This window comes from Mustela nigripes, chromosome 1 (genome assembly GCF_022355385.1).
Source record: "Mustela nigripes isolate SB6536 chromosome 1, MUSNIG.SB6536, whole genome shotgun sequence".
NCBI lineage: Eukaryota > Metazoa > Chordata > Mammalia > Carnivora > Mustelidae > Mustela > Mustela nigripes.
In genome coordinates, this window is record NC_081557.1 from 242,561,409 (window position 1) to 242,633,497 (window position 72,089).

The window sequence follows — 72,089 nt, forward strand, 5'->3', positions numbered from 1 at the left end:
CCGTCACATTCAAGATGTATCTTGAAAGTTGGGCTGACAGCATTCGCCAGCAGAGCAGAGAACAGGTTTGAGGTGAAGAGTCAAGATGACCCAAAGTTTTCCACTTGAGGAACTGAGTCAACAGCAATGCCATTTTTGGACATAGAGAGTCCTGGGGGAGAAAAAAAGTTGGAGAAAGAAAGTCATGAGTTCTCAGGACTCATTAAGTCCTCAGTAAAAATAAAATCCGCAGCTTCTCTCTATGCACAACACCACCCTGAACGCAAATGTGTAAGTTCTTCCACACGAGAGTAATTCCTTTTGTGGAATATACCAGTTAGGTGTCCTCCATTCAACTCAGTTCTGACACTCAGTGCCTGGGGAGCGCAGGAGCCATAGGTTAGGGGCTCAGTCCTGAGACTGCTCCCCGCCACACTCACACTTTTCAGGTGCCAGTTCAAGTCTCATGTTATCACCTGTACTTGTAGCCAATGAGTTATAAATGGGAGGTCCCCGTGTCCCTCTCCCTGTGTTCTGTCATTTGCTACAATGGCTCATGGAAGCCAGGGACACAGTTTAGTTTTTATTACGGATTTATTATAAACAATACAACTCAGGACTAGCCACATGGAAGACATGCACAGGGCAAGAAAGTTGAGAAGGGACAGGGAGCTTCTCTGCCTTCTCTGGGGGGCACCACCCTCCCAGCCTCTCATTGTGGTTACCAAGCCAGAAGCTTTCCAAACCCCTTGGATTAAGGTTTTTTTTTTCCCTAAGGATTCATTACATAGGCCTCATTGATGAAACCATCGAGTGTTAGGGATGAACTCAGCCTCCAGCCTTCCTACTCTTCTCAAAGGTTAGGGGCTTTCCAAAAGTTACTTCAGCAACATAAACTCATGGGGTTCCTGGGTGGCTCAGTCCTTGGGTGTACACCTTCAGCTCAGGTCATGATCCCGGGGTCCTGGGATCGAGCCCCGCATCGGGCTCCCCGCTCGGCAGTAAGCCTGCTTCTCCCTCTCCTACTCCTGCTGCTTGTGTTCCCTCTCTCACTGTGTCCCTATCAAATAAATAAAATATTAAAAAAACAACAACAACAACAACATAAACTCAGATATGGTTAAGAGCAGCTTGTTATGAATACCAAAAGAAAATGCTTTTTAAATGTTTTTCACTCTGGAGCTGTCTCAAGGAGCCAGTGACAAAAAACAAATATAATAAAAGATGTTCCTATAGCTTATCACATAGGAAACTACAATTGTTTTAGGAGTTTGGGCCAGAACCCAGAAAGAAGCCCCAAATATGAATTTCTTCTTAAAGTACTTTGACCAAAGGAGATAGATACCAAGTGCCTAGTTGGATATGCAAGTCTGGAGTTCAGACGAGATGCTGAAGTCATAAATTTAGGAGTCATCAGCATACAGATGCTTATGAAGTGCCATGGGATGCATGAGCTCCATTAGGGAGTGAATATTGTGGCCATGGGGCACTTTGGACTTTAAAGATTCAATGAGGAGGGGAACCAAGGGAAATGGAAGTCCAGAGAAGTGACTGAAAGCCAAGTGTCCTGAAAGGCAAGTGAAATGTTTTAGGAAAAATGGTGCTCATCTCTACCTAACACTACTGGGAAGTCTACTAAGTCTTAGACTCAGGGCTGATCATTAGATTAGCCAAGCAGGGTTCATCAGTGACCTTGAAAGAGGTTTCAGGGAAGTGAGAGCAGCAAAACTTACCTGTGTCAGGTTCAAGGAAGAACAGAGAAAAAGGATCTGTGAAGAAAGAGGAGCCGTGTCAGGTTCAAGGAAAATCCTAGAGAAAAGTTTTACTGTAAAAGAGAGAAGAATACGACGTCGGCTGGAAGCAGATACAGGGTCAAGCATCAGCTAGATGTTCTTTCAAGATCTGAGTCATTGCACACTAAAGGGGACAATCCATAGAGGGTAGGGGATGGCCAAGCATGATGGGGGGCCAAGGAAGGGGGAGATCATTATGACAGCAAATTCCTTGAGTACAAGAGAGGGTCTAGGGACCTGTGCACAGGTGGACGATGTCATTTCTCAGACAGAAATTTGGAGTGTTTGTCCATTGTAACAGACTTATCTCAGACATTCTTCAGGCTTGCCCCATGCCTGATGCCAGAGTGAGTGTGTAACAGGGTGTAACACAGTGCCAGTGCACTGTTTGGGGCAGGAGACTCTCTGGGAGGATAGGCACTGGGTCTGGGATCCAGTATTCCCAGTGTTCAACTTGGCTGCATCCTCTGAGGGACTGCAGTAGCCTTAGGAAGCACTCAAAGAACCAAGAATTTTTTTTTTCCCCTTCTCTCAGCCCAGAGTTAAAATCTAGCAGAAATCCTAGTTCTGAGCAAAGTCAAAACACCTTGCAAAATGTTCCTGCCTTTCACCTGTGATCTAGTAAGTCACTATTTCTCTGAATATGTTGAAAGGAAATTCTCTAAAACTAGAAGAGAGACCCCTGAAAGTATAGTTGACATTCAGATATCACCTTAAAAATAAAAAAGATAATGCTGGGCGCAGGATAGTTCATTCATTTATAATGGTGTCAAGAAACAACGGACTTATCTGGGGAAGTATCACATACATGGGATATAAGTTCAGAGGTTCTATTGCTAAAGGAAGAAGATAGGTATTTCTGCTAGATTTTAACATTGTATCATGTATAATGTATATTATAGTATTATATATATATAATTTTATATTATATACAATGTATATTACATCATTATTTTATATATATCCCATAGAAAAAATTCAGCCTCTCTCTCTCTTAGGTGTAAGCACACAACTAAGTTTTTGTCAATGAGATGTAAGTGGAAGTGGAAAGCATCCTGAAAGGAAGCCCAGTGCTCTTCATCCTGTCTTCCTCTTTCCTGATGTCTAACATGTAAATGGGACAGCAAAAGGTGAATTAGCCATTTCAAACCGTGAGGTGATCTTGGGAGAGGAGACCTAGAGAATGAAAGGCAGATCTGTAGAAACGTCCAGAGAGGAACTGATATCCCTGAGGCCTTGTTTGGAAAATGTCATGGCAGCCCTGTTCTGCGTCTATCTGGACTTCAGCATGAGAAGTAAATATAGACCTATTGGATTTAAACCACAGTTCCTGCATTCCACTAACCCATTATTACCTTCTGCATGCAACTGAGCCTACTTCTAAACTCTCCTAATGCACAAATCATCCAGTTTTGTGAAGGAAAGTTGATAATTCAATTTCAATAAAAAAATAAGTAAAATTTTTTAAAATAAAATTTCAATAAAAGCCACCCAAAGAATTTGAAAAACATTCCAAAGGTAATGATATGGTTGTCAGAGAATCAAATGATCAGCTTAAAAGAGGTGACAAATTTTTAGGGATGCCTGGGTGGCTCAGTGGGTTAAACTTCTGCCTTTGGCTCAGTTCATGATCTCAGGGTCCTGGGATCGGGCCCTGCATCGTGCTCTCTTGTCAGCAGGGAGCCTGTCTCCCCCTCTCTCTGTGCCTGCCTCTCTGCCTACTTGTGATCTCTCTCTGTCAAATAAATAAATAAAATACCTAAAAAAAAAAAAAGGTGACAAATTTTTAATTCTTTGAGTCCTTTGAAAGAGCTTAGATATTATTCCATTAGACATTATTCATGTGAGCTCAGCAGTAGTTAACCTGACATCTGAAAATCCTTTCCAGGTTTGTTGTTGGATTATTCTGGTGCATTTATTTTTCTAAGATTTGCATCAAAACTACGATACTAGAAACATGTTAGTTCTTAATGTGGAGTGACAGTGTGCTGAACAGCATCTAGTGCTTCTGAAGTTATTAGGATAATTCATTTCCACAAACACTGTGTTCTCTTGAAGAGAAAAGTAAAATCAGGTAAATCTTAGTTCTGAGTAGATTCGATGCAACTTGCAAAACATTCTTGCCATTTATGTGTGATCTATGAAAAGACTTACTATTTCTCTGAATGGGTTGAAAGAAAATCTAAGACTAGAAGAGCCGCTCCTGCAAATGAGGTTGACATTCAGATATCATTTAAAAAGGAAAAAAAGGTAATTCATCCATACATTACGGTCTCAAGAAGTAACAGGCAACCACTCTAAATAAACTATGTTTCATTCTGAGTCACAGCACTGTGAGGAGTTATTGTTTTAATGTTTTATATGAAGAAGCTTCCAGAACCTCCACTGTTGTGTATTTTCCCCTCCCCTCTCCCATTACATGATTTTCCTCACATTTGCCTAGTTTAAAGTGAATTCCTCTTCCAGGCAATCCTACTTATCCTTCTCTGGAAGGGTATCCCCTCCCCCTCCAAATTGCCAGTAATGGCCCATTAATTAATCATGAAATCAATTTAGTAATTTACAACAAGCCTTTTTTTTCAAAAGAACTAAAATAGGATGGATGGAACAAGTCCTCGAGTATACTGCATGTTTGAAGGGGAAGTACTCTTTTCTGAAAGGTTTGTTACAGCTGCGTGTTTCCTGGATCGCAATCAAAACCCATTTTATATGGGCCCTGTATTGTGGGTCATAATCAGGGAAGGTTGAACAGATTGCTCTAGAAACAGTTACCCTCATTTTTGCGCCTGGCCTTCCCCTACTCAGAAATATTTTTTTTCTTTTTCTCAAAACTCTGCTTAATGATTCACCTTTTTTTTTTTTTTTAAGAGTTTACCTATTTATTTGACAGAAAGACCACGAGAGAAGGAACACAAGCAGAGGGAATGGGAGAGGGAGAAGTAGGCTGCTGGCTGGGCAGGGAGCCCAATGTGGGGCTTGATCCCAGGACCCCGGGATCATGACCTGAGCCAAAGGCAAACGCTTAACAACTGAGCACCCAGGCGCCCCTAATAATTCACTTCTAAGAATCATCAGCTGCCCAGTGAGAAAAGCAAGGGGTCCTGGAGCTTTGGTGCCACGTTATCTGCTGTGTGTCTGTCTGGCAAGTACAGCAAACACTCAGGAAAGTCTAATCAGTAAAGCAAAACCAGAGGCTAGTGGGTCACTCTGTTTATCGTACACTTGGCTTCAGGACCTGATGCGTTGTAAGGTCTCTTTCCACCATGAGACTAATGTTCCTTTTCTCTTAGTCATCAGGGACAAGTCTGGGAATCATCAGCTTCTGAAGGCACTTTGAAGATGAATTCATCAATGTTAAGTCTCTCTATGCTCTTCATAATCCTCTAGAGGCCCGTTGGTTGTTGCTGTCTTTTTTTTTTAATTTTTTTTTTTTTTAATTTCTTTGACAGAGACAGATCACAAGTAGGCAGAGAGGCAGGCAGAGAGAGGAGGAAGCAGGCTCCCTGCTGAGCAGAGAGCCCCATGCGGGACTCTCTCCCAGGACCCTGAGATCATGACCCGAGCCAAAGGCAGAGGCTTTAACCCACTGAGCCACCCAGGTGCCCTGTTGCTGTCTTTTAAAGCATATTTCTCTCAGCCTTTGTCTTTCCGTCCTGGAGCCCCACGCTCCCTCCCGCCCCTCCCCCCATTGACATGTCACCCTCTTATTCATTCTCAGGACTTCATCCACCTCTAATAAAATATATTTCAAGGATCTCTCAAGAGGAGCGTGTACAATTTTAAGTTCAGATGCCTCGTGATTTTCTACAAAGGCAAGAAATGATGCTTCTTTAAACTTCCTAAAGAAATCCAGCCTTTTTGTGGAAAAAAAAAATTTTTTTTTTTTGGTTCCTCCCTGGTCCATTACAAGCTACAGAACTCCTTATGTAGGCCTTTATTGTATTTGATTGCTTAAAGCCAATTGTTTCAAAATTATCATTTGAATTATTTTACTCCAGTGTGCCCCAGTAGAATTTATCTCTACTGAAGCTCATCTATTAGTTTTAAGAGCATTTTTAAACATGTTAGATATAAGTGGTCCCATCAGGATCAGTAGGTAGAGAATCTATTTATCCTTACCATCATGATGTGATTGTGTTCTAAATGTCATACAGAATTTAATTACTAATCATCATCATTATGATAAATCTTTGAAACTTTAAATAAATGATTTTTACTGATTTCCTTTTGTCCAGAAATCTATGTACAGCTCAAATAGATGATTTAGTTTTAGTTTCCTGTTCTCGAAGATCACATAATCTGAAGACAGCAATCTTAACTGCGCTCAGAACACTCAGTCCTCATTATCAGTACCTTTGGCATGCTGTATTTGATTACAGGTAAGTGTTTGAAATATGGTTAAGCTATATGATGTATTTCTAGATTTATTTTGTGACTTATTTTTGACCATCCTCCCTGAGGGCATAGAAGCAAAGACTTTCAGGTGTGGCATGGAGGCCAGGAGAGCAGGCTCCCTCTTCAGGTTAAAACATAGAAATGAAACTAGCTCAGTGGTGGTAAACTAAGAAGTCTATATTCAGAGATTCAGTACCAAAATTTTAATCAAGAATTTCTAACATGCGAGGAAATAGCCATTATTTCAGCTCAGTAAGAAAACGACTCTTATTTTTCTGTCACCAAAGAGTCTTGTGTCTCTTTAATCAATGAGGTCAAATGCCCAATTATTTTAGACGTAAAACTAAAAGAAATATAATTGAGGTCTCTTTCATGTCACTTTTTACTGTGGCATACCTTATTGGTAATTTTATATATTTCGTATTTTGGGGAATTTTGAAATTAAATGTGAATGGAGCAGTGGAAATACCTATAATGTAGATGTATTAATTATTAGTAGTTTTTGCAAACAAAAGAAGTAGGGGGAGTGAATTATTGTTCAAAAATGAGTGGGAAAAAATTGCACTCCTGTTCTAGACCCTCCGACTAATGGTAGGCAAACGTTCATGCCTTGTGCCCTGGGTGTCTCATTGGATACTCTTTCTGCTGAGAATAAGCAACAAGGTCACTGAAGGGTATCATGGAAGACCATGGATTTGGGCACCATCGGAATACTGTGCCCCTGGGCATCGTGAACCTTTGCGACAAACCCAGGAAACAGGCTCACAGATATCTGAAGAACTAACTCAAGTAGGTTCTTGGACTAAGCCCAACTGGCTAGGATCAGCCCAGATAGAACAAAAATGAACCTAACTTAAAAGAGGAGAAATTGGCGCTCTGACAAGAAACCCAATATCAACCCTTTTTTAAGGGGCAACATTGTCAGGCTAGTGAGTCATTTTGTGGCAAATTGCTATTTTCAGAACCCCAAAGGGCTGCATTGGTGAAAAACGCATTCTTTCACCTCTAACTCATCAGGAAACCAAGAGCCAGACCTGAAGTGTGTAATTCTAGAAAGTATTATCTCGAATTTACTCAATATGCAGACCGACTAAAGTGAAAACATACAGAGAACAGACACGTTATCACCAAGTGGAGCCCCATAAAGCACTCAGCTTGGTCTGCGTAGAAAGCAATCAAGTACAACCTTTTAGTGAAGTTAACATTGAACCAAGGGTCAAAGGTCCAGGCTTTGTCACTAAACCAGCTGTGTGGATTTATACTTACCTCCTCCACTCCTCTTTTCTTCTTCATTTGCGATAGGGCGTGTATACCAAAATTATAGAGACTACCTATATCTGCACCTACGTTTGTCAGACCTTACCATTTGGGCTTATTTCCTTCAGACTGTTGAAAAATATGAAACAACAGTGACAGCTGAAGTCCACTGAATGTGTCTCTCTCCTCGAATCCCATGCCCTCCAGCCCTACAAGTCCAAGCACGGTTCTGATTCCTGCTATCCTTCCCATACCTGTTATTAAACGGTCATATCAGAGGTACAGATTCATAAACACCACACAGGATTGTGTGGTATGTTTGTGAATTCTGTGTGGAAGGGATGGTGTGTACACACAAATTCAGCGCAAATGCCAGCATTAAGAGCAGGTACCCTGAAGCCTCAGTATCTGGGTTCAAAGATCAGTTTACCACTTCCTTCCCGGGAGCCTTGGGCAAATTACTTTAACTCTCTATGCCTCCCTTTTAAATAGAAAACACAATGGAACCTGTCTTATACGTTATCCTGAGGATTAAGTGCATCTAGAAAGTCCTTGTACAATGCCCAACACAAACTAATCACTAGGTGTTACTTGTTACTATTCAAACATTTATAGTATTCCATTATATGAACAGGTTCCAATTTATGTAACTAGCTTCCTCTCGATGGGCATTTAAGTTGTCTTCAATGATCTCATGTTCTATGTGTGGCCAATTTTCTGTAGCGACTACACCTAGGAATGATGGCTGGGTTTTAGATCAACCCAACCTTGGCTCTAGCAAATATTAGCATCTGGTTCTCCAACATGTGGTAATAATTCTCACTGTTACTTCAAGTTTCAATAGCCTCACCAATTTTAATGTTGTCTGATCATCATTTCTGTATTTGTAAAACGAGGAGTCGTGAATTCGATGTTCTCTGGAGTCTTTTTGCATTTTCTATATTCTCTGGTTTCCTTTCCGTGCACGTCCCACTTCCCACTTTCTCCTTTCACCTAGAAATAAACTAGCTCTGGGAATAGCAAGCTTTTCTTTTGAGTCTGTAAGCCTGCTCTTTGGTATTTTATATTCCAAACAGTCTATAAAATGAAGACATCCAAAAATACAATTTCTGTAGTCATGGGAAGAATACCTTAATTGGCAGTGTTTTACCCAGGCATACTTCCAAAACTGTTAAAACAGACCAGTAGGGGGGCCTGGGTGGCTCAGTGGGGGGCCTGGGTGGCTCAGTGGGTTAAGCCTCTCCCTTTGCCTCAGGTCATGATCTCAGGGTCCTGGGATCAAGCCCCACATCATTGAGCCTTCTGCTCAGCAGGGAGCCTGCTCCCCCCCACCCCGCCTCTGCCTACTTGTAATCTCTCTCTCTGTCAAGTAAATAAATAAAATATATATATTTTTATTATATATATATATATATATACACACACACACAGACCAGTAGTTGCCAAACTTTTTAAAGCAATGGACTTTTTAAAAAAATAAAAACGTAACCCGAATTTCAATATAAATGCTGCTTGCCTCCTTTTTTATTCCTTTTGCCTACCTCTAATACATAACCTTACACAGTGGCAAAAAGCTTCTTGTAATGTAGCTGTCATTATTGCTTTGTGAAACTCTCTGAAATTAAGAAATACTACAATGCTTCAATCTGTCTTGTTGCTTTATCCATTCAATTTGCATACTAAATTTTATTTGATCATGTTTTAATGTTAGGCTTGCATAGAGTGTGCCATGCTAAAATCTTCTGGAAATCTTTTTAGGAAAAAAAAATGCCCATTATTGCCAGAGAGCTCTGATTTTACTCCTTATAATTTCTGTGAAGAAAATTTCAAGCTTTGAAGGTTGTAATTGTAGACCAACATTGCCGCCTAATGGTAAAAAGTTGAATCACATCATATTTCAAGTAGGAAAAGTAGTTTTTTGTTTTTTAAGATTTATGCAAAACTTTGAGAGATCTACTCCTATAAGAACATTACATTATAATAGAGTTGCGGGGGCACAGAGTAAATACTTATCAGACACACTGGGAAGACTAGCTGATTGGGTTCCTGCTCCCTCATTGATCTGCCATCAGAGTCCCAGAATTCTCTCTCATCGGCCCTCCCTCGTCTGAACGTTAGAACCCTGCCACCACCTGTCAGAGCCTCCACCCGAAGGCTTCTGGAAAAGGAGTTGGCTAAGCCGTCCTGACTCCCAGTCTTTGAATCAAAAATCTGTCCCCTTCCAATATAAGCATCAGAAAGACTCATAGAGCTGCGGGTCAGATTTCATGAAATCAGAACGCTTGGATGTCTCTAGCTGAAGTAAGACTCAAAGTACCCACCCTCCTGGGGGCTGACTGGGGTTGCTCTGCTTGGGACCCAGGCCCTAAGACAGGTATGTAACCCTTACTCATTCCTATCTTAGCAGATCAAGGCTCTTTACAGTGTCTTAGAGGTTTTTATAACAAGCAACACACGGAACAAAGAATAAAATGTGTGTGGAGAAGAAGAAGCAGTTGTCTCAGGCAGAAATCATGTTGTGTATTAATTACACTCCAGAATTAGTCACTTTCTCTGTAGGGAAGAAATACTTGCTAGCTGTTACTGAATAGATGAAACGAAAAATGCCAACATGAGGGGCCTCTGGGCGGCTCAGTGGGTTAAAGCCTCTGCCTTCGGCTTAGGTCATGGTCCCAGAGCCCTGGGATCAAGCCCTGTGTCGGGCTCTCTGCTCAGCAGGGAGCCTGCTTCCTCCTCTCTCTCTCTGCCTGCCTCTCTCTGCCTACTTGTGATTTCTCTCTGTGTGTCAAGTAAATAAATGAAATCTTTAAAAAAAAAAAAAATGCCAACATGAGACTGCAAATACCATATGCAGTTCAATGAATATATTTTTTTTTTTTGGTAGAACAGAATACAGTCTACCATAGGCATACACTGATCAAGGACCACAGAAATATCTGAAATGTCAAATTAACAAGATGCCATGTTAAGTCATATTATTATAGGCAGAGATAGAAATTTTATATCAACTCCAGTGACCTCTGCTAAGATTTTTTTAAACCACATCTGGGTTCAGTGGTAGAAAGCTATATGATTGATTAGCAAAGTCTTTCTCAACCACACACCTGTCATACAGTACCCTTTTCTGAAATTTCTAGAACAATCCCATTAACTCTTTCCTGGCTCTCTAGTTGGGTGCTTCTCAAGATTTAATGTAGGTATGAATCACCCAGGGGGCTTGCTAAAAAGCAGATCCTAATCCAGTAGTCATGAGGTAGGGTCTGAGATTCTGAATTTCTAGAAAGTTGCCTGATGATGCCCGTGCTGGTTCATAGAACTTACACACCTCCTTTCTGGACATTACAACAATTTTCTTTGTTAATCATCCAGCAATGGAATTATTTTTATACCTTTTTTTTTTATTGCTGGCCAGTCAGATAAGGAAGATAGTAGTCCTTGCTATCAGGCCTTAATAATCAGAGAATCTGAGAAAGTTATCATAAAAGTACAAACTGAGGGTTGCTGTAGGGGAGGTGGGTGGGGAGCTGGGGTAAATAGCGATGGGCTTTAAGGAGGGCACTTGTTGTAATGAGCACAGTTGATGAATCACTAAATTCTACCGCTGAAACTAATACTACCGTATATGTTAGCCAACTTGAATTTAAATAAAATCTTGAAAGAAAAGAATTCGTTATAAAACATTCCTACATTTTATGATTTTTTAAAATATTTTTTTAAAGATTTTATTTATGTGAGAGACAGAGATCACAAGTAGGCAGAGAGGCAGGCAGAGAGAGAGGAGGAAGCAGGCTCCCTGCTGAGCAGAGAGCTCGAAGCGGGTCTCGATCCCAGGACTCTGGGATCATGATCTGAAAGCAGAGGCTTTTATTTTTTTTTTTTTATTTTTTTTTTTTATTTTTTTTTTTAAAGATTTTATTTATTTATTTGACAGAGAGAGATCACAAGTAGGCAGAAAGGCAGGCAGAGAGAGAGAGAGAGGAGGAAGCAGGCTTCCTGCTGAGCAAAGAGCCCGATGTGGGACTCGATCCCAGGACCCTGAGATCATGACCCGAGCCGAAGGCAGCGGCTCAACCCACTGAGCCACCCAGGCGCCCCTAAAGCAGAGGCTTTTAACCCACTGAACCACCCAGGCGCCCCCATTTTATGATTTTTAATGTTACATATTTATATATAAGCGTAGATATGCAAAGTCTGATTTGTCACACTTTTATCGTGAGAAGTTCTCTCTTCACCACCCTTCCTAAGTCCTAGACTACAAGGATTAGTGCCCTTAAAATGACCCTAAAGGAGACTAAAATGACCCTAAAGGAGATTAAAAGACCCTAAAAAGCTCTAACAGATCCTAAACTCCCTACTAAATTATCAAATAAACAATATTCACTCCAGCTTTGTGACTTATTTTAGTTTATTACATTCTAATTCTCTTTAACCTGGTATCCGGGACACGATGTCCCTGGGAATTCCCAGTTGTTCCTCCACAGTGTAAACTGCTTGAAACTGAGGAGTACTTGTTCACTTTTATAAAGAATATTTACATAAAAGGAGCATACATGAAAAAAATCAGAAGACACAGATACTGACAAGTTAATCCTTCTCTATCTTTGCAAAACGTTATCCATTCTGAAAAATCCTAAGGACGACAATCCTTGAATCCCACTACCTCACAGGGGAGTGTGTGGGCCTTGTTCCCTCCACCTGAGCACACTCCCCTTACGGAAAAAGTGCCCCAGCTTCTTCTTCTTCTTCCAATTTAGAGTCGCTTAATCCTACCCCCGAAAGGATCATGTTAGTGACCACTTTTTCAGTCCTGCGTGGAGTCCAGGAGCCCGCTTTCAACTCCAGATCCTTCAAGAGCTGAAAATTCTGTGTCAATGAGTGGTTTCAGAAATCTCTCAACTTTGGTTAGTCTTTGCTTCAGTTTCTGCTGCATTGACTCATACTCAGCCAGGATCCGAGCAAACCTCGTTTGCAAGAGGTCTACCGACCCCTCCATTCGGGTGACCTTCTCTTCGAGATCTTTGGGATCACTTCCAGCGTTTGCAATATTTATATCCAGTAGACCATCTTTCATCAAGATTTGCTTTCCCTTCTCTTCTAGCATAGTTTTGGCGTCCGGGTACTCAGTCAGAGCTTCCATGAGGTCGTCTTTGGAGAGACAGAACAGATCTGAGTAGCCGATACTTTTAATATTGGCTGTTCTTCGATTGCCGGCTTTGCTGCCTTTAATGTTAAGGATACTGATCTCACCAAAGTAGCTGCCGTCACTCAGTACCACAAACTGAGTGACTCCGTCATCGGCCACCACAGCGAGTCTGCCTTCTTTGATGATGTACATCTCCCGTCCAATATCCCCTTTCTTGCAAATGTAATCTCCGGGACTGTAGACTTGGGGTTGCAGTTTCAAGACCAACTCCACCAAAAGCCCAGCTTCACAGTCCGCAAAAATACGCACCTTTTTTAAAGTGTCTAAGTGAACGTTGATGGCAATCTCTGCTCTCAGCTTATCGGGGAGATACTTCAAGACTTCCTTTTCATCAACTGTTTTTTTGTTGGACCACAGGTAGTCGAACCATTTGATAACTCTCTTTTCCATATCTTTGCTTACATTTCGAAAATGCATATACTGCTTGATTGCATCGATTCTTGCTTGAAATTCTGCTCTGGCAGCATTCATGTTGGAAATCATAGAACCTATGTTACCAACGATGGTAGCAAAAATTAACACTCCGATTAGGAAATCAACCACCACAAAGACATACTCGGAATCCCTCACAGGGGGCGGTGTTTCACCAATTGTAGTCAGAGTCAGTGTAGACCAGTAAAGGCTGTATACATATTTTCTAGCCAAACGGCCAAATTCGGGATCATTAACATCAGGATACACCCATGTATCATTTCCAAATCCAACAGCTTTGGAAATAGAGAAGTACACGCATGCATTCCAGTGGATAATGATGACGATATACATGACAAGGTTGGAAATCCTGAAGATGTTGGGGAAGTTCGTTCTGGTTTCTGTTCTCTGGAAGAATTCAAACATTCGAGAGATCCTTAACAGTCTGTTTAATCTAATTTCTGGATAGTTCCACCCCAGCTTAAAATACAGCAGATCAGTGGGTATCACTGAAAGAAAATCAAGTTTAAATTGCAAGGTGGATTTATATTTCTTTATGAGCTTAGTCTCTTCCTTCACCAGCAGTCCTTGTTCTAAGTAACCTAAAATAGAAGAAAAAAACACAACGATTTAATGTTTTTTTCATTTTTACGCCATTATGAATATTTCTAAAATAACCCACCGAGTTGAAAACAAGAGTTCATTTCCAATAGAGGTGCCTGGGTGGCTCAGTTGGTTAAGCATCTGACTCTTGGTTTCGGCCCATGCCATGATCTCATGGGTCATAATCTCATGGGTCATGAGATCAAACCCTCACTGAGTCCTGCAATGAGTTCTGCGCTCAGCGCAAATTGAAGATTCTCTTCATCTACCCCTTCCCCTACTTACTCTCTCTAACTCTCTAAAATAAATAAATAAATAAACAAATAAATAAATAAATATATTTTTAAAAGATTTCATTTCCAATATACATGCTTTTTTTAAAAAAATATTTTATTTATTTATTTGACATAGAGAGATCACAAATAGACAGAGAGGCAGGGAGAGGGGAAGGGAAGCAGGCCCCCTGCTGAGCAGAGATTTCCCAATGTGGGGCTCGATCCCAGGACCCTGAGATCATGACCTGAACCGAAGGCAGAGGCTTAACCCACTGAGCCACCCAGGCGTCCCCCAATATACATGCTTTTAACAATGTAATAAGATATGGGTACTGATCAACATATAGCTATGGAAAATAATCTTTTGAAGAAATAAAACTTTGTAAGAAAAAAAACTTTGTAAGTGTAAAAGTGAAAGCTTATATGTTTCACATACGTACGTTGCATGTACACAAATCTCTCCAGTGCCAGTATCTCTACCCAGCGAAAGGATTCCTTCTGCAAACAGCGTTCTTGGAAATTTTTGCAAACACCCTCACACTGTGCCTAACGCCTCACACCACTCTCTTGTCAGAATCCCAGCCCAACCCTTGAAGTTTGGGCACCCGCCTTACTGCCCAGTATGTGTATTCTTGTCTTGTCCCTTCGCTGTGAAGAATAAGTGTCCTTCAGAGGTTTGTTTTCTCTCTCCTTTTTGTCCCCCCGGCTTCCTTAGTCATCTGGGATCTTCCCTTCTCCTGTGTTGCTGCAGTGGGCCTTGAATGTCAGCATGCTGATACATTTCACCCGAGGAAGAATTTGTTCCTCTTCCTATACCGGCTACCAGAGCTGTGAATAGGACATAACAATGGGAGCATTGCTCCAGCACACTGATGTTTAGAGCGTGTCCCTGTCTTATAGAATGATTTTTTTTTTTTAAGATTTTATTTATTTATTTGACAGACGGAGATCACAAGCAGGCAGAGAGGCAGGCAGACCGAGAGGGGGAAGCAGGATCCCTGCGGAGCAGAGAGCCCAGATGTGGAGCTCGATCCCAAGACCCTGAGATCATGACCTGAGCTGAAGGTAGAGGCTTAACCCACTGAGCCACCCAGGTGCCCCTGGAATGATTCTTAAATGCTATTCTCTGCACAGCGGTTACCTTGGAACACAGAGTGCAGCATAGAAACGGTAAGTTATACCCACTGAACAAGAATACTTAAGGGGGAAGTTATCAGACCCTACTCCCTGGTCAATGACACCCACCAGGACCCCAAAGTTGAATTAAGTATTTGTGTACTGTTACAAAAATTCTAGTACAGGGGCCCCTGGGTGCTCAGTGGGTTAAGCCGCTGCCTTTGGCTCAGGTCATGATCTCAGGGTCCTGGGATTGAGTCCCACATCGGGCTCTCTGCTCAGCAGGGGGCCTGCTTCCTTTCCTCTCTCTCTGCCTGCCTCTCTGCCTGCTTGTGATCTCTCTTTGTCAAATAAATAAATAAAATCTTTTTTTAAAAAAAGAACCTATATTTAAAAAAAAAATTCTAGTACCACTCTGTTGGGCACAATGACATCCCCCCCTTACCTTGCGTCTTCATAGTATCTCTCTGTTAGGGAGCAATTACCCTTTCCCCACAGAGCTGGAAGAACATTTTTCTTCTCTTTATTCCTCTCCCATGGCTCTAACCCAATGAACAAGTTAATGGGGGAAAAGCCACCAACCCAAATTCAAAGTTTGCCTAATTAAGTGAATTGGTTGTAGTGACCTAAGCTTGTGGGCAGGTATATGGTACTCTTGCTTTCAACAGTGCCTTTTCCTCTAAAACAGATTTTTGTGAGTTTATTTCAAAGAATACTTGAATTACAAAATTTCAAATCATACCATAGAGATAAAAGCACAAAATTACAAAATATCCAAAGCTGAACATATTTACCTGTCCTTATTCGTACAAACATATCAAGAAGATAGATTATATCAGATATGTAATCTAAAATGACCCAATATGCTAGGTAATCAGACTGAAGTTCCTCAAAGCATGCTCTGTAAAAGAAAAACTTGTGTGATTAAAATGAAAAGGGGGCAAGTTTAAGTAAACATCCTCTCTGCATAATTTTTTATCATGGTAAGAGATATGATGCACTAAGACTGAGAGGGGCCGTAGGCCCATTTAATTAACCATGGCTCTTCTGAATATGGGCAGATGGATTTGGTTTTCTCCTGCTTCTGAATTCCAACATTCTTTCCATTACAATAGTTCACATTGTGAAGACATCAAATAAAAATAAATAGTCTCAAGTCAATGTCAAAATACAATGGGTCCCACACATTGATAACCAGGTTCTTACGATCTGTCCCTAAAATGCGTCAAGGAATTGTGCTTCGTTCTGGATGGCCAAGATGCTTACTGTCTAAAAGACAGAAAACCATAGAAAAATCGCTTGGGAAACACATCTTGTTCTAAGACAACGTAGGTCTTTGATCTTTTTCCACTCTTGGCAACATGTTTTTCTTACAGTCTGAAAAGTACATAAACAAAATAACTAAGTTTCTCCCCAAATTCTAATGACATAGTTCAGCAATCAAAAGTTTAAAAAGGTCCTCTCACTCCCAGTCCAGTACTGGATTTCTAAGTATATTGAGAAGCAAAGCACCTACTCCTCATCTTAGGAAAACACATTGAGAATAACATAACCTCTCTTTACAACCTGTGGTGGAGAAAAGAGGTACGTCCCCAAAAGCCCTTGACCAAACTGTTAAGTCAGGTAACTTAGGTAAGATCCACAAAAATAGATACCTTGCAATAACCATAGTCCAGTTGTACATAACAGGTAAAGAGATGCAGAACAGCCAGTTGTAATACGTGGTTCCTGAGGGATCAATAACCATGACTTCTTTCTTCTCCCTAGCAGCAATTAGAAAGTGGGAGATCATCAAGAAACAAGGACATTGGGGCGCCTGGGTGGCTCAGTGGTTTGGGCTGCTGCCTTCGGCTCGGGTCATGATCTCAGGGTCCTGGGATCGAGCCCCGCATCGGGCTCCCTGCTCCGCAGGAAGCCTGCTTCCCTCTCTCTCTCTCTCTCTGCCTGCCTCTCTGCCTACTTGTGATCTCTGTCTGTCAAATAAATAAATAAAATCTTTAAACAAACAAACAAAAAAAAAACAAAGACATTTTTATTTCACATATGGAATGTGGTTCTGTCCATCACCCACCATTCATGAAACAGATGTAAGCTGGAGAAACTCACTCTGCAGGGAGAAAACGAGCTTGCCATGAGCGTGATAGACGTGAGAAATTGTTTATTGAGGACTTGATAGATAGTTAAATTACTAGTCTTACATTAAGGCTTGCCTGAGATTTTTTAAACATCCTTGTTGTATTATGATGTTGCAGACATTTCTATCAACCCAACTCCTGAGAAGGAATGGTGCCACAGATCATGCTAAACTCTGGATATGCCATAGACCTCTTTGGTAGGTTATGGGTGGTAAGAGAATGGGGCGTTGCCACTCCCCCGACCAGGAGACAAAGCAATCAGGAACTATGCTGTCAGAGGGAACTCATGGCTTCTTTCTCTCTTGTATGGAAAGAAGAATATAACACAATCTAATAAAAAGTCCTTGTTGATAAGCATCTGGGGAAGGATGAAGAGGCAATAGAGGGCAGAGGGAAAGCAAGAAGGCAGCAAAGAAGGAAGAGAAAAAGGAGGGAGGGAGGGAGAAAGGAAATATATGGTCAAATGGAAAAATTTTTAAATTTTCTAGGGTCAACCTACATTGGGTTTTGGCAGGGGCAGGGGTTGTTGGTGGTGGTGGTGAGGTTTTTTTAAAGGGCTTTTTTTTTTTTTTTTTTTTTTTAAAGATTTTATTTATTTACTTGAGAGAGAGACAGTGAGAGAGAACATGAGCGAGGAGAAGGTCAGAGAGGGAAGCAGACTCCCCATGGAGCTGGGAGCCCGATGCGGGACTCGATCCCGGGACTCCGGGATCATGACCTGAGCCGAAGGCAGTCGTCCAACCAACTGAGCCACCCAGGCGCCCAAAGGGCTTTTTAAAAGATTTCTTTTTAAGTAATCTCTACACCCAACACGGGGCTTGAACTTACAACCCCAAGATCAAAAGTCACATGTTTTATTGACTGACTAGCCAGGCACCCCAAGCCCATATTATTAAGAATTTTTCCCTTTTGGAAAAGTTTTAACAGCTTTCCAGCAAGCAAAAATAAGTGAATATTATCTAGTAAAGAGTTTTTTTTTTTTTTAAAGATTTTATTTATTTATTTGAGAGAGAGACAGTGAGAGAGAACATGAGCGAGGAGAAGGTCAGAGAGAGAAGCAGACTCCCCGTGGAACTGGGAGCCGTATGTGGGACTCAATCCCGGGACTCCGGGATCATGACCTGAGCCGAAGGCAGTCGTCCAACCAACTGAGCCACCCAGGCGTCCCAAGAGTTTTTTTTTTTTAAGTTTAGAAAACCCCAAAGATACAGATGTAGTGAAAAGAAGGGCCATCTGTACCCCAATGTTCATAGTAGTAATGGCCACAATCACCAAACAGTGGAAAGAGCCAAGATACCCTTCAACAGACAAATGGATAAGGAAGATGTGGTCCATATACACTATGGAGCATTGTGCCTCCATCAGAGAGGACGAATACCCAACTTTTGTATCAACATGGACGGGACTGGAAGAGATTATGCTGAGTGAAATAAGTCAAGCAGAGAGAGTCAATCATCATATGGTTTTACTTATTTGTGGAGCATAAGAAATGACATGGAGGACATTGGGAGAAGGAAAAGAAAAGTGAATTGGGGGAAATCGGAGGGGGAGATGAATCATGAGAGAATGTAGACTCTTAGAAACAAACCGAGAGTTTTGGAGAGGAGTGGGGTAGGGGGTTAGGTGAGCCTGGTGGGTATTAAGGAGGGCACATATTGCATGGAGCACTGGGTGTGGTGCATAAACAATGAATCTTGGAACCCTGAAAAGAATAAAATAAAATTAAAAAAATAAAATAAAAACATCTTTCACTTGGATCATCAAACAAACAAACAACAACAAAAAAAAACCTTCCTTTAATAAAAAGTGAAAAGATAACTGAAAATATCACTCAGCCTTACCCTCATGAAATTCTAACCCTCAAATGTTTGTTTAAAAAGGATCTTTCAGGGGCACCTGGGTGGTTCAGTCGATTAATTGTCTGCCTTCAGCTCAGGTCCCACATCAGGTTCGAGTCCCACGTCAGGTTCCCCGCTCAGTGGAGAGCCTGCTTCTCACTCTCCCTCTTCTGCTCCCCCAATTGTGTTTGCTTTTACTCTCTCTCTCTGTCAAATAAATAAGTAGAATCTTAAAAAAACAAGGGGGGGGTGTTTTTCAAATGGTTGGTGCTGATAAGCATTTGATCTACTCTCAAAATTAAGCATGGCTTTTGCAAGGAAATTTGCTTACTTTTGGATTATTTGCCACGCAGTATTTATGACTCAAAAATGTTAATAAAATTGCTACATTTTTAATTTCAACTCAAAAAATTAATGTTAAGTCCCTAGGAACACAATTTTCTTGAAACCTAAATATCTCTCAATGGTAAATTTATCTTCACCAGAGCTTCAGAAAGATAATTAACCATAGCATTGAAAATTTTTGATGAGAAAACTAATAAAGCTACCACTGCTCATTTTAAGGAAATTAAAAAAAATTGATTCACATTTTATAACAACATATGTAGTCTTTTACTCAAGGCTTCATAACTATAAACTTTCAGGAAATTACCCTGCATTCAAAATCCATTACAAATTTGTTCCTAACTTCAATGCCACTTACTCTTCTTTCTTATCTTTGTCTTTTTCCTCTTTCTTTTTCTTCTCTTTTTCCTTTGCTTTCTTCTTTTTCTTCTCTGAGTCCTTTTTGTTTTCATTTTTATCATCTGATTTGCTGAAAAGTGAGAGATGTAGTCAGTAATAAGATACAAAAATGTTATGGGCCCCAAAACCTGGGATTACTCATGCCAAAGTCTAACTTACCCCTTCTTTTCTTTTTTCTTTTTCTTTTTCTCTTTTGGCTCTCTAAAAAAGAAATGTCCAAGTCACATCATCAAATTACATTCTGACTTCCATTCTTATTTACTTTCCTCTCCATTGAGCCTTGAATTCAGAAACCCATGCTCAGAGACCAGAAATTTGGTTTTCTGCTGGAGAGTTCTACAAAAATGGACATACAGCCCAATGACAAAACACACACACACACACACACACACACGCATACACACACACACAATTTCCTAGGTTAGTCCATGTTAAAAATTGAAGGAAATGGAGGTGGATAAAGGCATAAACCCAACAAGGGAAATTTAGGAAGCAACAGCTACCATGGGTGCAATTTCAAGGCCTCCAGGTGTCCAAAACAATTATTATTTGAAGTTTAAGTTTCTTGATATCACTTATAATAATTTATTATATATAATAATATATATTATAATTTATTATTATTTATTATTGAGTAAGAGCTTTGAAAAATTTCAAGAAAATGCCATCAATTTTATTTAGAGGGATAATCCTAACTGTGGCAATTTTTCATGAGTAGTCAGAAAGCTCCACACCCTAGAACCCTAATTCTTAGAATCATTTACTGGATTTGAGATCGCCTTTTTTTATATGCAATTTCTTCTGCAGTGGAGAATATGTGATTACAGGCCTCTTCCTACAGTTTGGCTCTCTCCCTATCAGCTGAAGGATGAAACCTGGAGGCAGGCACATCTAAGGTCAAAAACAGGTTGCCATCGCTGGCTCAGATGTCTTGGGAAAGAAAGTTTATTATTCAGACATGAGTGAACAGGCATCTCACAACCAGGAGGGTAGGCAGAGAGGTAGTTACAGGGAGGGAGCTAGATCTAGGCCTCCAAGTATAGGTTAAGAGTTGGAGAAGTTGAGAAGAAGGGGGGGGGGGGATGTTAATCGGAAGAAAAACTTTCAGGTGCAAATGTACAAATGAGTTTATTCTGCATATGAATAGCCCAGCAGAAATGGAATGCTGCTATTGAGGAGGAGCAGGAAACAGAATGGACAAGGAGGAGGGGCTCGGCACCTAAGGTCGTCATGTACAAAGGGCAACACAACATAGAACTGGATAAGGGAGAATTTGTTGCTATGAGAGCACACCCTTGTGATACAGGTTTTAACACCCTAGCACAGATCCTAAGAAATGGTGCTGACACGCTGCTTGGATGGCTCCCGGAAGCTCAGAAAAGGGGACGGCTCATGCTAAGTGCAATAAAATCACAAACGGCCATGGCAGAGGGTAGAGGAAGGTACAAGAAAGACTCAGAGAAGTGATATGGTTAAGTAGACATCCCAGATAAGAAAGACAGTCCACTTGCTGACTATGGTCCCTCAGAGGGCTCAGAGGACACAAAAATGATAAGAAATGTGCTGGTGGAGGGGCACCAGCATCAATGAGAAACTCAGTGGTACTGTCCTCTGGAAGCCAGGGCTAGGGCTGATAGTGGGAGACGCTGAACTGGGTACAGAACTGGGTTTCCTGAGAGCAATAGGGATGACAGAACCTGGGAATAAGCGATCAGTGGCAGTGTTTACTCATCAGAAGAGAGTTGGGTCCAATAACTGTAATTAACATTAAGGGGAGCAGGGGTAGGCAGAGGACTTATCCCACAGAGAGCTATGGAAGAGGTTAATAGAATCTATTCCTAGATAGATGCACATCCCTTTGGCTTGTCAGGGTACTGTTTAACATATACAGTCACAACAGATCAGGAATGGATAATCAGAAGATTGAGAGCAACTTAACCCAATAAAAAGTCATAACCTCAAGCATAGTTTCTAAACCTGAGCCAGCTCAGAAATGAAATCACTGACTGAAGAATGAAATCACTGACAATATATGACTTATGGGGCTTCCACTGGGTCTAAAGACCCCCACTGTGGTCATTTCTCCAGTTCCTCAGTGTAAAAGTGGAATATATATGTTTGGACATTGGTAGAACCCTCATCCCTACAAGCTCCTTGGCTTGTAGAAGAAGAGTTGACGATAATGGGGTGCGGGGGTGGGGTGGGGACAAGTAGAAGCCCTCCAGCTGCCCCCCACCTGCTGGCTGAAAACCATATTGCATCCTGGACAGGAAAGAAAATGCAATCCTTAAAGGCCTCATGCAGGCAGGGCTGGTGGTTCCCTCCCACCACCATTTCATTCAATGTCTGTTCCCTACAAAACCCACATGGATACAAGCAGCTGGCAGTAGACGAAGGCAAAATCAACCACAGAGTAGCCCCAGCTGCAGATGCCTGGGCTATTGTGAAAAACAATGCTCTCGTGTGATGTAGACCATATACCCAATGTTCTGGGTCAGTCATGGTGAGTGTGTGATTTTTTTTTTTTAATCGCTATTAGGGAAGAGGAGCAGAAATAGTTACGAGATGGAAAGCAGCACACGGGCTATGTTGTCTCTCCTGCTCAATGTCATGACACAGCCTAGAGGGGCCTGGACCATCTGGACATGCCTCAGAATGTCACACTGATCTACTCTATCAACGCATCGTGTTAATAAGGCCTGTAAAGAGGATTAACTAACCATGGGACAGAAAATGGCTATTGACCATGAGCTGGATTCTGCCAGAATTAGTAAGTGATAAGGTTGTACAGTAATCCATCCCATGATGAAGTGGAATATCTGGGCTCAAGCATGGGGCACAGTAAACTCCCCCCCACCATGTGCTCTACCACTGTTGTATCAGCACCTATCCCTCAGCTCTTCACCATGGCCATAGGCAGGGGTCTTACAGGAGGAGTTGAAGGAGCATGGTCTATGAATGGCTCAGCCTGACATCTGCATACAAGTCAAAATGGGCTGTGTCTACACTATAGCTCTACTTAGAGATGACCCTAGAAGATAATTAGTAAAGTCAATCTTCAAATAACACAGCTTCAAAAGGTGCACCATCAACTACTTGGTATGTAAAAGGAAATAGCCATATATGGGTCTGGGAAACAAGGAGTTTAAGTAGGAGAGACTCACATGAGTGTGTCCTTCTCATCCCCACAACTTTATGGTCTGTGGAACTACAGGTTTCCAGATGGATCACGTGTCTTCCAGGCAACACAGTTAGTGTCTCATTAAACATTAAGCTGTGACTACTCCTCAGGCACTTTGAGCCCCCCAAAAATTGATAGGCAAGAAAGGGAGTCACCATACTGGCAAAAGTAACTGACTTCTTTCATCACAACTAGATAGTGTTGCTGTTGTACAATGTGTGTGTGTGTAGGGGAGGGGTATATTTGGCACACAGGTGATCTGCTCTGGTGTCTTTGGTGTTCTTCAGCCCAGTTTTAGTGGTAAATGGACAAATAGAGCAGGTATAGCTCAAGAAGAGTATGGTGATGACCAGGGCCCCAAATTCTTTAGGGAGAAGAGTCTATATCATTCATCCCATGAAGTAAATCATCTAGACCAGCAGAAGTGCTGACCAGAGGTGACAGGATTCTAGAATGTGTAGGAAAGGAGAGCATAAGCAATTGCAGTTAAAGCCTCAAGACCAGCTGCAGCTGTCAGGGACCTAGGTTTATCTCATTAACCATCCTTTTATAAGCTTTCTCAGGAAAAAAGAACAGGACTCCTGGAGGAGGTATATTCCCGCATAGGATGAATTTTCTATATGAAGAAATTGGACACGAACATTGCAAGAAGTGTGTTGTCCTGATGCATTAGTGCACAGAACTCTGGCACTCATTCCCCACTGGCCAAAAGTATTGGTTACTGACAGCTCACAGCTCCCTCTCCTTTGGCTGGCCTTGGCTGATGGAGGCCACCAGACTCAAAGCTATGCCCCCCATCCTATGGGCTGCCCTCACCCAATGACTGAGCATGTGCAAAGGCCCAGTCCTGTTGCCTAACTATGACCCAACTCTGAAGGGTCATCCCTCCTCTAGAGCTTCCCATAGCAACTCTACCCCCCCTGAAGTTCAACTTCTCCCTCTGCCCAGTCCTGCTCCCCACTCTCCTGGGAATCATTCCTAAGAGCACTCCCAGTAAACCTTTGCACACACACCTCCCTCTCAGAGATTGTCTCCTAAGGAACTTGACCTGGGGATATATTGGCCTAGAATAGAAAGGATGACTGATATTTCATTTCTTTTTGTCCACAAGGAGGGGCAATTGCATTGACACTACAGACAATGGCTTCCTGTATGTATTCAAACACATACATATACATACATACATACATGCTGCTTTTAATATAGGTAGCCACTTTTTTCAGAAATAAATAACCAAATAACAAAATAGTAAAATACTATAGCCATTGTATCAAATAGAGTTTTCCTAATAAAGATATCCTCTGCAGCAGATTCAGATACATTCCTACCTTCTTAATGGTGTTCTTTAAAAGCACAGCTTTGGTTTTCTATTGTAAATGTACTTACGGCTCCTTATTGCTGCTGTTGTTAACATTGAAAAGCGCAAGGGCACCAGGCAGGTACTGCTCCCTGGAAAGTGAAATCACAATAGTCATCATCTGTATAACATCCATGGTAAGAAAAGTCATAGAGGACTGTGACATGAGGTTCTTCAGGGACAGAGACAGGTCTCAGGGAAAATGATCATCAGGAGCGTTGGTGACTTAAGGCCCCCATGGATATGAATAATCATCAGGTCGTGACAGTTTCCCAAGAGAGGAAAAGGATAAGCAGCAAGTTATTCCCAAGATCCTGTGAAGTGGCCTGGGTAGCAGAAACATTTGCCAAGTGCACGAAGTGGAGGAGTAGAATACCTTTCTTTCATCTACATAATAGTTTAAAAGATCAGGAGGCATAGAACATCGTGCTCACCTCTGTGATGGCCCCCCTCTGTGTGAGTTATGTTTACGGGAACCCCTTGCATGGGGGTTTTCATTCTCTGATTCTTCAAACATGGAGGCGCTGTCATCATCATCCTCATCATCATCAGAAAAGGAGCTATGGTCCAACAGGAGGCAGAGATGAATTAGATCAAGGTTTTACACCATTATGAAGGAGTAACATTTCTCATTAGGAGGACCATGGCTTCATCCTTTCTCCTACCCTCTGAAACTAACATATAACTCTTTTGAATTAGAGTGAAATGAGAACTTTCAGGATCCATGGAATTAGGTAAGATATATGCACAATGCAGTAAAATGTGTGTAATTAAGAAACAACTTTCAAAGAGCGCCTGGATGGCTCAGTGGGTTAAAGCCTCTGCCTTTGGCTCAGGTCATGATCCCAGGGTCCTGGGATCAAGCCCCACATCCGGCTCTCTGCTCGGCGGGGAGCCTGCTTCCTCCTTTCTCTCTTTTCTCTCTCCCTGGCTCTCTGCCTACTTGTGATCTCTGTCTTTCAAATAAATAAATAAAATCTCTAAAAAAAAAAAAAAAAGGAAACAACATTCTAGGTCTTCCATATTTCTTTTGACACATTCATTAATGTTAATATTTCTCAAATAGAAAGTATGAATCCGTGCTTTAGGTCACATTATACATTTTTATGAACAAGCCTGTAATAACATTTCTTCCCACAAAAAAATAAATTCAACCACATTTATACATGCTCTATTCAGTTATGGGGTAACAACTTTATTGCATCTTTTATTTTATTTCCATCAATTAGTTAACATATAATATATTATTAATTTCAGAGGCGGAGGTCTGTTATCCATCAGTTTTCTATAATACCCAGGGCTTATTATATCACTCACTCTTCTTAATGCCCAACACCCAGTTACCCCATTCCTCCACCCACCTCCCCTCCAACAACTCTCAATTTGTTTCCTATAGTTAAGAGTCACTTATTATTTGACTCCCTCTCTGATTTCGCCTTATTTTATTTTCCCCTCCCTTCCCCTATGTTCACCTGTTCTGTTTCATAAATTCCACCTATGAATGAAATTATGTAATTGTTTATATAATTTCTCTGATTGACTTATTTTGCTTAGCATAATAAAAGGTAACCACTTCAAATTATACTTTTAAAACATTTAGCATTTCACACTTTGTATTATTTTCACATTCATCTATGGCAATGCTTTCTCTGCAGATTTGAAATGTCCCATAAGAAAAGGCCTTGCCAATGAGTAAGGAAATATTTGACATAAATGCTCCTAAATAATGACCATAATAATATCTATGTTCATTTGTGAGACAAGTTATGCTATTTCAAAGTATAAATAAATGGATGAAATTAAATAAATTACAAAGATCAAGGTCACAAAAGGTAAACTGAAATTAAACCTAGTTATATTTAAGAATGGTGGCTGGTATTAAAAATGCATGGAGGGGCGCCTGGGTGGTTCAGTGGGTTACGCCTCTGCCTTCAGCTCAGGTCATGATCCCAGTGTCCTGGGATCGAGCCCCGAATCGGGGCTTTCTGCTCTGCGGGGGGGTCTGCTTCCTCCTCTCTCTCTCTCTCTCTCTCTGCCTGCCTCTCTGCCTGCTTGTGATCTCTGTCTGTCAAATAAATAAATAAAATCTTTAAAAAAAAATGCATGGAGAGGGTTGCTGGGGGGTGGGGGGGTAGGGATAGGGTGACTGGGTGATGGACATTGGGGAGGGTATGTGCTATGGTGAGTGCTGTGAAATGTGTAAGCCTGATGATTCACAGACCTGTATCCCTGGGGCAAATAATACATTTTATGTTAATAAAAATAATTTTTTTAAAATGCATGAAAAAATACATGGATTTACCTGCCCACTCCATTTTCCATCCTTCTTATTTCGCTTTCAATATCTGGAGCAATCACATTGGGAACGTTTACAAAAGAGTACCATGTATTGATAATATTTTTCTTCATGGTAAGTTTAATATCTAGAGAGAAAAAAAAACCCATTAGTGGAAAGACTTTATTATTTACATATATAAACAAAACTTCTACTCTACCATTTATCTAAGACTGTCATAATGATTTTATTTGGAAATTCTTTTTTTTTAAAGATTTTATTTATTTATTTGACAGAGAGAGATCACAAGTAGGCAGAGACGCAGGCAGAGAGAGAGAGAGAGAGAGAGAGAGGAGGAAGCAGGCTCCCTGCTGAGCAGAGAGCCCGATGAGGGACTCGATTCCAGGACACTGGGATCATGACCTGAGCCGAAGGCAGCGGCTTAACCCACTGAGCCACCCAGGCGCCCTGGAAATTATTCTTTAATAGAATACAGATGTAGCCTAAACCCTTAATTACCACTAGCGAGGTTTTTTTGTGTGTATTTTTTAAAAATTCAAAAATATAACAGAGGTGCAGATTTTTTTTTTTTTAAATTTTGGGTTTACCCCAGCTTTAAAATATTCAGGCAATGTAGTCATAGAACAGAGCTATAGAGACCTCACATACACATCAAACAAGTAAGAAAAAAAGTAGTAAAATAAAACACCAAAATGAATGTAATCATTTGTAAATGTCTCCAAGCATTCAAAAAAGGCGGGGTGGGGTGGGGTGGGGAGATTCTTGAACGGTATTCAAACTTTGGAGTGAAAAAGGTTGCGACCGATCCACATTTTTAGCAAGTCCTCTAAATTACTCTGATACATATCGTGCTCGGCTTCCCGTGCTTGCATTTCAGGCTTCAGGAGAACGCCAAGAACCAAGAGATCCTGAATTCCCTCAGGTATGTCCTACCTCGCAGTGGGTTCGAGCCCAACCTCTTGCTCTTGGGGAGGCGCGGTAAAGGGCGCGCAGGCGCACCGCGCTCCTCGCCTTTCTGGTGAGGCTCTGCCGGGACCCAGCGAGGACGCCCGCTGCATTGGGGACCTGCTCACGTTCATCCCCTGGTCTCCAGTGTGCCGCAGCCTCGTCACCCGCAACTTGGAGAAGTTCCTGGTGGCCGCGAACCGTGCGCCTGTGCGTAGGTTACAACGGCGGCTTTGTCTGTCCCAAGGGACGCAGCTGTGCCTAAGACGCCCCTCCTATCTCCGCTTGCTGGGGTCACAGCGCTGCCCTCTGGGGATTTCATCCCTGGGGATGTTTCCTCCAAAGGCGCGTGGAGGAAAGCCTGAGGTCCAGGAAAATCCCTCGAAATGGACACCGGGTGTGCATCCCAGCCGCCTTTCTCCCGAACAAGGCTCCCCACTCTCTTAAAGTGTCAGGTCTCAGCAGGAAAAAAGAAAAATCAGTATCTGGTCACGGCTCTGGCTCCAAGAACAGTGCTACGGTTTACTAGCTCTTGTACTGAAGGTGCATGGCATGGTTTCAGCACCTTCCATGCCTCCGCCTTATCCTCTCTGGACAGCTGGTCATCTACAACCCCCCCCCCCCCCCCCCACACACACACACACACTCCCACCCCGCCCCGGCCACACACACACAACAAGCTCCTGGCCTGCCCTCCAGGTTTTTATTTCCTTCGTTATTTTTCGACCATGATTTCGGGTTTGGACAGCAAACTTGACTTTGTCGTTAACAAGCAAAAAAACAAACAAACAAAAAAAAGAGAGAGAGAGAGAGAGAAAAGCAATCAAAGGATGTGGAAACGTGCATAAAGCACACCTCATTCTTTATACTAAGAGACATTAAAAAACGAATTGCTTTTCACAAAAGTTAAATCTCCAAGTGAGGATAGCAATCGATGGTGCTCTATATTTAACTCTGGCGTCTAAACAATGATGAAAATAAAGAGCAGCCAGTAGTCGAAAAGTAAATGGAGATTTTTGGTGATGTTAATGAAATGTGCATATGTTTTAAAATATAACTAAATTTGACTAAGAAGCAGCACTTTTTAGGAAGAAAGTTATTTCATTGACTCCTTTTCAGTATCTGAATGGATGTGACTATTGTGGCTATATTTATGGCATGCTGATTTGCTATTGACATCAGTGAACGCTCCCTCTGAGACCTCATGCCTCCTGACTAGGAAAGGGAGAACATATGCTTGTTTCATCCATCACAAGACAGAAAAGTTTCTGTGAGTTAAAGGTTAAACAAAGACATAAAATATCCAATATGTCCGAACAAACCAAGCCAGGACCTTGCTTGTACCTAAGAAAAGAAGATTGAGATCTCTTGTCCTATAACTTCTTGGCCTAAGCTTTTTACATAGGAAAAAAAAAATTGTTTTTAATTGCACAGTTACATTTTAATACCTATATCATATCTAATACATATATCACTCTAGTAATACAAATTTCACTCTAGGAAAAAAAGGAGAAAATATAAATAGAAAAATAAAGATACTCAAAATTCCACTCCAGACCTTAAAATTATTTATCAACATATTTTCCTCAATGCTTCTGTGGTTTCCTTTTTCAAAACAGTTTAATCCACCTCCAATTTATTTTGGTGTAAGGTCTGATGTAGAGATTTAACTTCATATTTTCTAAATGGCTAGCCAATATTCTAAAATGACACTTAGTCAATAATCCATCTTTTCCCTACTAATTTGAAATGTCATCATTCTAAACATGCCTGTCAACCATAGAGATTTTGATAAAGATTTTATTTTTATTTATTTATTTATTTATTTATTCGAGAGCAAATGCAAGGGGGAGCAGCGACGGTGGGGGGGGGGACCAGGCTCCCCGCTAAGCAGAGACCCAACTCTCCGGGCTTGATCCCAGGGACCCCGGGTCATGACCTGAACCAAAGCAGACACTTAACCGACTAAAGTACCCAGGCGCCTCAGGGAAACAATTGCTTTTAGAAAGGAAGTTTCAGTTTTCACTTTTTACCTGAATCACAAAAATTTCTCACTTCGGTGGGAATGTGAAAAACTGCACTGAAATATAGCAAAGCAAATGATTGGGAAAATCTTACGGACAGCTCAGGCAAAATTAATTTGGAACAAGAGCTATGAATGCCCAGGAAGCCGTCCATGCTATTGCTCAACATCAGGCTCTGTTTTAGGTTCAAATCCTGATTCTACCACTTACTAGTTGAATCTTATTCAATTTTAACATCTCTACAATCAGATTCATAGGATTTCTTTTGTATCAAATAGCAAAAAAGATAGGGTACATATCCTTGGTCACAAATCCACGCATACAGACATAATTAACTGTGCAGCAGTGGTTCTCTGAATTCAGTAAGAATGATACCTATGAAACTCGTTTAAAATTCAGATACAAGAGCCCTGCTTTCAGAGTACGAAAAAGTACGACTTTGTGCACATGAATCTACAATTTTACCAAGCACCGTTATGTAATTCCGTTTCAAGCAATTCCTGAATCACACTTAATGCAATAGGGCTCTATGCTATGGGCCCTTGGCGCACTACCCCAGCCATATCTGTAATTCTGAATACAGTAGTGAGAGAGAGGAAATAACTGTCAGGAAAGGCTTCAAGGTTGTTGTTACTTCTCTGACATTTCAGACCTACAAATCTGAAACACTGAGAATCAATTTCCAAAGATAAAATCCTCAAACAACTATTATACCAAATTCAATTTCATAACTTAAGAAATACAGACTTCCGGGGTGCCTGGGTGGCTCAGTCATTTAGCATCTGCCTTGGGCTCAGGTCATGATCCCTGGGTCCTGGGATGGAGCCCAGCATCAGGCTCCCTGCTCAATGGAGTCTGCTTCTCCCTCTCCCATACCCCCTTCTTGTGTTCTCTGTCTCACTGTGTCTCTCTTTGTCAAATAAATAAATAAAATCTGTAAAAAAAAAAAAAATACAGACTTTGATATGAAAAATAGCCTGTAAAAATCACCATATTAATAGAAAAAAGAAAAGTCATGTGATAATTTCAACAGATAAAGAAAAGGTATTTGACAAAATTCAACACCTATTCATAATATAAAACCTTAGCAAATTAGGAATAGAAAGAAACTTCCTCAACCCAATAAAAAACATGTACAATAAAGCTGTAGTTAGCATCATACTTAATAATGAGAGGCTGAACATGTTCCCCCTAAAGTCAAGAAAAAGGCAAGGATATTTTAGAGGTATTCAACATTGTCCTAGCTCTCTTACAATAAGTCCTCAAAATATTTTAGCATATGTGCTGCTGAAGCGAGCACAGCCCCCAAAATATTTTAAAATAAAGAATAAAAAGCATCCACATTGTGAAGAAATAAAACTATATTTACAGATGACATGACAGTGTATTAGACCATCCTAAAGAATCTACAAAAAAAAAAAAAAACAACTAGAACAAATAAGTAAACTTAGCAAGGTCTCAAGACAAAAATCAATGTAAAAATTCATTTTCTTTCTGTATGTTTGCAGTGAATAACTAGAAAATGAAATGAAAATGAAAATACAGGGCGCCTGGGTGGCTCAGTGGGTTAAAGCCTCTGCCTTTGGCTCGGGTCATGGTCCCAGGGTGTTGGGATCGAGGCCCGCATCGGGCTCTCTGCTCAGCAGGGAGCCTGCTTCCTCCCCTCTCTCTGCCTACTTGTGATCTCTCTCTCTCTCTGTCAATTAAATAAATAAAATCTTTAAAAAAAAAAAAAGAAAGAAAGAAAATGAAAATACACATAGCAAGCAATTAATGTCTATGTCCATTTCGATACTAAATCCTATTTGCAAAGTTCTCTGCCAGTTGCTGTAAGAAAGAAGCCCAAAGAGGAGTATGGCCATAAAGAGCTTACAACTAGTAGCAGGACAGAAGACGACAGCACCACACCAGACACATGGTTTGGGCCCATGAAGGGAACAAAAGCAAGTATTCATGACTGTCAATCATCTCTTTAATTTCCAAGATTATTTCTTCTTTGTTTCAAAATTTGTAGATCTTTTCATAGTGTTATAGTCAAAGAAAAAAAGGATACTGGAATAACAGGTATGTTTTAAACTCTAGCAGGGGGTGGTTTAAAAAAGAAAAAAAAATCCCTTTCAGCTAGATTATAAAGAAGTTCATAAGATGGCAGAGTATAGAAGCAAGGTCGACAATCAGGGTCTAATTAGAAAAATGATGAAATCGGACAGTTCAATAGAGAGAGGTAATATCAAAAGCACTGGAAAACCTAAATAGGGAAACTGAGAAAACCCAGAGATGTACAGTAACAGGGCCGTCTCCCTGTCCTAGAGCAAGAGACATGCAGGGCAAAGGGAGATTATTAGAGTCTAAAACCAGCGCTTCCAGGCTGGAAGACAGAATTATTGTGGGAGATGCGTCAGGAGGCAAAGAATGAGTGGAAGAAATGACTTCACCTCTGACTTCTGCCCTCCATCGTCCACAAGTACCCCCCAGTAGCTGAAGCCAAAACAAAGCAGCGAAGCCTGGGAAACACAGATTTCAGGGAAGAGAAGGCAAAGATCTAAGCCTGAACGGAAATGAGTGCACGAGAAGAGAGGATGGAACAGACGGAAGTAGGCTGGTGAAAGAGCCTTTCTTTCTGGGTAAAGAGGAATTCATGAGAAAACTCATGGGAATGGGAAAGAAGCTGTCAGGAGATTATAGATTCATCTAGTTTAACTAGAGGACACAGAGAACCTGGGGGAAATAAGTATGGGGAAGTAAGAAGACTTTGGCAAAATAGGTGTTCCTTCTCTATTTCAATAAGAAATAGTCATAGAAGATTTTAAGGCATGGAAACATTATCCCAAGGTACTTTAGGATGATTACTCTGGTAGCAGGTACAGGATAAATTGGATTAGATGCCTTTTAAATTCTTGCCATGGCATCTCAGTTGGCCCATACTGTTGCTCATCGATTGTCTTCCTGTATCTGCAGAAGCTAGCCTGAGCCTCCTCCATTAGTTTAATGCCCTATTTCCAACCCCAACCCCAAGAGACATCCACTGCTTTGCTAACTTCTAGCCACATTGGTCCACTCACTGATAAAAATTATTGAAGGAAACATCCACATTTGAATGACCACACAGCACCCAGCAGAGATGTTTGCACTGAGCAAGCACATAGAGGATGGCCTTGGAATTGACTCCAAGCCTGGGAGAAGAATCTGACGCTGTCCAAAAACTAAATTAAGATGAAAAAGCCACATGGTGTCTCTAGTCCTTCCATTCTCTCCTCCCATTCTCCCTTCCCTAGGGAGAATGCTAATAAACATTTCCACTAAAAATGTTTGTTCAACAGCTACTAGCAGCAGGAAATGTGTTAAGTGCTATGATACAACATGACACATGCTTAAAGAAATGCATATATGATTAATAAAACAGATAAGATATTTGATAGGTAAGTAACACCTTTGATGGAGGTTATCTTTAGAGTCTCAACAGAAAACAAAGATATACACAAAGTGGGGTAATTCTGTAAGAGGTTTATTTCCAAACAGAAAGGCAAACAGAAAGCACAGTGCAGTAACCCGGGGGCTTCTAGTGGCCAGTTACCACCCCTAGGCTCCAAACACAAGCAGAGGGAATGGGCGTCAGCCCTGGAAGGAGAGGGAGTGTGTAGAGTAATGAGTCATGAGGCAGTAATGTCACTTAACACTGAGGGAGACAGCCAGCACAGGGCAAGCCCACAGGAAGGATACCACCAGGGCACCCAACACCCTGACCTCATGTCTCCCTCCTCCCCCACCCCTGCTGGGGTTCCACACTGGGTGACCTCAGAGAGCAGGCAGATGCCTTCCATAGAGGGCAGTTCTCTCCTCCAGAATGCAGAATGCAGAAGGGTATGTTACCGGTTGAATTGTCTCCTCCAGAAACGGTATCTTGAAGTCCTAAGCCCCAGTGCCTTAGAATGTGACTTCATTTGGAAATGAGGTCTTTTTAATTAGGTGGGTCCTAATCCAGTATTACTGATGCCTCTATAAAAGGGAAAAATTTGGACACAGACAACCCCTCACACACACACACACACACACACACACACACACACATATGACTCTGTGGAGATACACAGAGAACACTGAGAGGATGGGGGGTTAGAATAATGCATTGACAAGCCAAGGAATGCCTGTGGCCACCTGAAAGGGGGAAGAGGCATGCAACGGAGGCTTCCCTGGTGCCTTCAGAGAGACCCTGGCCCTCATTAGACCTCTATGGGGTCCTTCTGGCTGTAGAACAGAGACAATACATTTCTGCTCTTTGAAGCCACCCAATTTGGGTGCGTTCATTATAGCAGTCCTAGGAAACTAAAGGTGGAAAGGGAGCAGGGGGTCCAACAGCCAATATCGAGCACATAGAGGTAGGTCGGGGTTTGGAGATGCTGCAGCAGCCAGGAGGAAATGCACCGAATCCTCTGCAGGGGCCGGAGATAAAGCTTCCAGAAAAGGCAAGACGAGGGCAGGCTTAGAGACAGAGCAGACACCTGCCAAGCCTATTACGATGTGGAGCAAGATTCCTGGCAGAAGCTATACGGTACGAAAAAACCAAACGCGTGAGAGAACACAATGCATCAGGCAATCCCTACAGACCAACCGTTTTCCCACCTGGTGCAACAGTTTTAGGCAGGATGAGAACAGGCATATGAGAAAGAACTTCTGTGCGTTGCCTGTTCTCCGTATCACTGGACCACTTTCTGACCAGAGGGACAATGAGAAAAAGGAAAGAAATGTCTGTTGAGTGTCTGCTAGAGGCCAGGTCTTCCATGAGGTCAGCACGTTGAACCCATGTAAGAACCTGAGGCATGGCTTTCTGTTCTTCATTTCACAGGGGAGGGTATGGAGCTCAGAGAGGTTAGAGGAGTTGCTCAAGGTCATATGACTTTCATTGTGGAGCTGGGATGTAAAAGCTCCACCCCACAGAGCTCAAGCTCTTGCTGCACATCTTATAAAAGGCGTCCTACAGGAACTTGGTCACCAGATGCCCCCAAGTGACCCTTCTTTGTCCTGCTTTGTTCCTATCAGGGTGGTCTTCTCCATGAGAGTGTGTCTTTTGGATGCAGCCAATTATGGGCAATGCAAGGACATAAATTCAAAAAGCTTGTCTTAAAACAGCAACTTAAGCAAAGGGATGGTATTGGAGGGTTTTTAGCCTCCAATGATAGGCCTTAGGATCCCCAACTCACCTCCAAATAATACCTTAAAAAAAAAAAACAGTAGATTTTACAATTAAGCCTACCTTTAAGATTCATTTCTAGGCCGCACTTCTCATCAGATCTGCTCCTAAGCCCCAACTATATAGAAATTCTGAATCCACAACTGTCCTTAGGAAAAATACCAGAAAGGATTTTTCTGTAATTTCCCCTCAACTGAGTTCCTTAAGGGAAGGAATAGTTTTGGTTCGTGTTTCGTCTATATATCTGCAGCACTTAGAGCTGTGCTTGGAACCTAGCAAACACCCAGCGATGTTTGTGGAGAGAATGAATGGGGAAATGAAAGCCGGAGACCACAGAGCAGAGAATGATGGTAGAACGACTCCTGATCATCTTTGCCAGGACCCCAAACTCTCCTGAATTCCCCTTCCCTGTCTCCTCTCTCTAGCACTTCCTCCCAATCCATAAATCCTGGTGCCATGAGTTAGAGTTGTAAGGACACTCGGATCTGATGATCCACACTGGAAAGGTAGTGTGGTTGTGAATCTCATTTTTCCATCAATTAGCAAATTCTGGGCCACCAAAGCTCCCGGGTGAACCAGACAAGCGCCATCTTGGACAAATCCACCCCGGTGACCGTTCTGTGACCGGAAAGCCTTCTGGAGCGCAGCCCTCACCCCACATTCTTTCTTTTTGTTTACCCTCACCCTTAAGCACGCCCTTGGCATAATGTCCTTGATTTGCTCTGGAGATAGGATTGTGACACACACCTGTACTTGTTTTAAAATTTAAATTTAACTAATTAACATATGAAGTATTATTGGTTTCAGAAGCAGAGGTCAGTGATTCATTAGTCTTATATAACACCCAGTGCTCATGGCATCACGTGCCCTCCTTAATGCCCTGCCCGGCACCCAGTCACCCCCTCCCTCACCCGCCTCCCCTCCAGCAGTCCTCAGTCTGTTTCCTATGCTTAAGAGTCTCATATGCTTTGTCTGCCTCACTGATTTCATCTTGTTTTACTTTCTCCTCTACTCCCCCATGATCTTCCGTTTTGTTTCTTAAAGTCCGCATATGCATGAGATCATATGATGATTGTCTTTCTCTGATTGACTTATTTCACCCTGATCTCATCTGGTCTCAGAAGCTAAGCGGGTTCAGGTCTGGTTAGTAATTGGATGGAAGACACACACCTGGTTTTAAACATTCTCTCCTCCGTAGACCGGCAGCGCTCCCAGCCTCTAGGGCTAGAGAAGCAGGTCTCAGGGGAGGTGGGGTTGCTGAGACAGGCCCAAGACATACTTCTGCCCAGAAGTCTCCTTAATAAGCCATTTCTTGTCAAGCTGGACTTGTCAGCCTTTTTCTTTGGTCCTATGGCTCCTTCAGCCTTTGGAGGCCTTTATGCATGTACCTCCCCCTCACAGAACAGCTCCTAAGCATGGGAGCCCCGGCCCCCTACAATTGTTTTCCCTGGGTCCTTCCATCTGTAGTAATAGTACCACAAAGGATACATCTTCCATATCATACACAGAAATTAGCGTTGTGTACAGTCCCACACAGCATCCTGCACTGCTCAGGAACTGAGGTGCCCAGACGTGTGCCCATTTTCTTGCATTAAAGTTCAATCCCCGGATGCCTTAACCCCCTCAGTGGGTTAAGCCTCTGCCTTCGGCTCAGGTCATGATCTCAGGGTCCTGGGATCCAGGCCCAAATTGGGCTACTTGCTGGGCGGGGAGACTGCTTCTCCCTCTGCCCGCTGCTCCCCCTGCTTGTGCACGCTCTCTCTCTCTCTCTCTCTGACAAATAAATAAATCTTACATAAAAATAAATAAATAAATAAAAGTTCGACCTCTTCTCTAGGCCAGTATGTCCCAATTCACTCATCCAGCTCTGAGCACATTCCCCAGCTCCTCTGCTATGGCTCATTCATTAATTCATTCCACTGACTTTCTGTCCCTCCCCTTCCATTTAAATTCCGAAGCGTCCCCTTCAGATCCCTGTGTCCAGTGCGCCTGCAGATTTTCTCCTCCTTCCCTGTCAAGCCAGCTCTTCTTCCAGACATTCCTATTTCTGTTCGCAGAATTGCTGTTTGAAATTTCAGTCACTTCAATTCCCTTAGAACTCGGAATTAGTCATCTGGGATTCTTTCCCTCCTGCCAGGCACTTCATCGAATCTTACCTATTCCGCTCTGCGTCTGTTCCTGCCCGCACGCCCATTGTTTCCTCCTAATTACCACCGGAATTTGTCGGGGGCCTGTTACCCCTTGTCTTCCACCAGTCTTTTAGCCAGTTTTTTCATCCCCAGCCTCACCCTCCCTCCAATCCAGCCTCCGGAGTACTCCCAAATTAATCCTTGAAAGGAGCATAAACTACTATGTTCCTATTCTAGAACCTTCCAGATTTTCACCATTGTCTACTGAATTATTACCCTTTCTTCTGCAGCAGGGTCCCAACCTCCTTCTCTCCCCTCTTCTCCCTCCCGTCCTATCCTTTTATTCCTTCCAAAAAGATGTCCTGTAGGGTGAAATAGACTGCAGTCAGTCATTAAAATAAGAAGGCACTTCTGTATGAACAGGTATTGAAAGTCCTCCAAGATATAATACACTACCAGGGGCAGGAGAAAAGGATATATGTATTATGTGTGTGTGTGTGTCTGTGTGTGTGCACGCATGTGTGTGCGTCTGTGTGTGTGCGCGCGCACATGTGTGTGTGCATGTGTATGCGTGTGTGTGTGTGTGTGTGTGTGAAGAGAGGGAGAGATGTAACAAGAATGTCATACCAGGGATTACTTGCTTCTAAGAAAGGGAACCATGGGTAGGACTGGGCAATAGGAATGCAAAAGGGAGTAGTTTGTACTTTTTAAATTTTGTGTCCTGTAAATTGATGACTTACCAGGTACACATAGGGACCTTGATTTTACAATGTGAAACAGAATAAAAATTTTATCATCCGTGGTTCCACCACCAGGAATTAATTGTGACCTTTCGTCTTTTGTCAAATTTATGTCCACACCTTTTATGGCTTATGAAAAACAAGAAAGCTTTATACCTTAAGTTAAAGCCCCATAAGAAGCTCTCCCCTCCCAGTCCCGTTCTTGCGGTCCCCCCTCCCTACCTCCCGGAAGCAGCTGCCACTGTAAATTTGGGGTGTATTTTAGCAGACCAGCTTCCCTCCTTTCAACCAGCTTCCTGAGCCTCCATAATCACGTTATACTTTGGGACATGTTAAAGCATATGGAGCTGTGTCCTCATCTGTGTATAATTTCACAGCTTGCTTTCTTCACTCAAAATTATGTTTAAAATTATTTATGCTAATATACACATTTTACAATACTGTTTGTAAATATTGCAGACTCTGTATATCATATTTTGCTCCCTTTTTCTATGTGTGTTTCCTCTTTCTATTAATGAGTGAGGTTATTTCCAGGTTTTTTTTGCTATTGTGAACAGTGCTGTAGTAAAATCCTTTGCATGCCTCCTTAGACACCTGTGCGAGAGTCGTTCTTAAGTCTATACCCAGAAGTGGAATTGTTTATTCTAGTGTCAGGTTAGTGGGGCTGGCCAAAGTGCTGCCCAAAGTTGAGCTTCATTTTATACATTATACAAACACGTCATGTCCCCAACATCCTGGCCAACCCTTCATGTTGCCAAATTTTAAGGTTTTTCCCCAATATGATGAGTGCAAACTTGTTTGCACTGTGCTTTTGATGCACATTTATGAGTAAAGTTGCAAAACTCTCATATGCCTATTGGTCATTCAGCTTTCTTCATAAATTAGATTTTACTATTCTTGGCCAATTTTTCTTCAGTTGGGTTCTTTGGTCCATTTAACATGTAACATATATTTATCAAATGCCTGCTAGACATCAGGCATTATTACTGTCCCCTAAGTGAATAGGTACCCCTGCATCTCTATTAACTGCATTTTTTTTACCTTGCTAAAATCAAGATAAAATTCTGTCATCTACTAATGTCATTGGCATACTTGACTAATTTGTAAGTCCCTTAAATCACATACATATTTACTTATGTATAATTACAAAGATTACACAGCAATCTCACTCCTGTAATCCCACTGAACTACCATCACTACTATGTTATGATCTATCACAGACTGTATTGAGTAGTTCCTAAGCAGGAAACTACTTCTGGATAAAATTGAAAACTGAACTGAGAAATTCATTTTGCAAGGCTGACGTAATACGTAGACTTTATTTTTCTTTTTTTTTAAAGATTTTATTTTTTTTATTTGACACACAGAGATCACAAGCAGGCAGAGAGGCAGGCAGAGAGAGAGAAAGAGAGAGAGAGAGAAGCAGGCTCCCTACTGAGCAGAGAGCCTGATGTGGGGCTCGATCCCAGGATCCTGAGATCATGACCCAAGACAAAGGCAGAGGCTTAACCCACTCAGCCACCCAGGCCCAGTATGCAAACTTTAAAGTATGAACTTTAAACAAGGATGGTTATGTATTATGCAGGTCAGAACACCTGCACTGCTAAATTATTCGAAGATGGCCGAAGATGATCCATCTCTGTATAGAATTCCTGGATATAGGTGCTTTCTAGAGTGGAATTCTGTGTGAAAGTTCCAAAAGATTATTATAAATGATGTGTTTGGGCTTTGTATGTTATTTGTTATAGTGACTCTAATAAGTGAAATATGTACCTTTAGGGCGCCTGGGTGGCTCAGTGGGTTAAGCCGCTGCCTTTGGCTCAGGTCATGATCTCAGGGTCCTGGGATTGAGTCCCGCATCGGGCTCTCTGCTCAGCAGGGGGCCTGCTTCCCTTCCTCTCTCTCTGCCTGCCTCTGCCTACTTGTGATCTCTCTCTGTCAAATAAATAAATAAAATCTTAAAAAAAAAAAAAGAAATATGTACCTTTAAAAATAAATGATGCTCTCTTCTCCATCAGGAGTCTAATCTGTTAATGCAACTAGTAAAATTCAGACTTCATAGAAAAGTCCAGAACTTATATGGATGACACTGTAAACAACAGTTACCTCTGAACTAGTCTGTTGTTCTCTATATTGTTTGAACTTTAGATATAAACATGTATTAATTTTATAATAAAAGGATAAACTTGGATATTTTTTCTCTAAAGAACATCACTAAACAACTTGTAGAAATGTTCATGATATAGTGTTAAGCAGAAAAAGCAGATCATTAAATAATATTTATAGTATCATCTCATTTTATTAAAAATTATGTATATGTGCATAGATAAACACCTTAATGTTAAACATGTTAAGTTTTTAGTGGAAAGATGATTAGTGTTTTTACTTTCTTCTTTGTGTTGTTCTGTATTTTCTCCTGGTTTATTTTTTAAAATATTTTATTTATTATTTATTTGAGAGAGAAAGCATACAGTGAGGGGTGGAGGGAGAGAGGAAGAGGGAGAAGCAGACTCCCTGCTGAGCAGGGAGTCCAATCTGGGGCTCTAACCCAGACACTTAACCAACTGAGCCCCCCAGGCACCCCTAATTTATTTTTTAATGGGAAAAAATAATGTTTTTAAATAGAATATTGTGCAAGAACAAAAATTTAAAAAAAAAGGGGGGGGGGTGCGCCTGGATGCCTCTGCTTTTGGCCCAGGTCATGATCTCAGGGTCCTGGGATCGAGCCCCACATCAGGCTCTCTGCTCAGCGGGGAACCTGCTTCCCCCCATCTCTCTCTCTGCCTGCCTCTCTGCCTACTTGTAATCTCTCTCTCTCTCTGTCAAATAAATAAATTAAATATTTTTTAAAAATAAAATAAAAATAGAATAAAATAATGTTTTCCAGGGCGCCTAGGTGGTTCAGTCAGTTAAGCCTCCACCTCCAACTCAGGTAACAATCCCAGAATCCTGGGACAGAGCCCTGCATCAGGCTCCCTACTCAGTCAGGAATCTGCTTCTCCTTCTGTCCTTCCCCGCCCCATTTGTGATCTCTCTCACACTCTCTCAAATAAATAAAATCTTTTTAAAAATAAATAAAATAAGGGACGCCTGGGTGGCTCAGTTGGTTGGGCAGCTGCCTTCGGCTCAGGTCATGATCCCAGAGTCCTGGGATCGAGTCCCACATCAGGCTCCTTGCTCGGCAGAGAGCCTGCTTCTCCCTCTGCCTCTGCCTGCCTCTCTGTCTGCCTGTGCTCGCTTGCTCTCTCTCCCTCTGTCTCTGACAAATAAATAAAATCTTAATAAATAAATAAATAAATAAATAAAATCTTTTCCAGGGATTCCTGGGTGGTTCGGTCGGTTAAGCGGCCAACTCCTGATTTCAGCTCAGGTCATCGTCTCAAGGTTGTAAGATTGAGCCCTGCATTGGGCTCTACACTCAGCAAGGAATCTGCTGGAGCCTTTTCTCTGGACCTCTCCCCCTGCTTGTGTGTCCTCTGTGTCTCTAAAATAAATAAACACATCTTTAAAAAGAAAGAAAGAAAGAAAGAAAAAAAAAAAAAGAATGTTTTCCAATCCTTGCCCAATCTTACTGTTTAGTTGCAGAGCTAAGGTTGTGGCTTCAAATTTAATGATGTTCCTGGAGTTGTGTAACCATGTAGAACAGGCTTTGCGGGCTACCCTGCCGGGAGGCAGCCCGTGCCTGCAAACAGCCACCTCCTGCTTGGCAAAGACCTGGGCTCCACCCTAGCTCTTCACCAAACTGCCAGCGAGACCTTGGCAGAAATCCTTCTAAGCTTCTGTTCCCTGCCCTGTAAGAGGGAGATGAGAGTGCCCACCCTACCCATTGTAATGATTCTCTCCGGGGAGCTAACAAAAACAACAAATCAATATATACAAAGCAATAAAAATAATAAAATATATATAAAGCAATACTGAAGGGTTCTACAGATGGAAGTTGATGATATTATTACGTCATCCCCAAGCTCAGAGAGGCAACCATCAACCTTCTCATGGAGACAAGAGCTAAATGATACAAATGGTCTTTCTTTAATGCCTCCTCCCTTGAACTATTACTTTGAGAGGCCACATTGGTCAGAACAACTATTTAATAATTATCTTTATAGGATTAAAAGCAAGGCATAGTTCCTATGAAAATGAAAACAGAGCTGACACAACATTGTTGCTGTATCTGCCCTTAGCACGCACAGGGACCTGTCAGGCTCACTAAGTCACTTGTTAGCAACTCTGAAAAACACATTCTTTTCCCAGGGAGAAACAATTTCACCAAAGAGGGCTCTCATACTCATTATTGCTACCTTCACGATCCACAGACGATTCACAAAGTAGCCATCATAACATAAAATCTCGATTGATCACAAGCCAAGAACAAAACCATTAGATAACCAAAAACATCTTCCAATACTTCTTTCTTTAGCCAAAACATTTTACAAGAAAATAGTGATATAACAGAGGGGTTTAAATGCCAGAAAATGTAAGCATGGAAGAACAAAAGAACTGTTTTGTTCACCACTACATTCCCACTGACTAGAAATTTTTTGTTTGTTTGTTTGTTTTTAAGATTTTATTTATTTATTTGACAGACATAGATCACAAGTAGACAGAGAGGCAGAGAGCTGAGCAGAGAGCTTGATGCGGAGCTCGATCCCAGGACCCTGAGATCATGACCTGAGCCGAAGGCAGAGGCTTAACCCACTGAGCCACCCAGGCGCCCCTAGAAGTGTTTTTTAAATACATTTTGAAAATTGATTTTAACACGAAAATCATATATACTATGATGTTGGGGCATTGCAAGACCCTAGATCGTTGAAGAAAGTTTTCTTTAAAATTAATACATTCAGGCCTCCTGGGTGGCTGAGTCGGCGTCCAACTCTTGATTTCTGCTCAGTCATGATCTCAGTGTCATGAGATCAAGCCCTGTATCTGGCTTGAGATTCCTCTCTCCCTCTGCCCCTTGTCTTTCTCTCTCTCTCCCTCTCTATAAATCAATAAATAGATATATAGAGAGAGACATAAAATCAGTGTGTTGTACTAACCAAGGATAAGAACAAAGACTTTTCTGCAATGCTTGGAGGCTTTAATGTGTTATCTTTCCATTTTCTCCTTTGAATCAGACACTATTCAGAATTCTCAAAATTGATCCCCCAAAATTAATAAATTCTGATTAACTGAAGGTTTCCTTGCCTCTTATGTTGGGATATCTCACCCCAATACCTGTTTCACAGTAAAATTCCTCTGGAAATGCATACTGATGAGAGGTGTTTGGGGAAAGTCTTAGAGTTCCATCTTCTACAAAATCTATTGTAACTTCATCAACCATTAATATATATATTATATGTATCAATACATGTATTGACTATATTTTAAATAAGTTCTTTGGCCCTAAGTACTTACTTCTTTGTATATATGTATCTATGGCTGCCTGTGTATGTCCCACTTTCCCGAGGTTCTCCACGCTTCTGAAGGACGGGTGACTTCCTTTTTCTCTGTCTGTGCCCTAGGACAACACAAACACAAACTTTTTATGGAAATCATAAAGGTGAATAAACATATAAAAAGGCAAATAAATACTTAGAGTCCAGCACTTGAGGTCCCCTGGACTCTAATCACATGGAGATTTTGTCAGTCACAAGGAGTATTTGAAATTTAGGATAATCTTTTTCCTTCTTTTCTTACAAATGTATACCTTATACCCAAAAGGAACACATTAAGAGTCCTGATATTTTTCCTTGCAAACAATTTGCAGATAACATTCTAACCTGCATTTACTATTTCTGCTTCTCAGCATTTGCGGAGCCCAAGCTGTGTAATCAGCAGCCCCATGTAGCTTGCTGAGGTGTGAAGGCGAGAGAGAGACAAGAAAGGACAGATTGTTGATTAAGACAGGCTTCCGGCCCTCGAGAAGTTAGCAAAGAGAACCCTGTAAGTAATAAAAATCTAAAAGGACAATTTTGTATGTGTGTAGGTCAACTCTGTACAGCTGGGAGATTCACAAAGAGCTTTCCAAAGCAGGGCATATGGAACTGGATCCTAGAGGATGATTAGGAGTTTTCTAGGCATAGAGGAAATGAGCAATCTTGGCAAAGGAAACACCATGTGATAAAGGTAAAGAAAGAAGAAAAAATCAAATATTTCTTTTTTTTTTTTTTTTAAGATTTTATTTACTTATTGACAGACAGAGATCACAAGTAGGCAGAGAAGCAGACAGAGAGAGAGGAGGAAGCAGGCTCCCTGCTTAGCAGAGAGCCCAGTGTGGGGCTGGATCCCAGGACCCTGGGATCATGACCTGAGCCGAAGTCAGAGGCTTTAACCCACTTGGCCACCCAGGCACCGCTCAAATGTTTCTAACGGCTGGAATTGGAATGCCTGGGTGCCTGAGGCTCCCCTCATCTCTCACACAGAACGTAGTACTTAGCATCAGGGCACTGAGCCATTCTTTTATTATGATGCATTTATAGCTGTGTCTTTCCCGCCAGACTTGAGAGCGGGCACCAATGAGCACTGGTTTTATGTCTATAGTATTTTAAATAACGTCTAGCACAAAATAAACAATGCAAAAAATTATTTTACTTTTGTTACTTCTTTTACTGCATGAATACTATGTCTACACTACATGTAGTGGTAATAAACATCTACACTCCATCATCATTTTAATGACTATATTTAAATAGCTATTTCTATGACAGTACAATGTGTATATTTATTATTCCCAGTTGCCTTTAGAATAATTTTATCATGTTCCCTAGAATGCAATGTGTTTTAAAAAGAGATTTCATTAGATGTATGAATTTTGGGGAGACTCAACATGCTTAATATATTAAAACTTTAAAAATCATATATCAAGGGACATCTGATTTATCAATAGCTTTTAAAAATCTACTTTGTACTCCATAATTTCCTTTAAATAAGCAATGCAAATTTCCTATTAAATACACTCTACAAATTTAAATTTTTATTTGTAAATAAGACCTAATTTTATTGTATTGACTAGTCATTACAAGCTTATAGAACTATTAATTTATACATTGATTTTTGTAGCCTATTATCTTATTGAACATTTTATTAGTTTTAATAGTTTTAAATTAATCTATTGAAGTTTTTGAGTAGACAATTATATTATCCATGGGTAATATTAATTTTATCTCTGCAAACTGTATACTTTGTTTTGTTTTCCTGTCTTACTGGGTTGAGTAGAAATCATAGAACAATGTTAGATAATATATCAGCACTCTTTGTCTTATTTCAGTCTCTAGAATTTCTTCTATTTTTGCCCATGATTTCAGATAAGTTGTATTTCTTATGTTAAAGCTTTTTTATTACTAATTTCCTATTTTATCAAAAATAGATGTTGAAATTTATCAATTGCCTTCTCATCAATTAAATCCATATGAATTAAAGCTAAATAGATTGGTACTTTGGAACATTTGTACATTTAAGAACCATTAGTATAATTTATAAACACTTGTACCACATAAAGAGTAGCCAGAGAATGTAGGCCGTGTACCTTTTTTGACGATATTTGCCTAGTTCATAGCATAGCTCGAAATCTTCACGCGGTAGTTGTCTGCTGAGGGGAAGGTACACTATGTTTCTCCTTTAAGAGATGTAGTTACCAGCTGTGGAAGGTTTGGTTAGTGCCACAGCCAAAACTTACAATATGGCCGCCCAGTTCCCATGTACTCTTTCCCAAGGAGAAAGGTTCTGGCATTATATGGATTTATTCCTTTGACCTATTGATGGGGACACAATAAGACAGTGACTGGCACACAATAGGTACTAAATAAATATTTGTTGAATAATTAATAAGTAAAAAAAATATTTAAGTTATAAGTGGCATTTTTGGAAGTAGTTCTTGGACCCTTCTTTCAATTTTGCCTGTAATTTTTCATCAATTTGATTTTTATTTCTAAAATGAAATTTGGGGCATCTGGGTGGCTCAGTTGGTTAAGCAGCTGCCTTCAGCTCAGGTCATGATCACTGGATCCAGGGATCAAGTCCTGCATCCAACTCCCTGCTTACTGGAGAGCCTGCTTCTCCTTCTGCCTCTGCCTGCCGTTCTGCCTAATTGTGCTTTCTTTCTGTCAAATAAATAAATTAAATATTTTAATTAATTAACTAGTTAATTAATTAAAATAAAATTTAGACATTCATTTTTGTATAAAATAATCTATTTTATCCAGACTTTATTACACATACTGACTTCACAGCCTAAAAATTACCTCCTTGAAAAAGACAAAGATCGGAATCGCTATTTTGTTATCTTCACTTAAAGACGTATTTGACTATTCTTCCCCGCCAACCCTATTCCTGCTTTTTTTTTCTTTTCTTTTCTTTGTTATTTCTAAGGGGTAAGGCATTTAATTTAAACTTCACTTATTATTTCTAACTTTGACTGTGGGCAGAGAATGCAGCCTGTGCACTTCTTTGCCTTACTGAGATTATTCTATGATCAGAGTTTATAAACATTTCAAGTGTAGAGAAAAGAGGGTGTAATCCTCTATGGTATATAAAGTGTAATCAATAACTATCAGGTCTTTTATTTCCAGTTATTCTGATACTCCCACCTCACCCTATCCTCTTTCGTCTCCCTGCTTGATCCAACAAAGACATAAGTGAAAGATGTATATGGAAAGAATGCCAAGAGAAGGAATGAATGTAATTGAACAAATTAAGGGGTATATAAACAAAAAGATTGAAATGTAAAAAGCCAACTGTAAGACATGTGTTTATTGATAGGAACATTTTAGAAACTTAGTTTAATAATGTCTAACTCTCGAATATAGAATGAAATGGCAAGAATTCATAATCCTGTAACCTTCGCACAACAAAAAATGATAAAGAATAACTTTTTTAAGATTTTATATATTTATTTATTTATTTATTTGAGAGAGAGCGAGAGCGAGAGAGAATGATCCGGGTGAGGGGCAGAGGGAGAAGCAGACTCCCAACTGAGCAGGGAGACTGATGAGGGGCTCAATCCTAGGACTTTGGGATCATGACGCTAACAGAAGGCAGATGCTTAACCCACTGAGCCACCCAGGTGCCCCTAAAGAGTAGTTTTTAAATTTATAAAAACAAAACATGATGGGGTGCCTGGGGCACTCAGTGGGTTAAGCATCTGCCTTCGGCTCAGGTCATGATCTCAGGGTCCTGGGATGGAGCCCCACATTGGACTCTCTGCTCAGTGGGGAGCCTGCTTCCCCCTCTCTGCCTGCCTCTCTGCCTATTTGTGATCTCTGTCTGTCAAATAAATAAATAAAATATTTTAAAAAATAAAATAAGACATGACAGTAACAAAAAGTCTAATTAAAATATACATGTCTATCATGGAGAATTAAGAAAAGAAGGTAAGGTGATTTCAATTTGGGCTCCATCACACAACAGTAATACTTTGCCTTCAGAAACCCACTTAATCTCTTTAAACCACTTATTTATCTCTAAAAGGGAGTGTGCAGAGTGCTATAATAAGTTTATAAAGTACCTAAAACTTAAGAAGTTCTCAATGAGCTCATATTTTCAGGAGTTAATTTTTTATTAAGATTTTATGAATTTAATGGTGTTCAATCTCCAAACATTGGAAAGAGAAAGAAAACCCAGTATATGCTACTTCCTTTGCAGAAAGACAAATCTGCCAAAGTTATTGTTTCTGAGTTCTAAAAATGAACTTGAAATTTGCAAAAGGGATGTGGTATTTACTGTGTTGTGATATCCAGATTAGTAGACTCCTATTACCAGGTCTTTATTTATTATTATGTTTAACTAAAAGTGTATTTTAGTAGAATATTCACTTGTCGGTGAAAAATACAAGCAATCACCAGCTGTAAATAGAAAGTATGTAAGACAGAAAACAAAGCAAATGCTGATATTTTAATAAATCAAAACAGAGGTAGAAGCATTATGTGAAAATACAACAGTAATTACTACTGGGTTCTTACCTTTGGTTGCTTAAGCAATATATCTTTGTCTTCTAGAAATGGAAGTCAATGGCATATCCAAAATAAACAGGGATAGAGTATAAATCTTGACATTGTCAAAATCCGGTTCCTATTATTTTAAATAATAAATCTGCTGGTCTTTTTCTTTTCTGTAATTATGTGCAAATGGCTAGTTTTCCTACCTAATCATTCCCAAGGAAAGAAACAGTTCTGTGGCATTGGCAAAGGAGGATTTTCATGGGTCATTATTGGATTTGCGGATTTATATACGGATGAAAATAACAGCAACCAAATCACCATTATCCTTAGCTTGACCCGGAGCTTATTAATATGTATGAGTTAGAGATAAAAGGGGGTTGCTCAGAGCTACACCTCTTGACAAATCTGAAAGTGAAGTTAGCCAAGGGTTATAGTGCCTAATGGATTTTATTAAAGTTACACTATCAATTCACCCAGGGTTATAATCCTGAAAGAATTGTTTGGGTTTAGGGATGCCTGGGTGGCTCAGTCAGTTCAGCGTCTACCTTCAACTCAGGTCATGATCCTAGGGTCCTGCGACTGAGTCCCACATGGGGCTCCCTGCTTGGAAGGGATCCTGCTTCTCCTGCTGCTCTGCCTGTTTGTGCTTTCTCTATCTCTGACAAATAAAGTGAATAAAATCTTTTTCAAAAAAAAAAAGAAGGAATTGTTTAGATTTTTTGCAATATATGATTAAATTTCTAAATACAGTGTGATCTTATTAAAAATTATTAAAACTATTAAAATATAGAGTGAATTATTTATTCATTTTGTGAAAGAATTGCATGTGTGAAACATACCTGACCAAGAGATAAAATGAGTCTGAGCTTGCCTGAAAGGATAGTTCTTAGTTCAGCTGTGCAAAAAACATTAAGTTATGCCAGTTAGCATCTCAGTGTTATTCTAATGACCAAAAAAAATTTTCCCTAAGAATTTTTAGTGCAACATTTGACAATTTTACATAGTCTCAAAACTTTGGCTTATGACTGAAATTCATGAACAATCTGAAATATTCTCTCCATTTAGCAAAACTGCTTTCATTTCTGTCTATCAGCTCCCAAAATACATCTTTCTTTCTCCAGTACTTGCACTATATGTCCTGCTGAGTAATTAGTCGCTGAACAACCCAGTTAATGTTTGCCGTTCCAGTTGGATGACCTCCGCACCCAGTGGGCTCCAAGGTCCTCAAAATGGGAGATCCCCCACGGTACCTGACAGAGAAAATTAGCGGAGTACTGAGTACTCTTTTCTTTTGGAAAGTTGGCTTTTGGGTTCTAGAATTTTAAAAGTAATATTTAATTTCTGATTATAAAAGAAAATATGTTTCATAAAACATAGCTATTACAGAAAGGAAGAAAATAAAACTAAAATGGGTTTACCTTACTCATATTCTTATTATGATCAATATTAACATTTTGGTTCATACTCTCATATGTAGTTTTTATATAAAATTATTCTGGTTTTATTAATATTATAGTATTTTTTATTTTTTATTACTAAATATGTACCCAAAAGTGTCCTTTCAAAGACTGCATCACATTCTATGATAGTCTATTATTACATAATTTATGGATAGATTTCAATTTCATTGGACATTTTTCTTCTGGTATAAATTTTTCAAAAGGAATGTTCTTATTTTTAAATCATTATGCACAACTGTGATCACTTATTATTTTCTTAGGAATGAGATTACTAGAATAAAGTGTATTACCATTACTTCAAATTTGTATTGCCAGTATAATTTCCAGAAAATCTGGTTACCTGTTTGACTGTATAACATTAAGTAAACGACTGCCATTTGTAATTTGTTGACTTCTTTCAATTTTTCAACCAGTATGTTACCAATATACTATTTTAGCCTACTTTTTTGTAACTTAGTTATAACACATAGCCTTTAAACTGCTAGAATGTGTGTTTTTGATAAAACCACTCCATTACACACTTCCTCCAAACTAACCAGTGTAGTCACTTAGGTCACAATTTAGTTTTATGCTAAAATGTTATTGTTTCAGTCTCTCTCTCTCTCTCTTTTTTTTACAATGCATGCTTATTATTTTAATTTCAGTCTGGGTGTGTCAGTCTCTTTAAGCAGAATTACATAATCTGCTTAGGAAAATAAACCCCTTGCTTTGCATAACATAGAGGTATCTTAAACCCATCTCTATGAAATTAATTGAAAACATTTCAAAAAGCATGAAATGGTAGTAAATATTGAAATCACCTATAGAAAGGATAGTAAGGAATGAAGAGACACACAAAGAGAACCCCCCACTCCTCTCCCCACTGAAACCCTCAGTTTGTTTCCCGGAGTCCAGAATCTCTCATGGTTCGTCTCTCTCTCTCTGATTTCTCCCCCTTCGGATTTCCCTCCCTTCCTCCACGGTATTGCTTATGTTCCACATATGAGCAAAACCATATACTAATTGTCTTTCTCTGCTTGACTTACTTCGCTTAACATAATCCCCTCCAGTTCCATCCGCGTGGTCGCATTCATCCTTTGTGATGGCTGAGTAATATTCCATTGTATATATGGACCACATCTTCTTCATCCATTCATCTTTTGAAGGACAGCTCAGCTCCTTCTACAGTTTGGCTATTGTGGCCGTTGCTGCTATGAACATGGGGGTAGCTGTGCCCCTTCTTTTCACAACATCTGTATCTTTGGGGTAAATACCCAGTAGTGCAATGGCTGGGTCATAGGGTAGCCCTATTTTTAACCTGCTGAGGAACCCACACTGTTTTCGAAAGTGACTGCACCAATTTGCATTCTCTAGACCTATCTCTTATGTGAAAGATAAAACTAAAACAAATACACCTGAAAATAAAACAAGATGACGAGATTGGGACTTTGTTCATGGAATATTCATTTTCTCATGGATTGTTTCTTATTTGAAACTTTCTTAAATGATTTAATGAATTAAATAGTTGGAGCAATAATTTTAATCAAAATTTCTTCCTCCTGCCCATTTAACTTCCAGCTGACATCATGAAACTTCACAGAACTTGTGATTATAAAACAGTTCTTGCCCCAGTGAATGTTAATGCGAGGTCTTCGAGCGCAATGGTCCAGAAAGAATTCTTGAGACATTTGCAGTGCAACTTACTAAGTTCATTTAAGTAGTACAGGGGCAGGACCCTTGGGCAGAAAGACCTGCACATTTTGCCCTCTGAGGCTGGTGGTTATTGACTTAGTAATCAAAGAGAAGGGGGCATGCAGGAAGTATCAGATTACTTTGAATTTCTTTGAATTTCCATGCCTAAAACTAATTTTGCAAGATTCCTGTGCTGCTTATCATTCCGTTCAATATTAACTCTTGGTGAAATATACAGGCAGTGGTGAGACCCTTAAGGAATGTAGCAAATAGCAAATACTTGATCCTCATCCAAACTGTGCAAGCTTTAGGTCAGCCTTCTGGGCTAAGGGTAAATATTTTCCTGCCTCAAAATTAAATCCCTCAACCAGTCTCTCTCTCCCTCCATCTCTCTCTCTCTCTCTCTCTCTCTCTCACACACACACACACACACACACACACATACACAATTCTTTACCTCTTTGGAATGACTCGTTTGTTTTATCTCAAATGCACCTTTCTTTACCATCTCTCACACTTCTTTCTTCTACCTTTCCCCCTCCAAATCCACAATTAATTAATTTTAGGGACACCTGGGTAGCTCAGTGGGCTAAAACCTCTGCCTTCAGCTCTGGTCATGATCGCAGGGTCCTGGGATCGACCCCCGCATCGGGCTCTCTGCTCAGCAGGAAGCCTGCTTCCTCTTCTCTCTCTCTCTCTCTGTCTGCCCCTCTGCCTACTTGTGGTCTCTGTCTGTCAAATAAATAAATAAAATATTTTTTTAAAAAAGGATGATGAACTTTTTATTATCCCAATTCTCCAGGTAATGCTCTTCAGCTGTGTAGTCTAGAGACAAAATGACTTAATCTTCCTGAATTTCCATTTCCTCTGTGGAATGAAAATGTAATGCCTACTTCATTAGGTTTTTGTGAAGATAAATGGAGCAAGGTTATAGAGTGTCACACACTTTTGGTATACACAGTCAATGTTCTCTCCCTCTCCTTCCCTTTTCTCTGAGCTCTTAGACTGCATCTAAAGCTTCGCTGCCCATGGATGAGGTCTTACCAGTCCTCGATATGTTGTCATGGGACTCCTGGAAGCCAGGTACATGCAGCTATTAATAGCTAACTTATGTAAAGCTGTAGAACCATTATTTATATCTTGTTTCTAAATAATTTATTATATAATTCTAGTAAAGTATGATCAAGTGAAATAATTTTTTTTTTAATGAAAATCTGTTTTTTGTGTGTAGAGCACTTAACAATGTGAAATACTAATCGTTCGTAAAGGCATAGAATTTGTTCAAGTGTTCCTTTGTTCATTCAACATATAATTCCTAAGCACCACACTGTACTAGGCACTGTTTGAAGGTCTGGGAGAACACACAGCCTTTCCCTTAGAGACAATAACCAAAGAAGAGATTTTTACAATACAAGATAGTTAAGAGCTGAGGAAGCACTTACAAGGAGCTCTAAGATTTGGGGAGGAGAAGAACTAGACCGGAAGACTGCCACGGGAAAATTATCTCCGCTGAAATTGAAGGTAAATAGGAATGTTGTTTTCACACATTAAACGTACATACTAGGATATTCAAAGGGTGAGAGTGTGCTTTATTTTGTTTTGTTTTGTTTTCCCCTCCAAAGTGTGATGAGCTTGACCTAGCCCATCTATCCATGGATTTCTTTTCTTGGGACCTGCAGTAACCTTGACTGATGGAAAGAACAGAGCCACATTGGATTACCTGTTTAGTAGGCTACTTTTAGTCTGGTTCCGGGTCTTGCTTGGTCAGCTCCCTTTAATCTTTATAATCCTATTTAAACTGCCTCTAACTATAAATGCTCATTTGCATGACATTGACTCCTGTATTTTCATTTCAAAAATCACGTGATTCCAGGGATTCTGGCTCTTGACCCTAGATTATTAAATATTTGATAGTCTGCCTTCCAACCCACCAAGACTTTTAGCCAGAGTGGTCAGCGATGTCTTTGCAGCATTTATAACCATAATAATTAAATGTCATGTAATTAATTGTTTAATGTTGTCTTCCCTGTAAGAAATGTAAACACCAAGGAGCCAGGCCCTGTGTCTGTGTTGTTCATCACTGTGTCTCTACTGTCTACCATCATTCTATAGTAACTGATATTACAAGACCCCCTTATAAATTGCTATGCAAATTAAATAAAATGTTTATTATTATGTCTGAATTTAACTGGCCTCAGAAACTTACAGAATTTTGATTAATCCTCATATATATAAGGAGAAGCTGAGTCATGGAATTTTAGCACCTGATGTTCTTAGAATATTGGAAATAATAAACTTTGGAGTCAGACTAATGTAGACTTGCATCCTTGATCTTGGGCAAATTTTTTAACTCCTCTGAGGCTCTGTTTTTTTCCTCAGTATAATGGGACAACTTCCTTGTTTCAAGTTATAGTAATTAGAATAATCTACATTAAAACTCTTCCCACAGTCTTTGGCACAAATCAGGCCCTCATTATGTAATTATTAAGATTATTATTATTTTACTGAGAAATAGTTCCTGAAGCCCACACTATTAGTAATTTGCTGCTAGATATCAGGTAAACAACAGAATTAGATAGAGAAAATCTCAAAAGGATTCAGCGTAAAAATGACTCTGTCATGCAGAAGTGTGTAGTTGTCCCAGAGGAGTTTAAGTCTTTTATTTTTTTTAAATTTAATTTAATTTTTTTTTCAGTAAAAAAGATTCAAAATTCAAGATTCGCTGTTTATGCACCACACCCAGTGCTTAAGTCTTTTAGGTAAATATGAAAACATTTCAAATTTTGAAATGTTTGTGCCTTCAGGATGCTAGGATTCTGCAGAATCTACAGTGGAAATATGGTTGCTTACTTACCTTCCTAAAACTAGCTTTGGATTCAGCTTTCTCAGATAAGCCAAATCTTCTATATGATACCTAACTTTTAAAATTTGGTCACTGTGCCCCTTCTCCCACAGGCCCACCCCTAACATGAGCAGGACTGAGTGAGGCAAGAGAACACATAGAGGCCTACATAACACATGTCTAAATATTTAAAATCAAGTTAATGAAGTATTAAATAAAATGTGTTTTGTTTTCACCTTGAAAAACACCTTTGTAATATATATATATATATATATATATATATAATCTGTAAAATAGATTGTTTTAACACAATTGAAACTTGGCTCAATGTCACAGATAACTGGATTTAATTTTTTTTGAACATTTTATTTATTTATTTGACAGACAGAGATCACAAGTAGGCAGAGAGGTAGGTAGAGAGGTGGGGGGGGGAAGCAGGCTCCCCACCGAGCACAGAGCCCGATGCGGGGCTCAATCCCAGGGCCCTAGGATCATGACCTGAGCCGAAGGCAGAGGCTTTAATCACTGAGCCACCCAGGCACCCCTGGATTTAATTATTTTATGTGTCTGGGTGGGCCTATTGGTGGGCCAGGGATATTCACTAAGTAATAAAATAAAGATATACACAAATGATAATTGACTATATATTACATACAATTTATTTTTCTACGTTTTCAGGAAAATTACTAAATGCCTTATAATAATCATGATTTTACATTATTTGTGTTCTATTGATAGTAGGGCCAAGTTTGATAATCTTTTTTTCTTAAAGCCTTTACTTTGAGACACGATGGACAACGGAAAAACCTTATAGGTAGACATGGAAAAGTAAGATGTGATCACAGTTAAAAGTGAAGCAATCTAATTAGACAGCTTTAATGCCTGTCCGCTAATGTAGAAGCTGAAATTCTGAGTGTGACCTGTTGTAGGGCTGAAAGGAGTGGAAATTAGTATTCCGCTCCTTCTTACTCACCCTCTCCTTCAACAGAATCTACACCAACATCCTGATAATCCTTCTCAAGGGTGGCCATGTCCTCATGGGCATCAGAAAACTCTCTTTCCTCCATGCCCTCCCCCACATACCCATGAACAAGGGCACACTTGGCATACAGCAGGTGGAACTTGTGGTCCAGGTGAGACCAGGCCTCAGCCATGGCTCTAGTGTTGCTCAGCATGCGCACAGCTCGTTGTACTTTGGCCAAGTCTCCACCAGGTACCACGGTGGGAGGCTGGTAATTAATGTCTACTCTGAAGCCCGTGGGGCACCAGTCCACAAACTGGATGGTACACTTGGTCTTGGCAATGGCAGCACTGATGTCTTTGGGAACCACATCACCACAGTACAAAAGGCAGCAACCCAGGTATTTACTATGGAGGGATCACATTTCACCATCTGGCTGGCTGGCTCAAAGCATGAATGCATTGGTGATCTCTGCTATAGAAAGCAGTTCATGGTAGGCTTTGCAGATGAGATGACAGGAACATATGTGGCCTGAGGGAAGTGCATGTGGGGGGATAGGACTCCAGGTTGGTCTAGAATGCTGTCAGATCAACATGCAGGGCTCCATCAAATCTGGGGAAGTGGTGATAGAAGAAATACCTCGCTAATAAGGTGGTTAAGGTTATTGTAGGTTGGGCATTCAATATCCAGGTTTCTATGACAGATGTCATAGATGGCCTCATGGTCTACCATGAAGGCACAATCAGAGTGCTGCAGGGTGGCCTGAGTAGTAATGATGGAATTGTAGGGCTCAACTACAGCTGTGCAAATCTAGAGGTCTAAATGGAGAACTCCAGCTTGGACTTCTTGCCATAATCGACAGAGAGACGTTCTATCAGCAGGGAGGTGAACCTTGAACAAGTTCCCCTCCAAAACTGTGTAAAACCAAAAAGCTTTGCATGCAGTGGTCAGCCAATTTCTGAATTTGGTTCATAACAAGGTCAATGATCTCCTTGCCAGTGGTGTAGTACCCTCAGACATAGTTATTAGCAGCATCTTCCTTGCCTGTGATGGGCTGCTCAGGGTAGAAAAGCTGGCAGTCAGTCCCAGTGTGAACTTTACCAATGACTGTGGGTTCCAGGTCTACAAACACTAAGAAGGTATTGAAGGTGTGCTTGCCAGATCCCATCTCACTGAACAAGGTGTTGAAGGAGTCATCTCCTCCTCCAGTGGTCTGCTCATTTTCCATCTGGCCATTAGGTTGGAAGTATTCCGGGCAATAGAGTTCTCAATAGGCATTGCCAATCTGGAAACCCGCCTGGCCAATGTGGATGAAGATACGCTCATGCATGGTAGCTACGGGTAGCAAGGGCAGGTGACAGGAGCAGACATTAGTCCCAGTTACCATCCCTGATAAGCTAGGAGTCAAGGTTAAGTAATGCACTCAAGTTAGATCATACTTCTTGAGTCATCATAGAGTTTACATCATTTTGTTAATTTCTCTGTAGGCAATCTTTGTATTGTTTGCCAATACAACTCATAAAATGATACTTAGATTTAGAAATAAATCATAAATTTTAAATAACATGTTTCAACATTGCACTTGGCTCTTATAAGTCATCTATATTATGGACTTGGCTTTGTTGTGACAATGTAGCTTGATTCCAAACTGGACAAAAGATATGAAATCACTGTCTTCAAAATACTGCACAATAGCATGCGAGTGTGATATTTGAGAGAAGGGGAGAAAATGAGTTGAACCCTGCCCAAAGGCAATTTATGAACTATGACAAAATGAGATAAAGCAGAACCCAATGGTCTAGCTTAGTTGAGGAGCCTGAAATATGATCTTGGAGACCAAAGAGAATTGCAGAACAGAGTTCCAGAGAGGAGGAAACTGTGCAGACAAAGAGCTCCAGAAATCTGCAAAGAGGTCTTCTCAAGTCTTTGGTGGAATAAAATAAAATAAAATGCATCTTCATGTCATTTACAAGAAATGGCTTTTTAAAAAGATTTTATTTATTTGTTAGAGAGAGAGCATGAACTGGAGGAAGAGGGAGAGAGAATCTGAAGCAGACTCCATGCTGAGTCAAGAGCCCAACCCCAGGGCTCAATCTCACCACCACAAGATCATGACCTGAGCCAAAACCCAGTCTGCTGCTCAACCCACCCAGGAGCCCCATGTACAAGAAATGTTTTAAACAGAGAGGTACGGGGATAGAAGAAGGTAGAACGTGTAAACTCTAGTAATAAAACAGCTGGTTTAGCTATATTAGTATCAAAGTAAATTCAAATCAAAAAGTTATTATTAGAAATACACAAGAACATTGAATAATGATTGAAGTGTCAATTGATTAAGAAGCCATAACAACCCAACTTGTATGTGCACCTAATGACAAATCTTCAAAAATTCATGAAACAAAAACTGGCATCACTAAATTTGTAGACAAACTCACAACTGCATGTGATTTTAATACTTTATTCTCAGTAATTGATAGGACGAATTTAAAAATCAGTAGTAAACTAGATCTTGAGCAACGAATTTGTCCTGACATTTATGTAACACTATACCCAACAATGGCAGAATTTATATTTTAAATTTTACCTGGCACATTCACCAAGACAAGCCATATGGTGGGCCAGATGCCAAATCTCAGTAAATTTCAGAGGGCTGTAAGTATAAAGAATATATTCTATGTTCAAAACAGAATTAAATCAGAAATCAATAGTAGGAGGGAATCTGGAAAATCTCCAAATATGTGGAAATGAAGCAACATACTCCAAAATAGCCCATGGTCAAAGAAGAAATCACTAGGAAAGTTTTAGAATACTCTGAACTAAATGATAAAAAAAAAAAAAAATCAAAATTTGCTGTATGCAGCTAAAGCAGTATTTGAAGGCAAATTAGTTTTAAATGTTTGAATTAGAAGGAGTAAAGTTTTAAAAATAAATGCTCTTCCCTGATATGAGGAAGTTGAGAGGCAAGGTGGAGGGTTTTGGGGGTAGGAAAGGAATAAATGAAACATGATGGGATGAAGAGGGAGACAAACCGGAAGAGACTCTTAATCTCTCAAAACAAACTAAGGGTTGTGGGGAGGAGGGTGGGGAGAGGGTGGTTGAGTTACAGGCTTTGGGGAAGGTACATGCTATGGTGAGTGCTGTGAAGTGGGTAAACCTGGCGATTCACAGACCTGTACCCCTGGGGCCAATAATACATTATATGTTAATAAAAAAATAAAAATAAAATAAAAAATTAAAATCAATGATCTATGTTTCCACCTTAGAAACTAGAAGTAAATTAAAGTCGGTGTAGAAGGAAAGAAGTAAAAATAAAATAATAAGTAAATGTATCGAATACATAATAATGATAATAAAAATGATAGCAGAAGCTAATGAAATCTTAGAAGTCAGTAAAGAAAATCAAGATAAGAGCTGGTTCTGGGAATAATTAATAAAGGGCACCTGGCTGGCTCAGTAGTGGAGCATGAGACTCTTGATCTCGGGGTTATAAGTCCGATTACTTGAAAGTAAAATTTTTAAAGAAAATAAAAAATGAATCAAAACCTCCTAGAAGACTAATTGAGAAAAAAAAAAGGGATCACAAATTCTCAACTGTAGACTTGGCACGGTTCACTGGTGGGCCAGCTGGAGATTTTTTGATGCTCCTTTTTTGGTTATATAAACACCATACTTTTGGGGGGAATAAAAATCCCCCAAATAAATGTCACTCAAGACAGTCTATGGTGCTGTAACAGCATAATATCCAAAATCATCCAGAAATAGGCAGTGAAGGAAAATATAAAGTTCTGCTTAGGCAACAGTTAAACTGAGAAAACAAAGATCCTAAATAAGGTTAAATATTTTTTTTGAAAGGTTAAATATTTATTTTTCTCCTTCTTATCAGAACTGAGAAAGAAGAATTACAGCAAAGTACCTCCTACCTAAAATAGACCTTAATAAGAAATGGGAATCCAATTTTTATAAGAAATCATCTGGGTGGTACATTTTTAGTGGGTTTGTTTAAAAAAAAAAATCCAATTAGCAAATAGGATAAGAACATAGACTCTGAAGCCAGACTTCATTAGTTAGCATTCCAAATCTACCACTTGCCAGCTATGTGTCCATAAACAAGTTACTTAATGTCTGTTTGCCTCTCTTTACTCATCTGTAAAGTAGGGGTTAATAATATTATTGTCAATCCATTATAATTTAAAAGGCAAATATTTATACGTGCTTAAAATAACTCACACAGGTGCCAAATAATTAATAAATAATACTTTAGATCACATTTACAATCATCATCAATCTTTAATCAAAGCAAGTTTTTCAAGTCTGATGTTCAAACAAAACGTTTAAATAGAAATCTAAGTTCTAAAACTTACTGTCCAAATTTTGGCATAAATCGCCCTCCCTTCCAATTTTCACCTAGTCCCCCCCATGATATTCCTTCTCCACCAAGCCATCCACACATAAAAGCGTGTGCCTCCTATTGTTGAACTGACTGTTCTTAACTCTTCGTTTATCAGCCTGAGAACAAGAAAAGCAAGATTGAGGCCGCTGTCATGAAACTCTTAGGTAATAAAGTTAATAGCACTGTTCATAGTACCTAGAGCAAAGGCAAGGTGAGCAGAGGAGAGATTTTTCATTGTTGAAGTCCCAGGACACAGAGACATCCCACTTACGGCAAAGGTTTTAACAGGATTTATACCCACTTCATACCAGATAATCACCTACCACCAGGCCTTTCACCAACTCATTGGTTAAGTTACTTAACCTTGCTCGGATCCCTCATCTGTAAAAAGTGGCCATTAAAAGACTAGGTTGTGAGATACAATGGGTGCCCACATACGCATGGCAAAGAATATCATAAATGTTAGCTACTTCTATTTTGTGGGAATCAGTCGTTTCCGTTTGAGCCTTGTCTCTGCTTTAGGATTTATGGTAATAATTGCAGGACTTAGAAAAAAGGGCTTTGGAGGACATGAGTTTGAAGCCGAGGGACCGCGGGGAGAATCTGATAGCACCAGAAGGGCAAAATCTGTTAGAATCAGCTTAAGCCTGGTCATCAGAGCTGAAGCCCAATGGCCGGCAACTTCCTTGCAGAGCGGTTAACATCTGCAGCAGGGCCCTCGGGAAATTTCTGGACCTCGGAAGAAGGCAGAAGGGGTGCTCAGCACAGCCTTTACTCCACTAAATTGCCGCAGAGTTGGCCCGTGGCCTGCACGCTCCGGGGGGCGTCTTTACCCTGAGAAGTGTCCACTGCACGGTTCCAGCCGCAGAGCCGAGAGCCGGCGGGAGCTGCCGCCAGCCCCACGAGGGACCAGGCTCTGCCGCCGAGGTCCACACCCGAAGCACTGGGTCCCAGCCTCCGACCTCGGGGGCGTGGCTCGCGAGGAGGTGCACCCCTCCTATTGGCTAAGGCTGCTCCGGGGGGCGGAGTGAACGCGCGCCAGTCCCGGACCCTACAGCTCCGCCGCCTCGTGGGTCCCGGGGCAGGAGGAGTAGCTTGGGTGGAGGAGGAGGAGGGAGAGCCTGCTGGGAGAAGCCCCGACTGGGGGGCCATGGGGGGACAGGTGAGGCTGCCGCCTGAAGAGGCCTGCCAAAAAGGTGAGTGACTGTCCCCAGCCGAGGGACCTGGCCCCGGGGTGGTGATGAGACCGGGTGGGCGGTCCCGGGTCCTTGGTTTACTCATTCAGGCTCTGGGCCAGTGAGTAGATATGTACTGGTGCGCGCAGTATGCCAGGCTCTGGGGAAGCCAGAGCCGGACGAGATAGACAGACGGGGCTCCCCCTCTGGTGCAGGAGGCAGTCCCATGTAGATTGCAGCGTGCTGGGCGTCGCGACGGGGAAAATCGGGGGGCGGGGGGGGGGGAAGACTCCTGCGTCTCGTCTGAGAAAGGCGCTTCCTCTGACTCAGACTCGCTCCTGGAGTCCGCGTTCGAAGTCACCCGGTGGGCAGAGGGGCGTGCCTCGGGACGGGGCGGGAGTCGTTGTTGCGCCCTGCGTGGGCTCCTCGAGGGTCAGACACTGCGCGAACTCAGGCGCGCTGGGCCTCGCGGGGAGGGCGCTGGACCCTCCCGGGCCGCCCACGTCTCTCCTCTGTCTTCGAGATGAAAACTTTCCCAACCCTGCTGGCCTCGCGTCTGACTCGCCGTGCAGTCACTTCTTGGCTACTTCAGGCGAGAGCCCAACGGGAGAGGAGGCGGGGAACTGGGCGCAGTCACTGGTAGGTTTGTCACTGTCCGCCAGGCTGGGGTTTCGGCCCCCAGGCGAATCCTGAAGAATCGCTGGGCCAGGCCGCTTGCCCTTTGCCAGGTGTTTGATCGCTGCCTGGCTTTCTAAAGTCACACACAGTGCGGAAGGCCCGTGTGAGCCAGGATCGAAGTAGGACGGAATACTGGGAGCGTGCCCCTGACGGGAAGGGTGTGTCTCAGCTGAAAAGACAGTTTTCAACGTGTGAAGGCGAAGGCTGATTTCTAATTACCTGGTAAGGACAAGAAGAGAGACGAGTGAGGGGCGCGGCAAGAATGCTTTTCCAAATTCGCTAACAACTTGAGGTTTCCTCTCCTCTTGTCTCCTCCAAATGCTTCTTCTTCTTATTATTATTATTTATTTTCTATGACCCTGCAATTGCACTACGGGGTATTTACCCCAAACATACAGATGTAGTGAAAAGAAGGACCATCTGTACCCCAATGTTTATAGCAGCAAAGGCCACAGTTGCCAAATTGTGGGAAGAACCAAGATGCCCATTAATGGGCGAATGGATAAGGAAGATGTGGCCCAAATTATTCCTTGATGCAGAGTTTACATTTTAAAAAGGGAGGCCTGGGGGAGTTGGAGGGAGTGTCAGTGAACGAGTCGAAACTATGCTAGCAAGAGAGAGAAGGAACACAAAGAGAAAATGCCTGAAAAACTCAAAAATTACTCCAAAGATGAAGTTTTGGAAGTTGTTACTAGAGTAGCTGGATCTGAAATTATTTCCTAGATAGATTGCATGATCTTTGTCTAAATAATTCCTAAGCCAGTAAGTCAGACTGTTAATAGTATATCCACCCTTATTTACCCAAGAGATCTGTAAGTAAGGAGGGTTTGTGAATTACACTTGCTTGTTTGAACTTAGATGTTTTTCCTGCTTTACTCGTGCATTTAGTTCCAACAAGATGTATTCAAGCTCAGTGCTTAATTCCTATGATTAATTATAATATTGTGTGGGGAAGACTTGAGAGAAATCCGAATCCTTATCAATAGTGGGAAGAGATTAGGCTTTGGCATCTGTCTTCTCAACTATACCTGAACGTCCTTGAGTCTTCATCCTAAACCAGGAATAATTTGTACAGTTTACAGTTGTCCGATTACATATGAAGCACACGGCTCAGAGCTTGACATGGAGTAACAGCTCAATTTTCATTCATACATTCATCCAAATAACAAGAGTCCATGTGTCAGGCACTGACATGAATTTGGCACAGATGAATTTGCAGGACAGTCTGGTCCCAGACTCTAGTAAGCCTCCCATGTAGCTTACTGTGTAGAAGGCAGATAATATGCAACAAACAAATGAATAAAAAAGGACATTACAAGAGTGGCAAGTGTTATAGATAATGTATTGAGAAAGTTGAGGATGTTTAGATTGGGTACTGAGGGAAGGTCCCTTAGAGAAAGTTCTGTTTGAGCGGAGATCCAGATGACAAGAAGTTCATGAGATCTAAGCATAGAGCATTCCAGTTGGACTTCCATAAAGGAAAAGTTAACCTCATACTTCGTTTTTTACCTGAAAACCATAGATGCTTCAAAAAGACTTCCAATTCTAACTTTTCTTGTTTCTTTTTTCTAAGATTTTATTTATTTATTTGAGAGAGAGAGCGTGCATGCGTGAGCAGGGGGAGGGGCTAAGGGAGAGGGAAGAGCAGATTCCCCACTGAGCCGGAAGGCTGCTGCGGGGCTCTATCCCAGGACCCTGTGATCATGACCTGAGCCAAAGACAGCCGCTTAATTGACTGAGCCACCCAGGCACCCCAAACTCAAAATTTTCTAAAAAAAAAAAAAAATTAACACACATGGAGGGCGTTTTTCATGTAGGTGTTTGATACTATGTTACATATTCCACAGATCTCAATTGGAGTCCAAGAGCCAATAGAGGCTTCCTAATTTGCAAATATGACACCATGAAAATACAGTGTAAGAGATATACCCAACTGCACGAAGACTCTGTCCCCAGGACTATGTGGGGTTGTGAGGAGAACAAAGGACAGAAAAACTAGGCTGTAAAGAAGACAAACCATATATCCCAGTGGATCTGCTTGAGAATTCTGACCTGATTTGGCAGCAAAGAGAATAAGCTGCAGATGGACAGGGATCCAGTGGTTTTCAAAGCTTTCTTTGACCATGTGAACCACTTTTCCAGGGAGCAGCCAGCTAGCAGAGCGGAAAAGGACATAGATGGGTTTTGGGACTGATTTATCTGGCATGATGTTGAAAGGAAGAAATATCATCTGTATCTCTCTTGTACTGATTAGGGTATGTCCTGTATTCATGTATATAATCTTAAATTTTCAAAACGGGTTCTCATAAAAATGTATCAGTTTATCTTCATACATCATTAAATTCTGTGTTTTATTGGGTAGTCATTTTTTCCTTTTTGCAGATTAGAAACCAAGGCCCAAAGAATTGTATAATTGAACATCGAATAATGTTTCCTAATTAGTGATCAAACTAGGCACAAAATTATTTGGGCCTTTGTTTTTCTGTAGGTGCCCATACCCCTTTGCTGGCTTTCTTGGATGCAGTACGACTCATTTTAATGATTCTGAGATTTTTACTTTTAAGAACACCTATGTCTGAAACATTTCTCAGAATTCCACCAAGTGAACACAACTTTCATTATCAGGAAAAACTTCATTTTTTGTGTAATGTATAGATGCTTTTCTTACTGTACTAAAGAAAAATGTCCTCCAAATTTTTGCAGATTGTTTTTCCATTTTTCTATAGATGTCCTAAATGCTGAAATTCAAAAGTACTCAAAGCTAGTTAAAATTCTCCACTAAAGGTTATTCAGAAAACAATAAGCTGGAGTGCCTGGGTGGCTTAGTCAGTTAAGCATCTGCCTTTGGCTCAGGTCAAGGTCCCAGGGTCCTGGGATCAAGCCCAGCTTTGGGCTCCCTGCGTAGGAGGAAGCCTGCTTCTCTCCCTCCCACTCCCCCTGCTTTGTGTCCCTCTCTTTGTGTCTCTCTCTGTCAAATAAATAAATTAAAAATCTTAAAAAAAAAAAGAAAACAATGTGTAAAAAATAGTTTAGTCTAATACTTAATATGTAATTGCTTTTATTTTTTAAGTTTTTATTTTAATTCCAGTTAGTTAACATACAATGTAATACCAGTTTCAGGTATACAATATAGTGATTCAACACTTCCATATATCACCCAGTGCTGCTTAATCCCCATCCCCTATGTCAGCCATGCCACGCCCCCCTCTGTTAACCATCTCTAACTGATGGTTAGAGAACATGGTTTGTTCTCTATAGTTAAGAGTCTGTTTCTTTTCTTGTCTTTTTTTTTTTTTTTTAAGATTTTTAAAATTTTTTTGAGAGAGTGAGAGAGCATGAGCAGGGATGGGGAGGAGAGGGAGAAACAGACTCCCTGCCAAGCGAGAAGCCCCACACAAGAGTCTCCATCCCAGGACCCTGAGATCATGACCTGAGCTGAAGGCACATGCTTAACCTATTGAGCCACCCAGGTGCCCCAAGAGTCGGTTTCTTGATTTATCAATATTTCTCTTTTTTTCCTCTCTTGCTTGTTTGTTTTGTTTCCTAAATTCTACATATGAGTAAAATCTTATCGTATTTGTCTTTCTGTAACTGACTGACTTTGCTTAGCATTATACTCTTCTAGAACCATCCATGTCATTGCAAATGGCAAGATTTCATTCTCTCTTACCGCTGAATAATAGCCCATTGTATATATATATGCCACATCTTCCTTATCCATTCATCCACTGATGGGTACTTGGGTTGCTTCCATAATTAGGCTATTATAAATAATGCTACTATAAACGTAGGGGTATTTTTATATTCTGGTTTATAAGGTAGTTCTATTTTTAATATTTTGAGGAACCTCCATAACATATTCCACAATGGCTGCACCAGTTTGCATTCCCACTAGCAATGCAAGAGGGTTCCCCTTTCTCCACCTCCTTGCCAGCAACTGTTGTTAATTTTAGCCATTCTGACAAGTGCATCATCTTCCACTTGTTTTGATTTATGTTTTCTTGATGGTAAGTGATAATGAACATCTTTTCATGTGTGGCTTCATGATCTGTATGTCTTCTTTGAAGAAAGGTCTGTTCATGTCTTCTTCCTGTTGTTCAATTGGATTATTTGTTTTGGGGTGTATTGATTGGGAGTCTGATAAGTTCTTACCTATTTTATCTTTAACAGTTTAGTAACTTTAGTGATGTACATGTTGTAAAGTGTGAAAAGAGCAGAAGTTTATGTAGGAAATCTAGTGGTCAGTAGTCCTAGAGTCCTTGGCTTCTAAACATGCTGATAGTGGTTAGATCTTGCTTAAATTTTTTAAAGATTTATTTATTAGTTTGAGAGTGAGAGAAAGAGAGAGGGTGCACAGAGAGAGAGAGAGAGAGAGTAGGGGGAGGGGCACAGGGAGAGGGAGAGAGAGAATCCTCAAACATATTCCCTGTGAGTATGAAAGCTGACGTAGGGCTTGATACCAGGACCCTGAGATCCTGGCCCGAGTCAAAATCAAGAGTTGGTTGCCTAACTGACTGAGCCACACAGGCACTCCTTAATTTTTTTTTTTTTTTAGATTGGTAATGTCTTCTCAATTTTACTTTGGTTAATTGAAATAACGATCTTCTTACCCAGCCTTAATGGAGTTTATTTGTAAATCTATTACTATGATTTGATTTCCATACTTACTCACAATGATTTCCCATTCTTATTCTGTGCCAAATTTTCTCTAAATTATTTCTAATCCCTATTCTGCTCCCCTGTTCCTGTTTGATAGTTCTCTCACTTAAATTGTCAGCTCCAGGGGCACCTGGGTAGCTCAGGTCATGATCTCAGGGTCCTGGATTTTTAAAAAATCTTAAAAAAAAAATTGTCAGCTCCATGAGAACAAAGACCTGTTCACCCGTCCTGTTGGTCACTGTCTTTTTTTTTTTTTTTTAAGAATTTATTTATTTATTTGATGGAGATTACAAATAGACAGAGAGGCAGGCAGAGAGAGAGGAGGAAGCAGGTTCCCCGCTGAGTGGAGAGCCCAGTGTGGGGCTCGATCCAGGACCCTGGGATCATGACCTGAGCCAAAGGCAGAGGCTTTAACCCACTGAGCCACCCAGGAACCCCCCTGTTGGTCACTGTCTTACCCATACTTAGAACAGGGCCTGGTACTCAGGAAATGCCCAGTAAGAATTTGCAAAGTCTTGAATAAATGAATACCTAATGCAGTGCCTTGCACGATAGGTTTTCAACAGCTAGTTTGTTGAGCAAACAGAAGAAATAGATATATGAATGTACGATGTTGTTGTATAGTCATAACAAAGCTGTGAGAAGAGGTTGGTTTCATCATCATCATTAAATAATGATGATATGGTGATATGATGGAAAGAGGTTGAGAAGTTCCTTTGTTATTCTTTTTTTTTTAAGATTTTATTTATTTATTTGACAGACAGAGATCACAAGTAGGCAGAGAGGCAGGCAGAGAGAGAGGAAGGGAAGCAGGCTCCCCGCTGAGCAGAGTTTCTGATGTGGGACTCGATCTCAGGACCCTGGGATCATGACCTGAGCTGAAGGCAGAAGCTTTAACCCACTGAGCCACCCAGGTGCCCCCTTTTGTTTTTTCTTTAAAGATTTCATTTATTCATTTATTTGAGAGAGAGAGAGAGTGAGAAAGCAAGGGAGAGAGACCATGAGCAAGGGGAGTGGCAGAGGGAGAGGGAGAAGCCGGGCTCCCTGCTCATCGAGTCCCTGGGGCTTGTTCCCAGGACCCTGGGATCATGACCTGAGCTGAAGGTAGACTCTTAACCATCTGAGCCACCCAGGAACTTCTGAGAAGACCCTTTAGAGTGCAAGGGCAGAGAAGACCTTTCTAAGGAAGAGACATTTTAAAGATTTATTTATTTATTTGGGCGGGGGGAGTGTGCATGGGAGGTGGGAGGGGCAGAGAGAGAGGGGGAGAGAGAGAATGTCAAGCAGACTCCACACTCAGCACGGAACAGATGGGGGGCTCAGTCTCACGATCCTGAGATCATGACCTGAGCCCAAATCAGCAGTCAGATGCTTAACCAACTGAGCCACCCAGGCTCCCCAGAAAGTGACATTTTAGTATATGTGCTGCCGAAGCGAGCACAGAAAGTGACATTTTGAAGTGAGACTCAATGAAGAGGAGTTAGCTTTGCTTGCAACTACCAAGGCTAATTAGCAAGTAACAAAGCTTTGAGGCCGACCAGGAATTTAGCCTATGAAAGAGGATGAAAGAGAAAAAGAAAGAAAGAGAGAGAAGGAAAGGAAGAAAAGAAAGAAAGAAAAGAGGAAGGAAAAAGAAAGAAAACCAAAAAGCAAAACAATTGTAGAGAATATGGTTAGAGAGATAACTGGAGGCAGGATTCTGGAGGCTCTTGTAGACTGTGGTGGAGATTTCAGATTTTTCCTAAATGAGAAAGGAAGCCATTGTAGAATTTTAGAGGGAGAAATGACAAGATTGGGCCTACTAATCTAAAGACTCATTTCCCCTGATCTTACCCTCTGCTATATCCGGACCTTATCTCGGGCTGTCTCTCTTCCACCACCCCAGCCAGCCTGAAGTACATTCCCGCCACAGGGCTTTTGCATTTACCCATAGCAGAGAGGTTTGTCCACTTAATTAAAGAAAAAAAAATCCTTTTTGATACTTCCCTGCTTTCCAAGGCACTCAACATATTATGTAGTTATTAATTTACTTGTTTATTTATTTATTTTTGCCCCTCACTAGAATAGACATGAGGGCAGGAATTCTACTTTATTTACCATTGTATCCCCAGCTTCTAGAAAATGCCAGCCAGACAGTAGATACTTTTGTGGAGTCAGCGAGTGAAACAACTCACTAGTTTGATTTCAGGGAATGAGTGAGAGAGAGACACACACAATATGATGTCAGAGGTGAACAAGCTTCAGAACATGTAAAACTTAAGGAGTTCAGGATGAGGAGTTGAGGTTTTATTGTCATTGCAGTGAACGCTCATGGGGAGAGCAGAGGGAAGTTAAGCAGGGGAGTGATGGAATCTAATTCACACTGGCTGATATTTAGAGAGTACATTGCAGGGGACATAAAAAAATTCATTCATATTTTTTTCTATGATAAAAGAAATGGGCAGGTGTATCGGTCAGCTATTGCTACGTAATACACAGCCTAAAACTCAGTGGCTGAAAACAATAATGTATTCTTGCCTCTGCCTCTGAGGGTCAGCTGATGGTTGATTGATCTAGCCTGGGTTCACCTGGGTGTCTCTGCCTCAGGTCCCATGGCCACCTGGGTTTGTCTCCTTCAGGTGGGAAGAGCTTGGCTCTGCTCCCTGTGTGTGTTTCCATTCTGGAGCTCAGGCTGAAGAGGCCACAGCTGCTTAGGAAAACTCTATTCCTGACCAATACAGAGGTGGGAGAGAGTAAACCTAAGTGAGTAGGTGCATTTGAAGCCTGTCCTCATATTCCCCCTGCTGCTCTCCCACTGGCCACCAGCTCACCTGCAGCCTGACATCAGAAGAAAAATATTCTGCCCACATCAGGAGGGGTAAGGGACTAACTATTTGCTGAATAATAAGCCAAACTAACATGTAACTTAGATGGTGAGATAATGATTTCCTCAAACTGGAAATACCTGGTAGTGATTTAAAATTCAGTTTGGTTGTTTTTTTTTTTTTTTAAGATTCATTTATTTATTTATTTGACATACAGAGATCACAAGTAGGCAGAGAGGCAGGCAGAAAGAGAGAGGGGAAAGCAGGTCTTCTGCTGAGCAGGGAGCCCGATGCAGGGCTTGACCCCAGAACCCTGGGATCATGACCCGAGCAGAAGGCAGAGGCCCCAACCCACTGAGCCACTCAGGTGCCCCTAAAATTCAGTTTTTTTTTTTTTTTTTTTAAAAGTTTTTACCCATTTATTTGACAGAGACATCACAAGTAGACAGAGAGGCAGGCAGAGAGAGAGAGGGAAGCAGGCTTCCTGCTGAGCAGAGAGCCCGATGCAGGACTCAATCCCAGGACCCTGAGATCATGACCTGAGCCGAAGGCAGCGGCTTAACCCACTGAGCCACCCAGGCACCCTAAAATTCAGTTTTATGTTATCATTGACTCCTTAGGAAACAGCTTTGCTATTATATATAATTAACTGAATAATTTAAAGTATTATTCTCTATCTATAGGCAAATTGTACTTGAAAAATTATTCAAAGCATTTCAGCTTTGTGTAAACATTAATAACAACTTTTAGCTGCATTTACTTGTATTTGACGTTTTTACATTTCTGAAATAAAAAGAATACTGGCCTGGGAATTGGGTTGCTCCTTGGCTGTAATTCTGGCAATTACATGGCTTTGGCCAGTCACTTAATATCTTGGCATCAGTTTCTTTGAAACGTCTTTCGATTACAAGTGCCCAGGAGCTTAAAGCTGGTGTAGCAACAATGTTTATGAGCCACTGGGATTATAAGTAAATGACTCTGGGAACAAAGATCGTGTATGATCAAATCACAAAATTAGAAAAGGCATCTTCAGAATCACTGAGTAAAATTCCCTTATTTTAGAGATGAGGAAACTGAAACCAAGAGTAAATATTGAACTTGTCCATGACTAGAGACAGAAACAGAGCACAAGGTGAGGAAAGGCACACAATCCACAGAAAATTTAAATTTGCTTTGAAATCTTTAGTTTGTGTGTGTGTGTAAGTGACTTTCACACTTGTGCATGAAAGATACATATTAAGTTCAACCATACAGAACTGCTATTTTTATGGGGTCAAAATTGTCAAATATCATGAATTAGATATATTTCAACATAATTAAGAACTTTAGCAGTACTATTTGCGAGAATAAAAACATTGTACATGACTCAAATGTCCACCAACTATAAAACAGAAAAATTAATTGGGAGGTAAACATGCAGTGGAATTGTGTAGGACAGTGGGCAAAACCAAGTCCTACAGCCACAGGCAGGCGTCAACACTAACAAATCTCAAAAACAAGCAAGTCCCCAAAGAATACATACTGTATGATTTACATTTTATAAGATGCAGAAGCAAAACTAAACAATTTATTATTTAAATATACAGTCATATAAGGGAAATCTTTTTTTTTTTTTACCCCAAAAAAGTGATCTTACACAGTAAGTCAGGATAGTTGTCTCTTCGGAAAGGCAATGTTTATTCCTTAAATTAGGTGGTTGACACATTGGTGTGTATTGAATTTTTCTTTATAACCGATACATATTTTCTAAATATTAATTACACAATGTTTAGAAAAAATAATAATACCAAAGAAATAATACATGCTCCCTGCTGGCGGGAGTATAAATTAGGACCGTCACTTTGGAGGGCTATTATAGTGTCTATTAAAATAAAACATAATGAATGTAATTGATTTTCTCTATGTTGAACAAAGTTTAAATTCCCTGGATAATTACTTTGCTTACTAGAATCTCAAGAAGCCAACTGAGATAGCTCTAGATTCCTCTGAAATACTCCAGACTCCCTACCCACACATTCTACTTCGCCTGTCTCCTGCCTCGGCACTCCATCCTCCTCAACCCCCCCCCCCCCCCCCCCCCCCCCGCCCCCCCAACTCACCCTTCACTCCCTGACTCCCTCTTTCAGTCACATCTGCTGTAGGCCCTCTCCTCAACAGGCACCCAACATAAAACAATTTAAGGTCTAAGGTCAGAAGCTAGACAGGAGTTTATTATTTTTCCTGCCATAAAATTTACAGCATTAAAAGCTACTGCTCACAATGAGAACTTACAAAATGCAACAAAGATTATTTGCTTTTGCTTATAACCCTCTGCTCCCACACCCCCTAAAATGCTGGAAACATTTTGCTATGCCAACAGCTTAGAAGGAATATTGTTTCACTGGAATGAGACCTGCCTACTCTGTTTTCAGAGATGAAGTTTTGGAGTGGTTATGTTAATTACATAGTAAGTAACACTAATGCAGCCTTGGAATTCACTGGAAAGTCCAGTCAGATATTTTCTCAGGAAATAGTGTAATGGAAATTCTTACTGCAAAAATCACTTTCCATTCTTGGAGTTTTAAATGAGATGAACAGTGACTGAAACAAGATTGCTACGGGTTGGCTTGTTTGAAAATGAGCAATTCTGGGCGCCTGGGTAGCTCAGTGGGATCGAGCCCCACATTGGGTTCTCTGCTTGATGGGGAGCCTGCTTCCCCCTCTCTCTTTGCCTGCCTCTCTGCCTACTTGTGATCTCTCTGTCAAATACATAAACTCTTTTAAAATTATTTAAACAAATTTTTTAAAAAGGGAAATCTTTAAAAAAGAAAACGAGCGGGCGCCTGGGTGGCTCAGTGGGTTAAGCCGCTGCCTTCGGCTCAGGTCATGATCTCAGGGTCCTGGGATCGAGTCCCGCATCGGGCTCTCTGCTCGGCAGGGAGCCTGCTTCCTCCTCTCTCTCTCTCTCTGCCTGGCTCTCTGCCTACTTGTGATTTCTCTCTGTCAAATAAATAAATAAAATCTTTAAAAAAAAAAAAAAAAAAAAAGAAAACGAGCAATTCTTAAAACAACCTGCCTGAAAATTCCTCAATGTTACAGAATATTCCTGAAGTCGCATAATTCTCCTTGGAATATTTAGAAGTTTTGACTTAGAATTTATTCTGTTTCTTTAAAACAAAGTTGATTCATTTTCAACTTATGGAAATAGGTGAAATAATAATCACGAAAAGTTTCAATGCAATTATTTTACCTTTTCAGGGACCTGAACTTTATCATTGTTTCTTAACTTTGTTTTTTTGTTTTGTTTTTGGGTTTTATTTTGGGGTTTTTTTGTGTTTGTTGCTGTTGTTGTTGTTGTTTGCTTGTTTCTTAACTTTGTAAGTGGGAAATTCAGATAAACACATAATGTTATGCATGGAAGCATAGATCCAGTTACCAGAGTTTTGTTCCGAAGACATCATTTGGTCAAACTGTCCTTTGTTGTTCATAGGACTTCTTAAGATTTTTGAGATGTAAAACTAATTTTTTCATTGAATTCTAAAATTGTAGTTGATTCGTTTTTCTTTGCCCTTTTTGTTTAGAATAAATCAGAAGGGGAAAATACACTTCTTTAAAGAAAAAAATGAAATTTAAAAAAAAGAAAAAATGAAACTAATGTAACATTGTATGTTAACTGTACTTGAATTAAAATGAAATAATGGGGCACTTGGGTGGCACAGTCAGTTGAGCAGCCAACAATTGGTTTTGGCTCAGGTCATGATGTCAGGGTGGTGAGACTGAGCCCTGCATTGGTCTCCACCCTTACTTAGCACAGAGTCTGCTTGAGATTCTTTCTCCCTCTTCCTCTGCCCCTCCTGTTCTCTCTTTCTCTCTGTAAAATAAATAAATAAATCTTTAAAAAAATACAATAAATAAAATAAAAGGAAACGAACTATTGAGACTTCATC

General features: G+C 40.7%; 2 protein-coding genes and 1 pseudogene across 2 annotated transcripts in view; 1 reads left to right on the top strand and 2 right to left on the bottom strand.

Moving 5' to 3' along the window:
- Nucleotides 1-11,833: 11,833 nt before the first annotated feature.
- CNGA1 (cyclic nucleotide gated channel subunit alpha 1) lies at nucleotides 11,834-43,087 on the bottom strand. The gene is made up of 9 exons (XM_059383519.1): nucleotides 43,004-43,087; nucleotides 26,590-26,710; nucleotides 24,722-24,847; nucleotides 24,317-24,379; nucleotides 19,909-19,950; nucleotides 19,709-19,819; nucleotides 16,688-16,795; nucleotides 15,827-15,933; nucleotides 11,834-13,640 (listed from the first exon to the last, which is right to left on the bottom strand). Exons 2-9 carry the CDS (start codon nucleotides 26,694-26,696, stop codon nucleotides 12,226-12,228), a joined length of 2,079 nt encoding a protein of 692 aa, XP_059239502.1. The 5' UTR covers nucleotides 26,697-26,710; nucleotides 43,004-43,087; the 3' UTR covers nucleotides 11,834-12,225.
- An 11,374-nt stretch (nucleotides 43,088-54,461) lies between these two features.
- On the bottom strand, nucleotides 54,462-55,787 carry LOC132005957 (tubulin alpha-1B chain-like; annotated as a pseudogene).
- A 4,143-nt stretch (nucleotides 55,788-59,930) lies between these two features.
- The window catches only part of NIPAL1 (NIPA like domain containing 1), a 28,124-nt gene continuing 15,965 nt past the window's right edge, over nucleotides 59,931-72,089 (top strand). Inside the window, exon 1 of the mRNA XM_059383505.1 lies at nucleotides 59,931-60,043. Within this exon, the coding sequence (XP_059239488.1) occupies nucleotides 59,998-60,043 (46 nt within the window). The 5' untranslated portion in view covers nucleotides 59,931-59,997. The remainder of the gene's footprint in view (nucleotides 60,044-72,089) is intronic.

Excerpts from the sequence above, each read along its gene's own strand:
- CNGA1 (XM_059383519.1), bottom strand. The coding sequence starts at position 26,696 with ATGAAGAAAAATATTATCAATACATGGTACTCTTTTGTAAACGTTCCC. Across the intron at positions 19,951-24,316 it reads AACAGCAGCAATAAGGAGCC|AGAGCCAAAAGAGAAAAAGA; the intron begins GTAAGTACATTT and ends TTTCTTTTTTAG. Across the intron at positions 16,796-19,708 it reads GACAAAGATAAGAAAGAAGA|GGAGAAGAAAGAAGTCATGG; the intron begins GTAAGTGGCATT and ends AATTGCTGCTAG.